We start from the raw sequence: 72089 nt of genomic DNA, 5'->3' as shown, positions 1-72089 counted from the left end.
GGGGAAAATCTAAACAAGAAAACCTAAATAAGAGGTATTTACATGCTTCTCTGAAGGAAAAACCTCTCCTACTCTCAATAAGTCAGGATCCCCCTTCTGCCCAAAAAATAAATGTTTGTGCACAGTTCTCTCTAAGAAATAACAAAGGATAAAGAAGAGAAATGCTTCCTATGCAGAGAGGTGAAGTAGGAAACTCCACTGGGGTACTGTCTAGGCTCATTGGTAGTGGATCAATGCTTATGTTCTTGTGTGACTCCATCAGGGTACTGTCTAAGCTTGCTGGTCGCAGAGCAACACCAGAGATAAAAAAATATACTCTGAGAATCTTAAGCTCGGGAGCCAAACTACCCTTCCCAATTCGAAACACTGTGATCTAGCTTAATCTTATGTTGTGTTAAACTGATTTGGTACAAGGTGAACCATGTCTATCCATGGGGTAAGTGGGGAAGCCGAAGTAATCTGCACGATGAATCAATACTTCCCGAAGGACCAATTCCCTGCACTAAAAAACGAACAAAACCAGAGAAGTTGTTATTCAACCAGTGTGTCACCAAGTGTTGTAGGGGATGAAACTCCCTCCAAAATTTTGGCTTGCACTCAAATTTTGGAGCCTTCCTTGGTTTTTACTTTGATGGTTGCAAACACTCGAGCTCATTCCTTGAGCTCCTTCATATTATTTTCACCCTTTTCCTTGTTTAACCAACTGTCATGTATTAGCATGTTGATTTCTTTGTCATGCTTGCAATCTTTCTCTGATGATTTTGAAGATTTTTCTTTGTGTATATGGGTTGTCTTAGCTATGTGAACACCCATCGTGCTCATACACAAAGTTGTAAGCACTATCGCGCAAGTTTCATCACGAGTCCAAAGGTCTATCCTAAGTGTCGCACTTGTCGCTTTCAACACTAGACAATCCCACAAGGGGTCATTCTTTTTTATGTTGTCCCTGTGGTCAGTGTTTTCATGTTAACGAAGTATGCTAAGTGTATGGCACAATTTCGAGTCCTCACAAGTTCCCTTGCATCTCACACTTAGCCATTTTCCTTAAAATCTCTCAACGAAACAACCCCACTTCACTGGACCACAACTGAGCTACATTGTGCAGTCTCAGCCCTCAATGGTGTTGCTCTGTTGTCTGGAACTGCGTAGTGCTTGAGGTTATCCTCTAGGTTAGTTGCAATATGCAATCCCAGAGGTGAGAAACATTTATTCCTTCCCATAACTGCACAGAAACTGCCTCAAAGCCCGACTTGAATTATGCACTTCACAAGATCAGTTATCAAACCTCCTTCCCGCTCACTAAACCCTGCATTGGGTAGGGACCTGAGCCTGCACTGCTCCTAGAAACTGTGCAAAGGTGTCCTCACAGTGACCTCCCTCAATCAAGACTCGTTGCTCTCAAAAACTGCACAGAACTATCCTCTGGTCCCTCTATTGTTCTACCTTGTCTTCCCTCTGGAAACTACATAGAGGTGTCCCTCAAGCTCCCACTTTGCAGCTAACATTGGTGTCCTCAACTGGGCAATCCTTCCTCCTAGTGGCCTCTGCGCAGTTTTCCCCGACAGTGAAGACTGTGCCCCAGACTTCCTTGTTCAAGCCTGAGTTCCGCTCTGTGCAATCTCAGTGACTAGTCCCCCCTCCCTGTCACCTGGAACTGCACAGTGCACAGTTACTAGGCCCTCTTCCCAGCCTATCATATGTCTTAGGCCTTGAACACGAAAAACAATGTATCATGCTAGACTAGGAGGTTTTGGATTTGATGTCATCCCGTCATGATTGAATTGCAGGAACATGTACACTAATAGATCATGGAGAGATGATGAATGAGATGAAGAACGAGCACACATGCTAGAAGACTTACTTGTAGATGGAGGATGAAAGAAGCACATCAAACAATAAGAGAAAGGAACACATGAATGGAACCATCTTACAAGACCAATACCATCGAAGACCCCATAGCATAAAGTCATGTGGAGGAGAAGATAAATCACACCTGAGAGTGCATCCATGACTTAGCAACGTAGCAGCTTGACATGGCCACCACAACCAGCTAGTACATGCCAATAGTGTCATGTCAAGTTGTGTCATGAGTTTTCGACGCCACATCACCACTATGGGCCATATCTGTTGTAACCAAATGTAATGTAAAGTGGAATTTTGATGGATGCACACAAGAAATTGAAGAGTCATGTTAGTTGAAAAGTCATAGGAAGTTGGACAGTCATGAGGGTAGTCCAAGAGTCATAAGGGTCAAGCATAACCTTTGGCTATATATATCCCTCCCATTGTATGAGCAAGGAATTTTCACCTTGGCTCCTTCCACATATACTTGAGAGTTTTCAGTCTATTATTTGAGGAGCGAGGAGTAGCTCCAATGTCCCACTACTAGGACTAGTGATGTATGGTGTACATATGTGTCTTGGGACGTTTGCTTAATTCAAAAGCCTATTAAGGCCAGCACATTTTCACGCATGTTTTGTAGATGTTTGTAAGAATATTCTTTAAACATTTGTAATGCATGTTTGCTTAACCTGTACTAATATAGTTGAACTACTTTGGTTGTTTTAGTACTTACATTGTTTAGAATGTGTTGTATTTCTTATCGTTGTAGTCTCGTCCTTGTGGACTACCCTGCATGACATTAGACAAACCTATCTTGTTTACTGGTTATAACGATTGTCACATCTGTGTGGACTACTCTGCTGGATGGTGTATGTGTTTTCCCTTACACTTCAATTTTAATGACTGTTGCATACGTTGTGGACTACTCCGCTGGATGCTGGACAAACCCTTTCTGGTTCATGTGTGTCTCTTCCTGGGTGGTACTAATACCTCTCATTTAGAGGCTCACTTTACTCTTCCCCTTTACAGTAAGAGAACCTGGACACAAGTTACATTACACACTCATCAGGCATACTCACCTCGCTTTTTGAATATACAAGCATAACACTCTCATGTGCTGAACAACAAGAGCTAAGGAAAGTCTCTAAGTAAATGGAAACTAGGCCATCATACCGGATGGGACTCCTACACCAAATGGTGTGAGGTCTAGCTGGGACTTCATACCAGGGAGATCCCCTAAATGTTGGCGAGTCCAACACCGTCAACCTGAAGTTATAATAGACCTTTTAGAAGCTTTATGAATCCTCTTGTGTGGATATTTTTGGCCTTATAATGAGGGTATTGAGTAGCCATTAAACAAAATTATATGGATGGGTAACAAGGCACAACATCAATTGGATTATAATCAATTTCAATTTGTAGCTCTTGATGCATATACTTTGATTGTTATATTCAATGTGATTAGGCAAATTTTCAAAATAAAATCTATGAACTCTTTGACAATGAAAGCATCATGAAAGTGAAATCCAATTTCAAATATTGTCATAAGTGATGTGTAATCTATCCCAATTTTATGGATATGTAAACTAGAGAAATTTTGAGGTAAAAATGTGGCTTGAAACAAAAGAAAATGTGCTATCAACATCCACTTTAAAAGAGCCAATAACATTCAAGATAGAATGTCAATCATGAGGCTAAATAGTTTTGCAATTAAGAGACAAGAACTAACTTATTTAATCCCATTTTCAACTTATCTCCTTATAAGTTTACTCAAATTTCAAGTTTATGCATTTGTAGTTGCATAATTAAATTCTACATCTAAAAAAATCCCTACTTGCATACTAATAGACATACAATTAATAAAAAGAAATAAAAAATAAAACTTGTTTCTTGCAAATAAACATAATTTTCTTAATTTATTATCCATTTATCTTGTTTTATGTGTAACAAAAGTATTAAAAGTTCATATTTATTGGATGAAAATTTTAATTACACATTTAATGAGTCCCTGACTTAAACTTTGAGTAGTCGAAAATAAGATGAAAAGATCATTTTTCTTTATTTCCTTCTGAAAATTTCTCTCTTATTTTATTAATTTAATATTATTTTCTCTAATATTAATATTATTTTCTTTAAGAGACTTATTTTAGAACTCATAATTTCAATAAAAGATGCATACAATTTTAGTTACTAAACAAGTCTTCAAAATGTGTTCTATCATTGCGCTATAATAGGTGATATGCAACGTCGTTAATTGACACACTGTTTAGCTTTTTCTAACAAATTGGATTGTTCTATTGTTCTCTCATCTACATCAAAGAGTGCACAATACCATATATTCATAAATATTAATTGGCAATCTTTTTTTACACCAAAGGTGTTCCTCTGTGGGGTTGGACTACGCGGATTTAGTGAATCACATCCTTTGATTTTCGTTGTCCTTTGTCCAATATTATTTTACCGTGTGGTGTTGAGAAATGGCAACAAGAAATTCCAGTTTAATTTTTCCTTGAATTAAACTGTGAATTAAAATCAAATTCTATTCTCATAACAACTTGTAAATAGTTAATTAAGTTTAATTGACTTAATTAGCTTAGGAATTTCGAGTTGGAAGTATCTATGTAGTCATGTATATGGTCTCCCTAAATTTTAGGGGTCCATGATGAGTTTATTTGAGTTGTAATTAGATAACTCAGTTTGATTGAGTTATAGACAGATAAACTAGTTCTAACAATTTGTAGAACTAGTAGAGGTCTAGTAGTGAGTTGGTGCACTAGTGCATCCTCAGTGCTACTCCAACTAACTAAAGATTCTCTCATGAGAAACTCATGCATGTTAGTTCAAAGAAATACCGAGTTGAGACTAGAGTGCAAGGACAATGTACTATTAGTTGTAGAATGATCTGAGTTGTACAGATCATGCATGCAATTAGAAGAGGACCTAGATTTGGATTGCATGGTTATGGAAGAAGGAATTCACAATTAAATATGGGTTATTCCTCTCAAGAATTGCGCAAGGAAGTAGAGGCTCAACATGTAATAGAAATTGGCTAAGTGTTGGTCAGAGCGAGCTTGTGATGCAAAGATTTGATCATACTTGTGCGGAATTGTTCTTGTGAGAACAAGCTTTGTATTATCACTCAGATTTTTGGTTAATGCAATAGATAGTCGGGGTTTTTAGTAGTGGCTTTCCCCAGAGAAATAATTTTGTTATGTGTCTCTGATTATCTTCCTCTTTTCAATTATTTTTTCATCGATCATTGGTTTCCATTGTTTAAAGAGTAGAGTAGATTCCTGTCTTGTGTTTTAGTATATTACATGAGCTATGAATCTACAGGAAAATCTACATGGTATCATATTTGAATACAGTATACTAGAGGATATTTTGAAGTTCTGAGTTTTGGGTTACAGGTGAAATTTGAATTTGCAATACATACTTCAAGATCTTGAAATGGCATTCTATGGTTTGTGGCTCAAGTGTTCCTTGGAAGGAAGCTTGAATTATATAGCCTGGAAGGACAGAATGGAGGGTATGCTGGAGGATAATGGCTTGAAGGAATTCGATGATCAAGACATTCCTAAGCTAGCAGCATCGGATGCACAGAATCTAGCTGAATGGAAGAAGTGTGTGGCGAAGGCAGGGGAGAGCATCCAGAGTATTGCTATGAAGGTGAGACAGTTCTGGAGCAGTCATGTAGGGGAAATGCCTTTAGAGCGAGACGAAACCGGTAGCCAACTCTATCCTTCCTCTAGTCTAGCCGGCTTCACATCCCGAATCCAGACCTGGGGGTTAGGCTAAAGCCTTGATGAAACCTACTCGACCGGATGCTGGAACGAACCTTTCTCCTCATGTCCATCACCCAACTTCACAGCTAACCTCTCCGGGTATGGGGGAAGCCCCCTTCAGCTTAAGACTTTGCCGGAGCGAGGTAGATAATCCTTGAGGGAGTTCAAGACCACATTGTCTCCAATCTATATGGGAAGGAAACTTTGTATGCTATGTGGAAAGCATTGATGAACCTATTCCAAAACAAAAATGACCATAGGAAGTTGGCATTGAATGACAAACTTCGAAAAATCAAGATGGAGAAAGGCGAGACCATTCCAAAATTCTTGACCAAGTTCACTCACTATCGTGATGAGCCTGGAAGTGTTGAAATAATCATTACCAAGGATGATATGGTGAGCCTAGCTCTCCTATGCATTCCCAAGAGTTGGAATATTTGTTGGTTTGAGGGGGCCTGACCTAGGTTCGGTGTTAATTAGCCAAACAAATCCCTGTACTACTGGCCCTTTCGGTAATAGCCCACGGAGCGCGGACTGAGGTCTCACCTGAAGTAGTATGGGGGGATGCTAGAACCAAGTTTCCGCACCCTTGAGATGTCTAAGGGGTCGGTTTAGTCCAATTGTGAATACCTCCGTGCAGGTCACTTCACGCGTTGTCCTAACCTACGAGACCTTCGCGATTTGTTATAATCACCTTCATGCAGCCCTAACTAGGGGCTGAGGTTCTTTCGCACTGCCCTAGCAGCGATCTGCGCTACTTCCCCAAGTTATACCATAGATCTTTCTTAAATTCTTATAACATTTAGTTATCTTCGCGTAAACAGATATTTAATCTTATATTCACTTTATCAACACATTCATATAATTTCGCACATCATATAAACAATAGAAATGCAATTTATATCCAATACATTAAATGCACAAAACAGAGAAAAGATACAGAGAAATGATGTAAAACTTCTCTTTATTACTTCTCCAAAGGTTATAGACTCAACTCACCCTACATACTCAGCTGCAGACTACTAGGCCTCTGCGCACTCAGCTGCAGAACCTTCTCCTACTCTATGACCCGAAGCCTTGACCCTACACTTAGATAAGACTCAATTCTTCATCCTTCATTCATTGATTCTCTAACTAATTTACAACTTAGAGCCTCGCTCTATTTATACAATCCCATGGTCTACGACCATGGTAGATTTCTAAAGCTAACATTACATTACAAAAATGAGGGCAGACAACCCTATGACTCATTTACAATCTTCGCGCTCTGCGCCCACAAAACGTGGATTCTTTACATCGGATTTTGTCAAAATGTAGGCTTTAAACCCCAAAACTTGCCTTAGGGGATCCCATGCCCAACAAGCCCCCAACAGAAACATCGTGACTCACCCTCGATTCACTCTGTCGATGTGTAGATCTTTGCGTGGAGACCTCCCAATTCTGCCCGAACTGCTGCAAGATCGGCAACGCACTAAATAGCTACATGTTGTATCTCCTACATGCGTTGTTCAGAGACTATTGTATCTGAACTACTTCCTTATATCTGCTCCCATGCTCCTTGCATTTGTTTATAGTCCTGCGCCTCCTTTCAGCTACCTAGAGCACTAAGATTGTGCTTCCCATGACTAGTCAAATAGCCGGGTCACCCGTGTATGGCTTCAACCGACTGCCATTCACTCTTCCTAGGAAAGGTTCTCCATTTAACTTTAACAACTACACCGCACCTCCGTCTGTGACCTCCTTAATAACATATGATCCCAGCCAATGCATTCTGAGTTTTCCCATGAATTTATCAAACTTACTGTCATACAGTAACACCAAATTGTTCACCTTGAAGGTGCGCAACTTAATATGTCGATCGTGCTAGGCCTTTTCACGTTGCTTTTGTACCTGTTGGTGAAAGCTAGCCAGAAATCGTTCTTCCTCGAGTTCCTCCAACTGCGTGAGTCTTTCCTCCAGGGCTCTGTGATCTGTCATACCTATAAGTGTTGATATGTGCAGACTAGGCACGATATATTCCGTCAGCATTACGGATTCCAATCCATAGACCAGCTGGAAAGGTGTCTACCCCATTAGTTTCTTTCATGTCGTCCTATAAGCCCATAATACTATAGGTACACATAGGTCCCAATCACTTTTTTGTGTATCGCATACTTTGGTCAGCGCAGTCTCCAGTACTTTGTTAAATGCATCTATTGTCCCGTTGGCTTGTGGGTGATACGGTGTGCTTTTCTGATGATACACCTGAAACTCTTTTATGAGCGCGTTGATCGTCTCATTCAGAAAATGTGTACTGCGGTCGCTCATCAAGATCTTCGAACATCCAAATCATGTCAATATGTGTTCAAACAAAAACTTTGTGGCCATGGCAGTCGTGCAATCTTTTACCGGTTGTGCTTCTACCCAATAATTCAAGTACTCTGTCGCAGTGATAATATATCTCGCGCCCGTTTTTCCTTCAAGTTTGATATGTCCTAGGAAGTTGATCACCCACTTTTCAAAGGGCTATAGCGTCATTTACAGATTCAAAGGCATCTCATCCCTCCATGATGGTTTACCTGTTCTTTGACATATATCACAAGCCTTACAATGTGCTTTTGAATCCTGATGAAGGATCGGCCACCACAACCCTACGTGGAGAATATTCTACATGGTCGCTTTCCCTGCATAATGTCCTCTCGTAGCGCCCCCATGCATGTCCACAAGGGTATGGCTTCTTTCAAATTCAGGTACATAACTTCACAGTATCTCATCGTTGCCCATCTTATATAGGTTCGCCGCAATGACAGATAAATATGTCGCGTGCACCACTAGTTCCTTCTTCTACTAGACGGAGTACTCTTTTAGCGCAGTTCTAGTCATAAGAAAGTGGATTATATCTTAAAAATTTCCATCCACTACGTGCACAGCAAAGAGTTGTGTGTTAGGTAATCCTTCCTCCAGACTAGTAGGTTCCTCTCCTGTCTCAATGCGTGACAGGTGATCCGGTCTTGCGTTCAATCGTCCAGGTTTCACAACAACTTCAAAATCATATTCTTGGAACAATAAAAGCCATCTGCATATGTGCCCCCCAACACAGGCTTATTGACCAAGTATTTAAGTGCAGAATGATCTGTATACATTTTGAAGTGTCCCCTTAGCAAGTAGTGTCGATATTTCTGGAGCACATACACCATAGCCAGTCCCTCGTGTTCAGTGGTGGAATAGTTCTTTTCTGCTTTAGACAATCTATGACTCACGAATGTGATAGGGTGGTCCAAGCCCTCGCCACCATCTTGTGTTAGTACTGCGCCCAGCGCTATACATCAACATGGACATGAAAGTCCTTGTCCCGATTCAGGAAGACCAGGATCGGCGCAATTATCTGGGCATAGATTTTGATGAACTGGGCATAGATTTTGATGAACTTCTTGTAGTACCCCATATGTCCCAGGGTAGTGCACAGCTGTTTCACACTTCGCAGTGCTTCCAAATTCAGGATCACCATAATCTTCGCGAGATCTACCATCAGTCCCTATCTGCAAACCACATGTTCCAACAGGTTCCCGAAAGGAATGAGGAACGTACACTTCTTGAGCTTAAGCACGATTTGGTATCTTCGGCATGTATCCAGCATCAAGCATAAGCTCACTGCATGGTGCTTAACCAGCCCAAATATAGTCTAATCATCAAAAGAAACTTCCAAGAACTTGTGAATATATTCCTTAAATACTGTAACAACCATGCGCGAAAACATGGCTGACACGTTCTTCAACCCAAATGGCATGACAGTGTATTGAAAGCAACCCCACTCAGTCACGAAGGTTGTCTTGCTCCTATCCTTCAGTGCGATTGATCTGGTGGTACCCTGAGAACTCGTCAGTGAAAGAATATGCTTCCTCCCCACCGACATTATCCAACACCTCATCTGTGAACGAAGTTGGGAATAGATCGTGCACACAAGCATCATTCAATTTTTTGAGATCCACACATATTTTTATCTCGTCCTTCTTCTTCTTTTCCTACACCACCATTGGACTTACCCAATCAGATTCTTCCACCAGTTCAATGATTCATGCTGTGAACATTTTGTCTAATTCTACACGAACCTTCTCCTTGTATTTCAGATTTAAGTGATAAGGCCTCTCCTTAACTGGCTTCACGTCAAGTTTTAACGTAATCCTCATCATTCCTAAATCTCTGATGATTCCCTTTAAATCCATAAACTTGGTTGAGAATATGTCTTAGTACTCGCGGAGTAACTCAGCGACCTTATCCACCATCGCATCGTCCCAGTAGTCGCCGAGCGTTGCAAATTTAGATTCAGCCTTCATACCAATGTTCACCCGCTTCGTTTTTACCAGCGCGGTGATGTCAGGGTTTTCAATTTGTGGTACTTGAACCTCGCAATGACCTTTTGTTTATGGAATGTTAATTTTCCACGGATCTTTGTCTTCTTCTTCAGCGCTTACATTATAACATTCCAGCACGCAGCTCAGCTGAGTAGCCCACTCAGGTTGAATCGATTCTACCTGCTCCTGTGGTATCCTAAAGATAGCTACCTTTACCTCTTGTAGCGCTTCATCAATGCTATCCCACCATCTATCCTCAAAACTGAAGGTCATCATGAACCCTTCGCGTAGGATATCCCATTCACTTGTCCCATGGTGGAGCTCCGTCTCTATATACCAATTCATGGGAATAACATCTAGGGTATGACAGAATATGTGCACCCACTCAGGTTGTGGATTTTATCTATAGACCTTTGTCCACTTGGCCAGTTGTGCTCATAGATCATCATGTCCATCATACTTGTCTACTAGTCGCATCTTAGGCTTCCAAAACTGTGTGCGCATCATTATCCTACATTCGCACCAGTCCTCAAAGCTCCCTTTGTGCATACCCCACCACCTTGCGGGCGTAGCATGCAGTACCCACTTCAAGGCTTGGAAACATTGCTTTTCCAACACCTCCCTTTCAAACTTATCTAGGAAAGTATCTACCTCACTTAACCCATCATAAGTAGGTAGATCCCTCACTTCTATCGATATGCAGTGCAGCAATCTTGTCATCACATTACAGTTCAGCATGGTTATCTTGTGTAACTGAATCTGCCATCGCTCTATATCCTCATCAGAATCCGACGTACAAGAGCTTTCATGCTCCCATGAGATCCGTCCGTCCGCGGTGGGATTTACCCAGTCCCACTCTCACGCAGTTATCTTGTAGATGCAATCCAAATCATCGTCTCTTTCATAGTCATGCACTGGCTCTGTGTAGCGCGATCCCTCAGCAGGGTCTAAGGGTATGACTATGCCCAGAGACTTCTTCTCAAAAATCATCTTGTGCTTCTTCAGATTAATCACCTTGTTCGTGTCAGTGGCCCAATAAATTTCTAAGAGCGCGGGGTAGGGATTGATGTCATCAAAAATCTCTATCACTTCAAATTCTGCTAGCGCACTTGCTCCCTCAATATCCACGGTGATTCCCTACAATCTCCCCATAGGTATTATCTTTTGTTAGTTCATCATTCGTAGCTGGATAGGAGACCATTGCAGCGTAGGCCTCCCCATGTGCTCCCATGTCTGCTTCGGCAGAACGTTCGTGTCCGATCCTAAATCCATAATTACTTGGTCCATCTCATATTCTCCAATCTATGTGGTTAGCCTCATTTCTCTCCCTGCCCTAGTATTATGTTTTCCAATCTTTCGGACTACGCGTGGTTCTCCTAGCGCGGTCCCAACGCATCTGTTAATGAGTTTTTGCAATCCTTTTACAGCCTTACTGTAGCGTAGTAGATTCGTGCATGTTTCCAAGAATGTCGTAAGCATAGATGGTTCCATTTCTAGCTCTGGTCTATCTTTGCTTTCTGAAGTGGAGGCATTAGTGAAGCTCTTCTTAGCTTCCATGAAGGTTTCCTTAGCGCGCTCCAAATCAAACTATGCTTCTTTTGTCAGAGTCTTGTGAACCCAAGTACTATCTTTGGGTTGCTTTCCTTTATCATCTCTCGTTGCGATTCCACTTTGGAGCACAATATTCACATTTGGATCTTCCTCGCGCGGCTCAGACATCATCATCTATAGGTTCTGAGTCGGGGGAGGCAGTAGCACTCCCTTGTCGCGTATCCTAGCTATCAGCATAGGATAATCTTCTGTCTCGTGATCAAACAAGGTACAATACAGAAATGATGGGTGCATTGGATTTGTACAATCACTGGCATAATGTCCTGGCCCTTCGCAATTGTAGCATATCAACTGTCCGCGACCTCTTCCATGTCCTCCTCCACCTCGGTCTTGTCTACGCCCCTAAAATCTGGTTCGCGCCACTCCTGCATTTTGGTCTAGGGTCCACGTTTTGTCCTGAACTCTATAGGTGGGAGTTCTATCCATCATCAGCTCATAGCTTCTACAAGTTCACTCATCGTGTCCTACTGACCTACAAAAGTTAAAGAAAAATTGCTACAAATTCTATGTGTACTTCTGTAATAAATGGCAGTTGTCCGTAGCATGCTTTCCTCCTATTTGACAAATCGCGCACCACAAAGCAAGTGTCATACTAGGTCCTGGTTATGCTTCTAGTCTTAATGGCATCGGTCCTCCTCCCGCGAGGTAATTTGCGAACACAGGGCAGTGGTCCTTATCATGACCCTGACCCTTGCATTTTACGCACCACACCTCTTCGCGCACTTCTGGTCAGGTTGTCCTATCCTGTTTCAGACTCTACATCTCAAGGCACAAGCTTTTCAACGGCGCGTGGATCTATTGAACTCCCAAGTTACAATCCTACTTTGGGGTTTCATGCGGCCTCATCACAATCTCCAAGGCCTCTACCTGAATGTTGGCTTATATGGGCTTGACCCAAGTTCGGAAGAATTACTTAGCCAAACAAATCACACAACTACCGGACCTTTCGGCAACAGCCCGCGGAGCGCGGACTGAGGTCTCACCCAAGGTAGCAGGGGAGGGTGCTGGAACCAGGTTTCTGCACCCTTGGGATGTCTATCTAGGATCTGGAGGTTTCGCACACCATTGCACAGCTTCGCGTTGCTCTGTTTCGCGCAGATCCGAACCCAGAATAATCCTTACTACTTATTATTGCATTGTTTATGTATTAAATCTACTTATTGTGGTCTTTAAGCAAACATTTATCAGAGTTAACCAGTTCACGCACTTAGAATAGACACATATTCATGTATTTATAAGAATATGCACATAGATCAAATAATTATAGTAACCATACAGTAACTAGATCCGTGCTAATACAGATTTAACATAGAGTTTCAAAAGAAACTTATCTTTATTCACTTTCCTCACCAATACATCCAGATCCGCCTTGCGAACTCAACTGCGGGGGTCCGTGCACACAGCTGCGGACTCTTCCAAGCCTCTACGCACACAGCTGTAGAGCCTCTATCTACTGCCCAATCCCTCGACTCGGACGTACAGACACTTTCAAACTTTCCTTTTCAAAAACCCATTACATTTCAGATCCAAAATCATACTAAAAACTAGCTACCTCTACCCACAGAGCCTCACTCTATTTATACATTTCCATGGACCGCGATCCATGGGCGGGCCAACTCAACTTACATTTCTTTACATTATTTTTGGGCGAACTACCCTTTGACTTCAACTTATTACAAATTGTGCTCCACGCATCCCGCGAAGTCTTTACCTTATCTTTACCCAAAATTTCAAGCTTTCTACCCCATGACCATTGCGCAGGGTTTCTGCTACCCAACAGTCCCCCAACACAATCATCGTGACTCATCCTGAGTCACTCACTTGGTGTGGCAATCTTTGCATAGAGGTCGGTTAGCAGCCTCTGTGCTTCGCTTGTACTGGCAACAAACTCTTTCGTCCTTCACTCTATCCGTTCCATGTGTGTCACTGACACATCAGTCCCTGTCTCAGCTGGCTCCATGGTGGCATATTTTGTCTACATGTGTGCTACTTTTTGATCTATGGTGGTCGAGACCACAAATGCCTGATCCAGCCACAGCTAGAAACGGGCTTTAATCACAGCTCCCTTCTATCTGGTGGCGTCGGCTTGGATTTTCAGGTCTTGGGCCTCCCTTATCTTAGCCAAGCGTTGCATAAGCGCCACGGTCTACACAGTTCCTTTGATTGCATCGTAAGCTTGCTGGAGCTCCCTGGCCTCAGTTTCCAGTCGCTGAAGTGTTGGATCCTCCTGGAGGGAGGTGAGCGTAGCAATTGACTAGGTTAACAGGTCGATACATTCCTTCATTGAATGTGTGAGCATCTCACACCCAAAGGTAATGATGTTTCTGCGCTGCTCGGTGATCTCTGGGGGTGTCGAAGGTGGAACCTGAAGTTTAAGTCCTCGATCTGCAAACTAAGCTCCAGTTGAATCCATGCGGCCTCCTCTTTTGCTTGATAGAACCCGATAGCGAATTTGCATATTCGTGTCACAATAGGTAGCTCAACCCCAATCTCCAGCTCAGGGGCACTCGAGCAGGCTTCCGCTACTAACTATTCCACCTGTTACTTCTGTGTGACTACTTCATCCCGTTGGAGGCACAGTTGTTCTATATTAATTTTTTGTTCCCAGAGTACCTGTTCGGCACAGCCTTCTTTGGCGCGAAGCTCCATTGTGGCGCTGTCCTAGAGCTGTTGCAAACTTTCTCGCGGTAGGGCAGCCACATTTAGTCCCAGCCCTGTAAGTCGTCCTAGCACAACTCGGTCCTCCGCATTTGTGGTGATCAATGCTCCTGCTGGAATCACGATGGAATGAGCCATTTGGGCCTTCAGCAACGGTTCAGTGGTTGTCATACCGGGAACCCCCTGAGTAGCGCTGGTGCCCATTGGCGTGATCCTTATCCCAAGTTCCTGTAGCTGCGTACGGAGTTCCCCCAACACAATCTACTGCTCTGACATGGCCTCGTCGACTACATCCCGAGTGGCATCCCAAACGGTGTTTTCTATGTCATTTAGGTCGCCCTCAGTTAAGGTGGTCACTTCGCTATTTGCTTTAGATGCCTTCGCCTTCTTTTGTGGCTTCGGCCATTCTGGTTGCGTTGGCCACTTCAAAGGGGCACCCGTGGTAGTTGATGGTGGTTCTTTTGTGGCCGTCTTAGTGGGTGCCTTATGACTACTTTTGTCCATTGTCTACACAGCCCCTCCTGGTGGTGCCTTTCCTGCTGCCGCCTGTGCCGCCTCTCGGGCTACCTAAACCTCCACGGCGAGCTGTTCATTCCACTTTTGTTGTGGCTCATAAATGCTATTTTAGCAAATACTCTTCCACCTTAATTGCCCGCCGCCCACTGCAATGTGCCTTAAATGGGCCATCATATCATGAACAGTACCTGCAACGGTCACTTTCCATCCTTTCCCCGTGGCAGCGGATCCCCAGGTACGCAGGTAAGTTTTCTGTATGTGCACTGCAGTCATTTCACGTAGCTTCTCAGAAGCCTATTTTATAGTCTCGTGGCCTCTTTCAACTGCATGGGGCGCTGGGACGTGGCCGCACCTGTCGTGCGGGTCTTCCATTTCCCAACTAGCCTAGGCTGCGAGCACCCTTTATTTTCCCTTGATTCTAATAATGGTTTTCAGTTTATGCGTTCTGGTACTCCAGGGTGCAATCGCAACCATGCTAGTGGGGTCACAACTTAGCGTAGTAGTGTAGGAGAGCCAGCCATGTCCGATCCCTTCATTATCTCCTTCACATAGCCCGTTTGGGTGACTTTTACTTGCAGCTTATCAATTTCTTCATCCAACCTCGCACTTTTTTCTCGGTTTCTGGCCCCCGTTTCTTCTAACTTACAAAGTTGTATTTTTCCAAGCCAAATGACTACCCAGAGTTGTTGGATCCTTTTGCAGATGTTGTTATGGTCTGTAGAGGTACTAGTCATGGAGAGAGTTCCCTACCCAGCCCTGCGAGCCCTCATTCTGTGCAGCTCCGGTTGGGTTGATGGTCATGCGATGTGCACTCGTACCCTTCGTTTTTGATGGATGACCACTCTGTACCAACAAGGCTATCGCGCACGTCTTCCAATTCATACTTGGAACCGCCTCCTGCATCTTAGCATCTGTGCCCTCCATCCGGGTGTGCACGATGCATCTTCCGCCACACTAGGCTGCTCCTGTGCTACGATTAATGTGCCAGGCTTGACAAGTTGCCCCTCATTCGTTGCGCCATTCTCCACTGACCGTTGTCTTTCTTTTGTGGTCACGCGGTGCAGTGATCGAATCATTATATTACAGTTAAGTGTCGTAACTTCCTGTAATTGGTTCTGCCATCGCTCAGTCTCCTCATCTGAATCCACTATGAAAATGCTCTCGTGCTCCCATGAGATTCTTCCATCATCTGTGGGATGCATCCAATCCTGGTCTTGCACTGTTATCTAATAGATGTAATCCATTTCATCGTTACTCTCCTTGTCGCGCACTGGTTCGGTGTAGTGCTCTCCTTCCACTAGGTCTAACAGAACTACTACACGCAGTGACTTCTTTTCGAACGTCATCTTCCATCTCTTTAAATTAATGATCTCGTTCATGTCTATGGCCTAATCAATCCCTAGCAAGGCAGGGTAAGGATTACTGTCATCAACAATTTCTATTACCTCGAAATTAGTCTGCGTACTTACGCCTTCGATGTCCACAGTTACCCCTTGCAGTTGGCCCATCGGTAAGATCTTTTGTTGGTTGGCCATCCTTAGTTGAATCGGGGACCATTGTAGCGCAGGCTTGCCCATGCGTTCCCAGGTTTGCTTTGGCAACACGTTTGCATCCGAGCCTAAGTCCAGGATGAACTGATCCATCTCATATTCATCGATTTGCACTGTCATTCTCATCTCTCGTCCGTACGTAGGGCATGTCTTCCTATTTTTCGGACTACGTGTGGCTTGCCCGATCTAGTGCACCTAGTGATTAGCTCCTGTAGTCCTTTAACGGCTTTACTATCATGCAGCAGCTTCATGCAAGTTTCGAGAAAGGTAGTAATCATGGAGGGGTCCAATCCTAGCTCCGTTTGGTCCCTTCTACTTGGAGTAGAGACTTCCGTGAAGCTCCTTCGTTGTTGATGGATGACCGCTCTGTACCAACGAGGCTGCCGCGCACGTCTTCCAATTCGTACCTGGAACCGCCTCCTGCATCTCAGCATCTGTGCCCTCCATCCGGGTGTGCACGGTGTGTCTTCTGCCACACTAGGCTACTCCTGTGCTATGATTAAGGTGCCAGGCTTGATGAGCTACCCCTCATTCATTGCGTCGTTCTCTGCTGGCCATTGTCTTTCTTTTTTGGTCACGTGGCGCAGTGATCGAATCATCAAATTACAGTTAAGTGTCGTAACTTCCTGCAATCGGTTCTACCATCGCTCAGTCTCCTCATCTGAATCCACTGTGCAGGTGCTCTCGCACTCCCATGAGATTCTTCCATCATCTGCGGGATGCATCTGATCCTGGCCTTGTGCTGTTATCTAATAGATGCAATCCAATTCATCGTTACTCTCCTCATCGCGCACTGGTTCAGTGTAGTGCTCTCCTTCCACTAGGTCCAACAGAACTACTACCCGCAGTGACTTCTTTTCGAACGGTATCTTCTGTCTCTTTAAATTAATGATCCCGTTCATGTCCGTGGCCCAATCAATCCCTAGCAAGGCAGGGTAAGGATTACTGTCACCAACAATTTCTATTACCTTGAAATCAGTCTGCGTACTTACGCCTTCGATGTCCATGGTCACCCCTTGCAGTCGGCCCATCGGTAAGATCTTTTGTTGGTTGGTCATCCTTAGTTGAATTGGGGACCATTGCAGTGAGGGCTTGCCCATGCGTTCCCAAGTTTGCTTTGGCAAAACGTTCGCATCCTAGCCTAAGTCCAGGATGACCTGATCCATCTCGTATTCACCGATTTGCACTGTCATTCTCATCTCTCCTCTGGTATGCAGGGCATGTCTTCCTATTTTCGGACTACGCGTGGCTCACCTGATCCAGTGCACCTAGTGATTAGCTCTTGTAGTCCTTTAACGGCTTTACTATTGGGTAGCAGCTTCATGCAAGTTTCGAGAAAGGTAGTAATCATGGAGGGGTCCAATCCTAGCTCCGTTTGGTCCCTCCTACCTAGAGTAGAGACTTCCGTGAAGCTCCTCTGAGCTTCCTCAGGCGTCTGGACCCTTTGTTTCGGCTTAGGTTCCTCTGTAGGTGCGTCGCACCTCTTCCCGTCTTCTGCAAGCTCTTTCCGTGCATCACCTCCTGCGTTGCTACTTGAGACCATGTTTATACTAGGGTCCACTTCGCTTGGTTCTGATCGCATCATCTGGACACTTTGAGTTGGTGTAGGTTGTAACACTCCCTTCTCACGCATCTGGGAAATTAACGTTGGACAATCGACCATTTCATAATAAAACTGCTCACAATAGGGGCAAGAGATCCTAGTCGGGTTAGTACAGTCGCGAGCGTAGTGTCCTGGCCCTCCACAGTTGTAGCAGATTAGTTGTCCGCAGCCCCGCCCGGACCCCATTCCTCTTCCTCGGTCGCGTCCTTGGAATCCCCCTCGCGCTTCAGTCTGCACTCAGTAAGCCAAGGTTCTTTCCATCATTAAGTCATAACTTTGACACATCCGCTCATCGTGACCCACTGATTGACAAAAGTTACAGTACAGTTGTTGCGGGGTTTGGGTATACTTCTGCAATAGGTGACAGTTATCCGTTGCGTGTTTTCCACCCACTTGACAAATTGCACACCAAAGCGCAAGTGCGGCACTCGGTCCTGCTTGTACCTCCACTTTTAATGGCATTGGCCCCCACCACCAAATAGTTCGCGAAGACGGGGTAGTGGTCCTTATCATGCCCTTGACCCTTGCATTTAATACAGCCCACCTCTGCACGTACCTCCGGTCGGGGCACCCTTCCTTGCTTCAACCTTTGCATTTCTAAACTTAGGTTTTGTAGCTGCGCATGGATTTGCTGAACTCCCAACCCTAGATTTGATATTGGGGTTTCATGCAACCTCATTGCTGTCTCCAGCACTTCAGCTTGGGTTGAGATCTTTTGTTGTGACAGATCCATCCTTAGATGTGGCATCAATGATGCCACAAACCACGCGCAGTGTTGTGCATCTGTCAATGTCATGTTAGCCTCGCGAATAGTGCTTTTCAACCTCTGGTCTAGATCCCATGGGGTTTCACCAGGCAACATTGCGATCTCCTTGAAATCAATAACCGACTGTGTTTCTAATTTTGGTCGACCAAACTCTTTGTTTAGCGCCTCTTAGATTGTTGCTATCCCATCAGTTGGATGATCGGTTGAGTATTTTATGTACCACGTCAACGCGCAGTCCTACAGTGCACTAACTAGGGTAGCCTTTTTGATATTTTCGTCTGTTATGCCTTGAGCATCCCACACAGACTTTATCACAAACCAAAACCAGCCTGGTTCCTCATTTCCTACACCATTAAATATCGGCAGCTTTACTACGCTCTCCATCCCAACTTTTGGTGGTGGTGGGTTTGGAGATGGGGTTGGTGTTAGTATGGACGGATTGATGTAGGTGAAGTGGGTGGTGGCGTGGACGGAGGTGGTATCAGTGGGAAGCGCTCCTTGATCAAACAGACCACACTTCTTGGTGAGAACCTCGCGAGCTCCTCCTCACTTTCCCGTGAAATGGAAATCAAAGGACTGTTCTCTGCCCCTCCTGTTCCACGGTAACCTCTTCCACTCCACGTTACTCCAGACATCAATAACCACACATAATCTGTTTTTCACACAACAGCATATTAATCCAAGTATTCAATGATTTGATATACTTACCCTGCGGTCCTTGGAGAAATCGCCTTTCTGCTTCACTATAACTCACAGTTGTATCCATCGCGAACTCAGTGATAAATCCTCCTATTACCTGATCCAGCCAATGATCTTCTGTGCATGTGATTTTATCTTTGGTAGCTTCTAGTTGCGCACCAGTTCTGGGGTCCACACAATAGGCTGATCTAATCTACACCTTCCCATGCTGTCAGCTAACCTCGTGATCCACTCATACAGTTCTACCAGAAATGTCGCGAAGAAGACCTCGTGAATATCTGTGTATATATAGTGGTCCAACCAATCTTCCTCCGATATCCGCGGGTTTCTGTTTTCCTGAACTGTGAACTCGTGGAGCTTCATATCCCACCACTCTTCAATCTCTTTCTTTGTAGGGTTCCAGTGTTCCAACATCAGACACCCCTTAGGCAGATCCTGGTCCCAGCAATGGAACCATTTGTTGGCTTATATGGGCCTGACCCAGGTTCAAAATAATTACTTAGCCAAACAAATCCCGCAGCTACCAGCCCTTTCGGCAACAGCCCGCGGAGCGCGGACTGAGGTCTCACCCGAGGTAGCAAGGGAGGGTGTTGGAACTAGGTTTCTGTACCCTTGGGATGTCTAGATGTGATCTGGAGGATTCGCGCACCATTCCTCAACTTCACGCTGCTCTGTTTCGTGCAAATCTGAACCCAGAATAATCCTTACTACTTATTATTGCATTGTTTATGTATTAAATCTACTTATTGTGGTCTTTAAGAAAACATTTATTAGAGTTAACCAGTTCACACACTTAGAATAGACACAGATTCATGTATTTATAAGCATATGCACATAGATCAAACAGTTATAGTAACCATATAGTAACCAGATCCACGACAATACAGATTTAATACAGAGTTTCAGAAGCAAATTATCTTTATTCACTTTCCTCACCAATACATCCAGATCCACCCTGCGCACTCAGCTACAGGGGTCCACGCACACAGCTGCGAACTCTTCCGGGCCTATGTGCACATAGCTGCAGAGCCTCTATCTACTGCCCAATCCCTCAACTCGGACTTACATATGCTTTCAGACTTTCCTTCTGAAAAACCCATTACATTTCAGATCCAAAATCATACCAAAAACTAGCTACCTCTACCCATAGAGCCTCACTCTATTTATACATTTCCATGGACCGCGATCCATGGGCGGACCAACTCAACTTACATTTCTTTACATTATTTTTGGGCAGACTACCCTTTGACTTCAACTTATTACAAATCATGCTTCGCGCATCCCGCGGAGTCTCTACCTTATCTTTACCCAAAATTTCGAGCTTTGTGCCCCATGACCATTGCTTGGGGCTTTTGCTACCCAACACTGAGTTATTAACCTCTATTGTGATAGCGCATTCCTCAAATGCAGCGTTAGCGATGCTACAAACCATTCACGGTGTTGTCCATCCGTCAAAGTCATATTAGCTTTGCGAATCATACACTTCAGTCTCTGATCCAGCTCCCAAGGAGTCTCGCCTAGTAGCATTGTGATCTCTTTGAATCCAATGATCGACTGTGCTTCTGACTTCGGCCTGCTAAATTCTCTGTTTAGCGCAATTTGGATATCTATGATTCCTGCATTCGGATTGTCATTAGAATGCTTAATATACCAGGTCAGCGCGCAATCCTGCAGAGCGCTGACCAACATCGCTTTCTTTATATTATCATCTGTAACTCCCTGCACTTCCCATACGGCTCTTATCATGAACCAAAACTAGTTTGGATCTTCATTTCCTACTCCCTTGAACACAGACAAATTTATCGCGCTTGCCATATTGACTCGCAGTAGTGGTGGAGGTGGTACGGGTGAAGATGGAGGTGAAGGCGGTGAAACTGGTGGCGGTGTGGGTGGGGGTGGTATGTGCGGAATTCTATACCTTATCAAATGGATCGCACTTCACGGAGAGACCTTCGCGAGCTCTTCCTCGTCCGCTCACAGAGGTGAAATCAAAGGGCTATTCTTTGGTCCCTTCCTTCCTTTGTTTCTGTAGGTTTTTCCACTTCACATGGATCCGAACATCAAGGTAATTGCATAACTCTCTTTTCACACAATAGCATTTTAATCCAAGTATTCAGAGACTTTACGTACTTACCTTGCGGTCCTTTTAGAAAGCGTCGTTGTGCTTCATTATAGCTCACTGAAGTATCTACCGCGAACTCAGTAATGAATCCTCCTATAATTCGACCAAGCCAGTGATCAACAATGCTCACGATATTATCCTCCAATGCTTCCAATATGCGCACCAACTTTGGGGTCCACACAATAGGATTGTCGAGTATCCACCTTCCTTGGCTATCTTCTAACTTTGTTATCCACTCGTACAACTCAGTAGGGAAAGATGCGAAAAATATTTTGTGGATCTCTGTGTACAGGTCGCAGTTTAACCACTCTTATTTTGTCAGTCGCGGATTCATATTCTCCTTCACCGTGAACTCGTGAATTCTTCTATCCAACCAACCTTCAATTTCCTTCTTAGTTGGATTCCAATGATACGACATCAGACATCTCTATGCAGACTCCGGTCCTGGCAACGGAACCATTTGTTGGCTTGAGGGGGCATGACCCAGGTTCGGAGTTAATTAGCCAAACAAATCCCTATACTACTAGCCCTTTCAGCAACAACCCATGGAGCGTGGACTGAGGTCTCACCCGAAGCAGTAGGGGGGATGCTAGAACCAAGTTTATGCACCCTTGAGATGTTTGAGGGGTCGGTTTAGTCCAACTATGAATACCTTCGTGCAGATCACTTCGCGCATTGTCCTGACCTACAAGACCTTCGCGATCTATTATAATCACGTTCGTGTAGCCCTAACCAGGGGCTGAGGTGCTTTCGCGCTGCCCTAGCATCAATTTGCGCTACTTCCCCAAGTTATACTGCGAATCATACTTATCTTCTTATAGTAGTTAGTTATCTTCACGTAAACAGATACTTAATCTTATATTCACTTTATCCACACATTCATATAAGTTCGCGCATCATATAAACAATAGAAATGTAATTTATATCTGATACATTCAATGCAAAAAACAAGAAAAAGATGCACAGAAATGATGTAAAACTTCTCTTTATTACTTCTCCAAAGGTTACAGACTCGACTCGCCCTGTACACTCAACTGCAGGGGTCCGCGCACTTAGCTGTGGACTACTAGGCCTCTACGCATTCAGCTGTAGATCCTTCTCCTACTCTATGACCCGAAGACTCGACCCTACACTTAGATAAGACTCAATTCTTCATCCTTCATTCATTGATTATCTAACTAATTTACAACTTAAAGCCTCACTCTATTTATACAATCCCATGGTCTGCAAACCATGGGTAGATTTCTAAAGCCGACATTAAATTACAAAAATGAGGGCGGACAACCCTATGACTCATTTACAATCTTTGCGCTCTACGTCCACAAAATGTGGAGTCTTTACATCGGATTTGGTCAAAATTTGGGCTTTAAGCCCCAAAACTTGCCTTGGGGGATCCCGCACCCAATAATATCTATTAAGACTCTGTCAATGGGAGGGAGAAGCTGCCAAATTAGGAATGACTTTGGTCGGATTTGATGCAAGAGGAGATCAGAACATAAGAGATGGTTCCTCATCAAAGACTGAAGATGAGTAAAATTGCACCTTAGCGAGTAAGGTAAGGAAAGGGAAAGGGAATGCATCCCATTCCAAATCGGATTCTTTCCATGGAGGTAAGAAAAAAGACATGATGAAAGTTAAGTACTTTCATTGTCATGAGCTGGGCCATTTTGCTACAAATTGTCCACTCACGAAGTCCAAGAAGAAGTCCTAATGAGGAGCGGCGAGTGAGGCTTTGGCCTCTCAATTCGAATTGGAATTTACTCTCATTGAATGCATGGTGTCATCAACGATGGGTAGTGTATGGTACCTTGATAGTGGAGCTTCATTCCACATGATTGGTGACAAGGAGTTTTCAGTGACCTAGAGGAGAAAGATCTCTAGATGCATATTGAGATGGGTGACAACAAGAGGTATAGTGCTACTAGATTGGGCACGGTTACTTTTTAGAGGGAGCAGGGTGCTCCTTTTACCTTGAGGGATGTTATGTATGTACCCAGGTTGAAGAAGAACTTAGTATCAGTCACCATGCTTGAGGATAGAGGCTATGATGCGATCTTCTCGAAAGGAAAGGCGTTCCTTCGACACATAGTGATGGGTCAAGTAAAGAAGATAGGGATTAAAGTTAAGAATCTCTATAAGCTGGAGGTAGAGGAGTGTGTTGCTTTGAGCACGAAATCAAAGAAGGTGTGGAGCCAAGATGTTGGAAAGTTGTGGCACAGGCGATTGGGCCACTTGCATCATGGGGCTTTGAGAATCATGCAGCAGATCTCTACTGGTCTTCCCAAAGTTACACTAGATCAAGTTGATACATGCAAGGGGTGTACTTTGGGAAAATACAACAAGGCTTCCTTTCACGACAGAGATAGTCAAGCAGAGGTGATTCTAGAGCGAGTCCATTCAAAATTGTGTGGACCATTCTCGACAACTTCCACGGCAAAACACAGGTATTATGTTATATTTGTTGATGACTTTTATCGTAAATGATGGATATTTTTCATGCAGAAGAAGGATCAAACTGTCACAAAATTTTTTGAATTTAAAGCATTGGTCGAGAAAGAGTCTGGAAAGAAGGTTATTGCTCTAAGGAGTGATAACGGTGGTGAGTGTGTCTCAAATGAGTTTAAGAACTTTGTTAGAAAATTATATATTACAGATCAATGGAACACATAAAATATTACAGAACACAAACACAGAAAATGCATAAAACAAGAGAGCCACAGATATACGTGGTTCACCCAATTTGGGCTATGTCCACCGTGAAACAACCAGTCCTTCCTTTAATATTATCCTACAAAATGAAGAGATACAACCTATATCAGATCTGTTGTAATTTCCTCTTTGATCTCACACAATCTCCTCTCCCTTTCTCGCTTAGAATACACATATACATAGCCGCAATATAATTCCGTCATACATAGTGAGGGGTTTCCTTCTAGGGCAAAAAACCCTATATTAAATAGAACTTCTACTATCAGATCTTCCGCCTAATGAACAACTCATATTGACTATGAAATCACAATATTTTATAAGACAATTTTACATATATTTTTAACTTCAGGGGCACTGCCTCGAACCCTGGCCAAGGGGGGGCTCATAAAAATCATCGTCGCCCCCCCTGGACCACTCTCGCGGTGACTAAATGGGCGGCGTTTCCACCCCATTACGAACAGGGGTCCAATGTGGCAATACCTTTGAATAAAGAAGATAATAAAGCTCCACGCACAACAAACTTTTGTGCAGTAGAAGAGATTAAACGCGAGTTGATGACACCCCATAAACCATAGCAGAATGGGGTGGCCGAGACTAAGAACAAAAGCATTGTAGGGGCAACACGAACAATGTTTCATGATTAGGGCCTACCACTACACATGTGGGCTGAAACATGCAATGCAGCAGTTTATGCTTAGAACCGTAGCCCGCATCAGATTCTTGGGATGAACACACCAGAGGAGGCTTATCCCAGTAAGAGGCGAGATGTAGGTCACTTTTGTTATTTTAGGTCATTGATGTATTTCCATGTGACCAAAGATGCACGGAAGAAGCTTGAAACAATGTAAACTTGGAAACATGAACTATAAACTCAAAACGGGAACTCTGGCCAAAAAACCCGTAAAAACATGAAAAAACAATGCTAAAAACGAAAAGTGTTGATGCTGGAATAACACCTTTTTTTTTCTAGGGTAAATTTTCAACATGTTTTAAAAATGGTGGTGAAAACCATTTTTTTTGTGCAAAAATTGTCCAAAAAGCACCCTCAAAACAAAAAGTGTTGATGTTCCAATAACACTTTGCAAAAAATACCCTCAAAATGAAAAGTGTTGATGTTCGAATAACACCTTTTTTTTTTCAATGGTAAATTTTGTGCAAAAAACACCCTCAAAACGAAAAGCGTTGACGCTAGAATAACACTTTTTTTTCGAGGGCAAATTTTCAACATTTCGAAATAATGGCGTAAAATATTTTATCATGACTCCGAAAAACATTAAAATTTCAAAAAATGAAAAAACACAAAACAAAAAATGTTAAAAAAAAAACCAAAACATAAATTAAAATATGTATTAAAAACAAAACATAAAATTAAAACAAAAAACAAAAAAAATCAAATATATAAAAAAAGGACAAAAAAAAAGCAAACATAACAAAAAAAATCAATCATAAAACTATTAAAAAAAACAAAATTAACCTATAAAATATAAGAATTAAAAAACTTAAAATAAAAATAAAAATAAAAAAATTGTAAGCAAATAAATAGTAAGAAAAAAATATTTTAAAAATAAATGTAAAAAAAAAAAAAAATTATCCTATAAGCCATAAAAAAATTTGGAAAAAAAAAAACAAACAAACAAACAAATTTAAAAGAAACTATAAAATTAAGTAAGTAAAAATAGAAAAATTAAAAAAAAAACATTACCAAAAAACTAAAAATTAAAACAAACTAGATTTAAAAAATATAAAACTACTAAAATTAAGATTAAAAAAAACCAGAAAAACAAAAATATATTAAAAAATAAAAATAAAAATAAAAAATATATATGTATTTTCAGATTAAAAAAAAAAAAATACATTTAAATTTAAATATATATATATATATATATATATATATATATATTATTATTTAAAAATAAATATATATATATATATATATATATAAAATAAAAACATTTAAAATATTTATAGGAAAAAAGCAATTTCAAAACTATTTAAAAAACAAATATTTTTTATTTAAAACAAAATAAAAAATTTATTAACATTTTTTATTAAATGGACTTTTTTTTTTTTAACAAATATTTTTTAATTAAAAAAAAAAATGATTCACGCCCGACCGCCCGTGGTGGCGAGGCCGTGGGCGGAGGGGCTGCATATAGCCTCCTCCGCCCAGGGCCACGCCACCATGGGCGGCCTGGTGGCGGCGGGACGATTCCGAGAATCGCCCCACCGCCGCCCATGGTGGCGCGGCCCTTGGCGGAGGAGGCTGCATGCAGCCCCTCCGCCCATGGCCGCGCCACCATAAGCGGCCAGGCAACGGCGGGGCAATTCTGGGAATCACCCCACCGCCAGCCGTGGTGGCGCGGCTGTGGGCGGAGGCACTGCATGTAGCCTCGTCCGCCCAGGGCCGCGCCACCATGGGTGGTCGGGCGGCGGTGGGGCGATTCCAGGAATCACCCCGCCGCCGCCTATGGTGGCGCGGCCCTGGGTGGAGGAGGTTGCATGCAACCCTTCCGCCCACGTCCGCGCCACCACGGGCAGCCAAGCAGCGGTGGGGCGATTCAGAGAATCGCTTTGCCGCCGCCCGTGGTGGCATGGCCGTGGGCGGAGGGGTTGAATGCAGCCTCCTCCACCTAGGGCCGCACCACCACAGGCGGTCGGGCGGCGGCGAGTCGATTGCCGAAATCAATAGACCACCGCCCGTGGTGGCCACAGGCGGTCGGGCGGCGGCGAGTTGATTGCCGGAATCAATAGACCGCCGCCCGTGGTGGCCACAGGCAGTCGGGCGGCGGCGAGTCGATTGCCAGAATCAATAGACCGCCGCCCGTGGTGGCCACAGGCAGTCAGGCGGTGGCGAGTCGATTGCTGGAATCAATAGACCGTCGCCCATGGTGACGCGGCCGCGCCACCACGGGCGGAGGAGGTTGCATGTAGCCCCTCCGCCCATGGTGGCACCACCACGGGTAGTCAAGGCATGAATCAATTTTTTCTTAAATAAAAAACATTTATTTATTAAAAAAGGTTAAATGTTTATTTATTTTTTAAATCAAACATATATATGCTTTTTTTTTAATTTAATTTTTTTTAATAAAAAATATAGAGTTTAAGAAAAAATTTAAAAGTTTTTTTTTTTTTTTAAATCAAAAATAGATATTTCTTTTTAACTTTAAATGTTTTTTATTTTTATTTTTTTTATTTTAATATATATATATATATATATATATATATATATTAAAAAAATTCATATTTTTTTTGTTTTTTTGTTGGTTTATAATTTGAGTTTAATTTAGTTTTTTTTTAAATGTTTTTAATCTTAATTTTAGTAGTTTTTTTTAATTTATTTTTTGTTAATTTTCTATTTATTTTTTTAATCTAGTTTGTTTTTAATTTTCTTTTTTTCTAGTTTTTTTTAATGTTTTTTTAATTTTTCTATTTTTACTTACTTAATTTTATAGGTTTTTTAAATTTTGTTTTTCTTTTCCAAATTCTTTTATGGTTTATGAGATAATTTTTTTTTTTTTATTTTTTTTATTTTTTATGTTTTTTTTGTCTTTTTTATATATATTTTTATATTTTTTTTAAGTAATCAACATTTAAAAAAAAGAAAAATAAAACAACTTGAAAATTAGTTATCATGATTTCAAAAAAATTTAGACATAATAAATTTTAAAGTGTGAAAAATAAGCCCTCTAAAAAAAAGTATGTTGCATCAACACGTTTCAAAATCAATATGAAAATCACTAACATTTAAAAACAAATTTTTATATTTGATACATAAGAAAATTTAAAGTGCCAAAAATATGCTCTGAAAAAAAATAATTGTATTCTGCATCACCACTTTTCAAAATCGGGTCACTTATTTGCTACCTCTACGAAATGGGTAATCGTATCAGTTATTTAAAGTGCCAAAAACTATGCTCTAAAAAAATATGTGTGTTCTGCATTGCCCCTTTTCAAAATCGGGTCACTTTTTTGCTATCTCTACGAAACGAGTAACAATATGAGTTCCCGTTTCAAAGTTTACGTTGTTTTGAGCCAACATCAGAGTTTGGGATATTTGTGGGGTACACTGATACACCTCACAACTATCAGGTGTACTTGTCGGCCAACAAGATGACAGTGGTTTGCAGGGATGTAAGGTTCGATGAGGAGAAGGCCATGTGAGCTTCCCTTGGGAGGGAGCTTGAGCTACATGCAGTTGGGGAGATTTTAGCTCCTAAGGTTGAGGAGCCTCGGATTGATGTGGAGAAGCCACATGCAAAGGATCGGGGAGTGGAGGCAACCACTCAGGCATTGTCTTCCAAAGATGGGAGAAAGCGCACCACAGAGGTTGACAGGTTATTTCATGATGCGCAGGAGAATGTGGGAGCACCCACATCTCAGCGTAGGCAGAGGAGGTAACTTGAGAGGTACACTGGATACATGGCTCTTATGAGCAGATGTGTTGAGACAGAGCCATCTTCCTTTGAGGAGGCAGTGCAGCAACCGATTTGGGTTGATGCCATGGTGGATGAGTATGAATCCATAGTTCGTAACAGTGTTTGGGATGTGGTCCTGAGACTAGAGGTCAAGTCACTAGTGAGCTCCCAATGGCTTTACAAGCTAAAGAAAGTTACAGATGGTAGTGTGGAGAAGCATAAGGTCAGGTTTGTGGCCCGTGGCTTTTCACAGGTAGAGGGGATTGACTATGATGATACCTTTGCTCCTATTGTAAGGTACTCATTGATCATATCTATATTGGCATTATCAGCACAAATGGGTTGGAAGATACATCAAATGGATGTAAAGATAACCTTCTTTAATGGCGTGATTAAGGAAGAGGTGTACATAGAGCAGCATGAAGGTTTTGAAACCTTCGACCATGAGTCGCATGGGTGCTGACTCAAGAGAGTGTTGTAGGGGTTGAAGCAAGCACCCCCTGCTTGGTACACTAGGATCGATAGCTACTTCACCGGGTTGGGCTTCACCAAGATTGAAGCAGATGTGAACCTGTACCACATAGTGGTGGAAGGTAATTTTTTTATCATTGTGTTATATGTCGACGATTTGATTTTGACAGGTGATGATCAACTGATCAAGTCCTGCAAGGAGGACCTTGCAAGGCAGTTTTAGATGAAGGACGTGGGGCTCATGCATTACTTTCTAGGCATGGAAGTATGGCAAGGTGATGGGGAATTGTTTGTGTCTCAGGGCAAGTATTCCAACGAGATACTCGGGAGGTTTTACGTGGAGAGAAACAAACCCATGGAGACTCCTCTAGAAGATAACTAGAGGAAAGAGGATGCTACTTCAGGGGAAGTAGTGGAAGCTACTATTTACAGGCAGCTTGTGGGTTCACTCATGTATTTGGTGAACACACGACTGGATATGTGTTATGCAATTAACCAGCTTAGTCAAGCGATGGTTAGGCCTACAAAGATGTATTGGAAGGTGACAAAGCATGTGTTGAGATACCTCAAGGGCACTACTTAGTATGGATTGTGGTACAAATGAATAGAGGGAGTGAAGCTTCAAGGATTCACCGATGCAGATTGGGCAGGGAGTCCATCTGATAAGAAGAGAACATCGAGAGTGATCTTCAGTATTGGGTCAACAATAGTTTCTTGGTACAACATGAAACAAAGATCGGTTGCACTAAGTTTGGAAAAAGCAGAGTACGTGGCTACAAGTCAGGCAGCATGTGAGGCCATCTATATGAGGAATATTTTGGTTGGTTTGTTTGGGCAACAGATGGATCCAACTGTGATTTACTACGATAATCAGAGTTGTATCAAACTCTCTGAAAATCCAGTTTTTCATGATCGGTCCAAGCATATTGATATCCAATATCATCATCTCAAAGATTGTGTCTTGATGCGGATTATGTTGTTGGAGTACATTCCCACAGAGGAGCAAGATGCTGACATTTTGACAAAAGCATTGTCAAGATGTAAATTCGAGTTTCACAGAGACAGGACCGGGGTAGCTAATAATCCCTTTCTTTTTTAGAGGGAGTGTTGAGAAATGGCAACAAGAAATTCTAGTTTAATTTGTCCTTGAATCAAATTGTGAATTAAAATCGAATTCTATTCTCATATCAACTTGTAAATAGTTAATTAACTTTAATTTACTTAATTAGCTTAGGAATTTCAAGTTGGAAGCCTTTCTGTAGTCATGTATATGTTCTCCCTAAATTTTAGGGGTCTAGGATGAGTTTATTTGAGTTGTAATTAGATAACTCAGTTTGACTGAGTTATAGATTGTTAAACTAGTTCTAATTGTTTGTATAACAAGTAAAGGTCTAGTAGTGAGTTGGTGCACTGGTGCATCCTCAGTGCTGCTCCAACTAACTGAAGATTCCCACATGAGAAACTCATGCATGTTAGTTTAGAGAAATACCCAGTTGAAACTAGAGTGCAAGGACAATGTACTATCAGTTGTAGAATGATCTGAGTTGTACAGATCATGCATGTAATCAGAAGAGGACCTAGATTTGGATTGCGCAGTTATGGAAGGAATTCTCAATTAAATATGGGATATTCCTCTCAGGGAAATAGGGGCTCAGTAGGCAGTAGAAATTGGCTAAGTGTTGAACATAGTTACCAATCAAACGGGAACTATTACCTCAAAAGGAGTATTCGAGCCCAAAAATCCCAAAAAAACATGAAAAAACAACCCAAAAATAAAAAGTGTTGATTTTGCATCACCATTTTTTTTAGAGTAAATTTTCAATATTTTTTAAAAATAGCAGTAAAAAACAATAAAAGCCATTTTGTTTAGTGCAAAAAACACCTTGAAATCAAAAAGTGTTGATGCCAGTATAAGGTCTTTTTTTAGGGTACATTTTCAACATTTTTTAATAATAACGTTAAAAATAAAATATCATGACTCTGGAAAAGTTTAAATTTCTAACGATTTTCAAGCATGATATTAAAGATAAAATATCACATCTTTGAAAAGCCTTAAAATTCCAACAATTTTTAAGCATGACATTAAATTTAAATATCACTTTTTTGAAAAACCTTAAAATTCCAACAATTTTCAAGCATGGTGCCAATAAAAAATACTTAGAAATGTTTTCAACCATAGCATTAAAGATAAAATATCACAACTTAGAAAAACATTAAAATCTTGACAATTTTTCAACCATGGAATTAAAACCAAAGGTTATGACTATAAAAATTCCTAAGTTTTCAAAATATTTCAAGCATGACATTATGGAAAAAATTTATGACTAAAAAAACTTTAAAAATGAACCCCTGAATGAAAGAGCTATTATACTAAGAGTAATTTTTTAAAATGCTAAATATATAGCGATTTCAAAATCTTAGCCTAAGACAGCTTGATACATCGCAAAAAAAATTAAAAATCAACTATCAAATTAACATGCAGTGTAGGTGAGCTCAACCCATTGTAATGAAAACTTAAAGACCAACTATAAAATCTATTCATTGTGGGACAGATTCGATTCATTATAACGAAAAAGTTAAAATCGGCTATCAAATTGCACATAATGGGATCGGGTTGCTAGACAAGCATTGACACGGGCCCTATATATATATATATATATATATATATATATATGAAAGATACATAAAAAAACAAAAATTCAAATATTGAAAAAAATAATAATAATAAGTAATAAAACAGAAAAAACACATGACAAAACAAATCAAATATAAAAAATATATAGAAATGCAAAAATTCAAATATTGAAAAAAAAGACAATAAAAGACACATAAAAATACAAAAGAAAACAAAAATTCAAATATTGAAAAAAAATAAAAATAATAAATAATAAAAGGTAATAAATCATAAGAAAGCATGAAAAAAAAAATATCAAATATAAAAAATATATATATAAATGACATTAAAAAAAAATTAACCATACCATATAAAATTTAAAAAAAAGAAAAAGGAAAAAAAAAGAGTAAAATAAAATACAAACCAAATAAATAAAAATAAATAAATAAATCAAATATCAAAAAAAAAACCTTGTAAAAATGAAAAACTTAAATAAATAAATAAAACAAAAAAATAAAAAATAAAAATGTTAAGTTAAAAATAAAAAAATAAAAAACAAAAACATCATTCAAATTATAAAATATTTACATTATAAAATTTAAATTATAAAATATTCAAATTTAAAAATTAAAATAAAATTTAAATTATATAAAAAATTAAAAATTAAAAAAAACACACACACATATATATATGCCTATAAAAATGTAAAAAAAACAAAATTAACTTGTAAAAATAAAAAATTAACGGAAAAAAAGAGAAAAGATATAACAAAATATCAAAAAATATATATAATTTTTAAATAAAAAAAATTAAACAAAAAAAACGAAAACCATTTTTTTAAGTTAAAAAAACAAATAAAAATATAAAAAAAATTAAAAATTAAAATATATTTAAATTAAAAAATTTAAATAAATAAAATTAAAAATAAAATAAAAATTTAAGAAATATTTTTTTTTTAAATTAAAATTATGAAAATCACCAACATTTAAAAAAAATTATCTACATTTAATTCACTAGAGAATTTAAAGTGTAAAAAGTAAGCTCTCTAAACAAAAAGGGTTGATGCTCATGAACACTTTTCAAAATCAAGATGAAAATCACTAACAAAAAAAATGTTCACACTTGATACATAAAAAAATTTAAAGTGTCAAAAATAAGTCTTCTAAAAAAATGTATTGATGCTACATCAACATTTTTCAAAATCAGCATGAAAATCACTAACATTTAAAAAATTGTTCATACTTGATAAATAAAAAAAATTTAAGTGCCAAAAATATGCTCCAAAAAAATAGGTGTATTCTGATACACCATTTCTCAAAATCGAGTGATTTTTTGCTACCTCAAAAAAACGGGTACTAGGTCATTTTCTCGTTTGATCGGTAACCATGTTGTTGGCCAGTGCGGGCTTGTGAGGCAGAGAGTTGATCATATTTGTGTGGAATTGTTCTTGTGAGAACAAGCTTTGTATTATCACTCAGATTTCTAATTAATGCAATATATAGTCAGGGTTTTGAGCAGTGGCTTTCCCCAAAGAAACAATTTTGTTATGTGTCTTTGATTATCTTCCTCTTGTCGATTATTGTTTTCATCGATCATTGGTTTATGCTATTTAAATAGTAGAGTAGATTCTTGTCTTGTGTCTTAGTACATTACATTAACTGTGAATCTATAGGAAAATCTACACATAGAACTCTAGGAAATGGCAGTGGAGGAGTCGCAGGAACGAGGGGGCCAAGAATCGGTGGTGGTGGAGCAACGGGTGACTATGCGGCGGTATGCTGGTGGACAATTTCTTAGTTCGGGAAGGTTAAGGCCAAGGATATATGGAGCATGTATTTCGAGGTCGGGGGTTATGATTATAGGTTGTTGGTGTATCCCCGTGGAAATACTCAAGCTCTCTGGGGGTACCTATCCATCTATTTGCAGTTCATGGATTGTCTAGCTTCCAAGTGGGATTTATTCTCCAACTATCATCTTTGTGTAACAAACCAACACGATGAGTCGAAGTCGATACAACGAGATTCCTGGCACAAGTTATCCAGCAAAAGAAGTCCCATGGTTGGTGTAACTTTGCACTGAGCTCTGTTGTCCTAGATTCCATGTCGGGGTACCTGGAAACCAATGCAGTGCTAATAGACTCTGGTCCTACATGAGTTGGTTTCCTTTTCAAGGTACAATGATCGAACAAAATCATTGGAAAATTGTGAAATTTAATGCACATGCATGGTGAGCTCTAGGAAAATTGAATATAATATATGAAGGAGATGATCAAAAGGTAAAGTAGGTTCTGAAGATTTGACAAAATGTTCCCTAGAAAATAGAAATGAAAATATTGAACCATATCTCGCAACGAATTTATCTACTCACGTATTCAGATGTTTTCTCTACATAGATGCTTCACAAGATCGTTGCTTTTGACTCATATATGCGTTGGTCTCGTTATTTGGATCAGCATTATAAATCCTTCCTCAATGATACCACCCCGATATACACAACTATATAACCGAGCACACTCACAGCCAACTATATGTAACTCTAGATGAAGAATTCCCCAACCCACGATATGATACAGATGATATTTGAGCTATAATATCTCCTTAATGGTAAGCTTGAGATTATTATATGGGGATATAAAGGTTCTAATCATGAAGATATTTCTTTTCTCTGAATTATTTTGGCAAGTGCATGTTGTCGCATACCCAGTAGCTCAATATTTCTTTGGGATCGAATAAGAATTTCCAATAACGAAGGTATTTGGTTGTTAGTTTCATTTCAACATTTGCTTATGAATATTTTTTTGGAAAATGTTATGTTATCTGACCTTCAATTTGTTATAAACATGTTCTAGTGTAATATTCTATTGTTGAAATTCTTGGAGGATGAAATTTGATCCCGTATTTTCAAGTCTCTATTGGCTCGCCCACACTTTAAATGTTTCAAGAGAGTTATGGGTGTAGTTATTTTATAATTTAAATGTTTGGTTATAGATGTGTTGACCCTATCTGAAGCTTTCTATATTGGCATATGATTTTTTTATAATTTAATGTTTGGTTGTAGATGTTTCGACCCTATTTGAATATCATATCATGAGTACACACTTCTCCCTTTTCAAAGATATGATCAAGACACATAAGATCATGAGCCCAGTATTTCTGGCTAGAGAATGCAATCTTTGGTCCAACATGTATCAGTCAATTTTCAATGGGGTTGATTATATTTCCATGTGCTTGGAAAGCAAGGACACAAAGAAGTCCATGTCTACCCTTCCAAAGTGCAATTGTTGGTGCCTCTTTCAAATGTTTGTCCTGAATCAACGGGTTGGGATGAATCATCTGCATAGGGATTCTTATGGTCACTTTGTGACAAACAACAAGATTGGGGATAATATTTGGTGCTTGGAAGGCAAGGACACGGAGAAGTCCATGTCTACCCTTCTAGAGCACAGTTGTTGGTGATCTAGGTTGATATTGGTGGTCGCCTATTCCACCTAGACCCTCTAGTCAGTTTCATTTGTTTCCTTGTTTATTTCAGCATTTACTAGTTTTTAGCAGTTTTTCGGGTCCTAAACTTTTGGAGCAGTTTTGACCCCCTAAACAACATTTATTTGAGGTCCATTGCAGGCTCATACACATAGGCGCCTATGGAAAAACCTGTAGTGCTCATAGAAACCTCTCCAACAAGGTATCATATGCGCCAAACATATATAATATGACCAAGTTACAACCTCGGGAAGTTGGCTGCCCAACTAACCCCAACGGGGCCCACAAAATCTTGGAGTTGCATCTCCTGGGGTTAGGATTTTGGTTGTTTAGGGTTTTCTCCTGTTTTTCAATAATAAATAGGCCCTTGATCCTTATTGTAACACAATTCAATTGGCATGTAGCTGTCACATCTATTCTCAGAGATAAGCTACCATCGTTTGAGCTATCTTAAACAAGAATGCAACAAATTACAGATACAATCATAAATACAGATATGCAATAGAAAGACACTTCAGTTCATTAATAGAAAAATATTAAAATATGCTTACAAACATAATGGAAATAAGATAGCTCGAGCGATGGTAGATTATCTCTGAGAAGAGATGTGGCGGCTACATGCCAACTGAACTGTGTTACAATGAGGCTCAAGGGCCTATTTATTATTGAAAAACATGAGAAAACCTTAACCCCAGGAGATGTAACGCCAAGATTTTGTGGGCCCCATTGAGATTAGTTGGGCAGCCAACTTCCCAGGGTCGTAACTTGGTCATATTATCTCCGTTTAGCGAGTATGATACTTTTTTGGAAAGGTTTCTATGAGTACTATAGGTTTTTTCGCAGGCCCGTGCCTATGGCTAGCTATTGGCCTACAGTGGACCTCAAAATAATGTCGTTTAGGGGGTCAAAACTGCTCTGGAAGTTCAGGACCCAAAAAATTGCTAAAAATAGTAAACGCTGAAATAAACAAGGAAACAAATGAAATTGACTAGAGGGTCTAAGTGGAATAGGCGAGTGGCCTCCAATATCCACCTGGATCATTCCTCCCCCATTAGGAAGAAATGGTCCCATTTCGTCCAGAGCCTCCATGAGGTGAGGAAATTTCTATTAAACCTGGTCCCTGGTGAACCACTTGCCCTGGTGAAGGAGTTGGCCTGCTTTGACAACTAGATATAGTTGTATCCTTTGTTGGTGAGTGTTCTTGATCTGTGTATCCATGATCTGATTAGTGGTGTTATGTTCCATGTAGTCTAGGTTGAGCTCTATTGGTGTGAGTTGTTCTGCAATGTCGGATGTGTCCAACAATGGTGGAAAGTATGGCCGAAGGCAGTCTACATTGAACACTGGGTGTAGACAAAGAAACAATGGGATGCTGAGCTCGAAGCCATTGTCACCAAAAACCTTGGTGATGGTGTATGGTCTGTGATGCAGGAAAGTGTTCCCTCTGCGGACAGAGGCAACCCCTCTAGGCCTAGAGTGGGTCTAGTCACAAACAAGGACAGATCAACAATAGCTCTTCTTAAACAGTCATAGTTGGAGGCCTACCTCAACCGGTGGTCGATGGAGTTCCATTGTGCTGCTCCAGCTTCCGCTTCCTTCTCCTAATGGGTGATCAACCTGAAACAATGCAAAGGAAATACAACAAAGCACATAACCGAAACAACAATGATCTATTTACTCACAAAGTCAAGAAGTCATGAGCTATCAAGTACATTACATACAAGACATAGGAAAACATCATTGATTGCATTAATTATGAAATAAGAGTAAGCTTACAACCAAAGTCTTGACATCACAAGCCTTCTCAGAGGGATCCGGCCTGCATGTTCCTCAAGCATTCACTCTTTGAAGATGGATCTCCCAACATGCAAGTCTCTCTCACTCACAAGTTTTACATAAGATTAAGTGCACTTCACAACCTTCCTCAAGCTATCAACAATCCCACACTTGTCACACACACACCAGCTATCTAGCAAACTCACAAGCACTAACAACACTATCCCAAAGACTAAGAACTCCAAAAACTAGCAGCACATAGCAATGGTGGGAGTTTAAATAGGAGGAGTCTCCATGAAAGGTGGGAAGATGAGCTTATCTCCAAGGAAGGTAGCACAAATGATGGAAAAACCACGCCAGAGAAAGGAGGGCGACATAAACTAGGCCAACAACCAGGTCTAGAGTCATCTGGAAGGCCGACTATTGAAACAAATTTGCCCAACCTAGATCATCGCGGGCACATAACTGTCCTTCCGTGCTGACATCGCTATTGAATAACGTAGCTAGTCAGATCATCGCTCAGGATTACAAGCAACAGTCGCACTGGCACATAAAATCCGACCATCGCGGGAATCAGGTGTACTTCCGCGATGGCAGCGCTTCTTGACTGTTTTGGAGCACCCTTCAGTGCGTTTATTAAGCCAACAGATGCGATGAGGTAGAAACCTTTGGAAAAGTGGGTCATTTGGCAACATCAGAGAGCATTTGTCTAACATGAGCATGTATGACTTGGACACATGACACAGTAGGAAGACTGGAGTGAAGACAGTGAAAAATTACTGTGTAACAGATTCCCCCTAAAGTATGAAGTCCGAGAGAGAGGGAGGGGTGAAATGCTTTATGAAACTGACTAAACCGGAACACCATCTGGAAGAACCTGCACGCAAGTACAACTAATATCTCTGATAATGAAGTACAGGTAGTCTAGGCATGGGTGCAACCATCCAAAAGACATACAAAATAGGTCTGTGGTATTGACGCAGCCATCCAGCTAATGAGACCATGATGATGACAAGGTATGGTCGCAACCATCCATGAAGACTCAGGCATGGTCGCAGCCATCCATCAATGAGTCATGTAATCATAAACCAATCCACGTAGCCCGAACATGTGTAATCTGAGTTTGGGGTCTTGAACCCATCTGATCATAGTACAAATCCTAACATGCGAATAGATGTACTGAGGTCGAGCATGATAGAACATCGCTTGATTACCGGTCAATGATGAAAACCATTAACAAGCGTGAGAGAAGCCACCAATAATGCCAATGGCTCTCAAGATACTGTCTAGCACAATCCACGAAGTGTGAAGAAGGAGTTGAAGTCGAACACTCGTGGAATCACCCAATCGACGACCAATGATGAAAGTCGACCATCAGGTGCGAAGAACTTGCCATTGAGGCATGCAAGCTCTAAGGTACCAAAGGGGATCTCTAGATCAATCTCCTGGATAATGAGTTGATGTCGACAGGAGACGACCTGTCACAGGAGGGCCATAATGTTTCCCCCATCAATGACACGAGATAAGGAACAAGTGGTAGATGGCGAAACAGAGTATCAGAGGAGAAGACGAGGGTGTAAACTGCAGAAGGATTATACTCTTGAACATGTCGGCGACATGACTTCAGAGGGTGGCAGCATTCAGGCATCAAGGGATCAGAGGCTCAAACGAGACAACATGAATCGAATGGAACGAGGCTAGAATGATAACCCAAACTTGCGAACGACCAGATGACGATGTATGGATGTCCCAACCCAACAAGAAGTAAAAGTGTCGATGTTCAAGAGTGACTAGCTTCCATAGACAAACAATGATAAACCTGTTGTTAAGTCCAACCTAGTAATAGTTTAACAAGCCCTAGGAAGGAGAAGCTCGAGTCTCGTCATGGTGACGAGTCCAATGTCATCAGAGTTTAACGAGTCCGACATAGGTAAAACTCAGAGTCTTTTTCATGTTTAGAGAGTTTGAAAAAGACATGGAAAAGAAAACTCCAGGGGGTCCTTTTTCATAGAGTTGTGTATCTCGAGCCCGAAAAAGTATAAAACGATACTCGAAAGAACCGCCTAACCATTACGATCGAGGAGTACTTTTCGTAATTAGTGACTTCAACCCGGAAAAGTAGAAAAGCGGTCGGAAGCACGTCGTTTCGCAACCAATAACGAGCCTAAAACAACAAAATCACGACCATCTTTTTGTGTTTAAACTGTCGGAAAAGAGCTTAAAGGCGACCGCCTCTCATTTCTTTTAACGAGTCAAGAGGAAAACTCGGCTATCTTTTCATTTTTCAAGTCAAAAAAGAGCTTAAAGACGACTTCATGGATCAAGTGTATATGAGACCATCATAACTCCGCTACCTGTAGCTCTGCACAAAAACACGTCACACGTAAACCCATACATAGTTATAGTTAAAAAACAAAAATTTGACTATCCATGTGGCAAAACTATGAGAAAAAACCCACATTTATAAAATGTAATTTTTAAATTTGCAAAAATCACTATAAAAAGGGATTAACTCATTCATTTTTACCATAGTACTGTTCAATTCACCGTGGAGAAACTTGGAGCACTGAAGTTGGTGAGATGAATTCGGCCCCGTTCGTGCATCATTCATCCCAAAACTAGTTCCAGGTAGACACACATTGCCTTTTGCTTCAATTTAATACTCTTTTCATGTGTTTTGATTGTTCCATGTGCTAGTTTAGGCGGATTTTCAAATCGGGTTCCGTTGCTCGGTCATCACGGGTATACCCTATCAGGTCCGCGACGGCCGAAAAAATTTACACAAGGCGCACTCCGATCATCGCGGGAAATTGGTGTACTTCCACGATGACCGCAAAAAATTTGAACTAGCGACCTCGCGCCACGCGATGGCGATGCAAATATATGTTTTTATGCAAATTCTGCACTGAAATTTCCAAATGAAGTGCTAATCCAACTTTTCTCGTCCTACGGGTTATAATGGCATTCGTCTTGCAAGAACACACACATGATAACAACGATATAGAAGCTTTTTCTGATGTGGGGTGCCAAAATGCATTACAGGCATGAGGATTCCTCGAATTCTTCCTAACTCCGCATCTCCGATCACAACCTGATTTGCTAGAGCTACTGATTAGGGCTTGGAGTCCCACAGATGGGAAATTCATCATCCGAGGCCGGGATATCAATTTTGATGCTACAGACATATATTTTTTGACCGGGCTATTCCGTCGAGGTGAGAGGCCCATTCTGGAGGGGCAGTGACCTGGGGGTGATTCCTTAGAGATGCTGATGGCTCAAGTGTGCCCACGGGCACGCAAGACAAGGAGTGGGAAGGTGGAAATCCCAACAATGGACGATGTAGTCCTTCGTGCTATGCTTTTCATGGTGACATGGGCAGCAGGCTCCCAAGCCCAACATGAGGCTTCAAAGACCCAACTCCGGCTGGCTCTCGAGTGTCTCAATCCCACCATGTTTAACTGGGCAGAGACAGTGACAGTGTTATAGGCATTTTTGTGCCTTACAACATTGAGCATGAAATGTCCATAATCTAAGGGATCCAAAGTCCCTAAACATGTTGTTCCTACCCCTAGAGGAACAAGGCTAACAAACCACAGCAATTCACAGAAGTTCTCCACCAAAAACTGCTCAAAAACAAGCCAATTCAGGATCAATTCAGTGGCTCCACTAGCTGTCTGCGCTGAATGTCAAAGTCAACACTGGCTACCTGCACTGCAACGCAGGTAGAAGCACTACCAGGGTGCGCTGAGCGAGAGTTGACAAATGGCAAGTTCATTCCAAGAGGTGTCAAGACCCAGGAAGCTTCCAGAATCTTCCTGAATGACACTTGCCTCAGTGAATTCGACTAGTGATGAGTAAGAGGTTCCCAATCTCCAAGTGGAAGCAAGAACCTCCAAGTGGAATCAAGAACTGACAGAGGGAGAGGACACTAGTCAGATCTCAAGCTGACTCATCCTCTCTCCAAACATCTATATATGGATCTCTCCTCCATGAGATCTAGAGGCTGGAATTTTGTTATTGCAAAGAATTGCTGTTGGTTTGAGATTGGAATCATTGGGTGCTTAATGCTTTGAAGGGGGTGAAGATAGGAATTCCATTTGCTGGGAAGGAGATGCTGGATTGGAGCCTTCTGGGTTGTATCTCTTCCTGAACCTTGTTATTCATCAATAAAGCTATCTTGGTTTCTCCTATATACTGATGTATCTTTGATGTATGATTGCATTAGTATGTTTAGTTTATTTCTAATCCTGAACTAGTTATGAATATGAATCCATGTCTTGTGTAGTGTTCTCTTCTTGTGGTCTTGCAGAAACCTCTTGAAGCTGGATGAGCGAGAAGGCAAGTAGCTGGGAACTCTCAAAGAGAAGAGAAACTGGATCGAGGGACAAACAGAAGACATCGGTTAGTCCATCCATCTCTCTTCATTCTTAATTCATAAAGGAAGAATACTAGAATAGCTGTCTCTGTTTGTTGCTAAGGCACTATCACACCTTAGGTGGATAGGATCGTCCTGCATAGGCATTTTTCCCCACAACAAATTGGCGACTCCGCTGGGGAGATCTGTTTAGTCATATTATTTGTGTTTCCATCATTGTTTGTTTCATAGACTCAACAGCAACAATCGAACTGCATCTGCTTTTCTCAGATGCAAAGTAGACAGTTGCTGCTTTGATCCAATCACTGGATTTGTCTATGATCTGAACAATGGACTCACAAATGATTTGATGATCCTTTGTGATAGATCTTAGTACTCCCTCAAAGCATCCCTTTGATTGTACCTTGCTTGTTGCTTTGATTTGGCCTGAAACCGTAGATTAATCAGCAATTTGTGACCCAGAACCCAGTGAGAAACTCTCGTTTCTCCTTCAGCGCAGACCCTGTGAAGAGGTTCTGCATTTCAACGTAGGTCCCGTGAAGGCTACCTGTGCTGAATGTCAAAACCCCTGTGTTGAGGTTGCGCTGATCCAGTTAGACCTTGTGCAGCTGGGGTTCTCTGCTCTGTTTTGCCTTGTTTTGATCTCTGTTTTTTGCAGCCTGTAACCAGCATAGGTACCAGTCTGATAACTCCTTTTCTCTGCTTAAATTCCGCCTCCTTTTGTACAAAAAGACTGTGAGTGTTTTTATGTGTTTGTGGTGTCATTTACAGTTTTCCTTTGCAAGAGTGAAATAGTCATCCTGTAGCCCTTGATTCAGATCTGTTGATTGTGATCATAGGAGAGAGTTCATTGGCTGTTTACAGTTGATTATACATTTACTTTTGCTTTTGGTTTGAGTTTGTCTCTTTTAAGTGTCGAAACAAGTAATTCATTTCGAAAATCGTTAAGTGTTGTAATCTCTTCTACCCTCTCTGATTTCGAAAAAGTAAACTTGTTTGTATTTGTCATTTAAAAGCAAATTCAAAGTTGTGCAAAAAGATTTCTTTGTAGGCATCAATACTAAGAAAGCGGAAAACAAACACCTGCATTGTGCATTTGCATCTTGATAGTTTGCATGTTTGATTTAGGAAAAGTGCATTAGAGTGTGCTGATTGCTCTTTGAGAAAAGATGGTGTCTTTCTTTTCCCTTTGTAGCTAGGATTTTCATAAGTTGAAAAGATATAAAGCTTGCTTATCATCTTTAGACTGCATTTAGGAATTGTATCATACATCTCGTGGTGAACCTCAAAAGGCAAACTTCTAAAAAGATCAACTTAAAATAAATTGAATGAACTTAACAACGCTTTGCAACATAACGCACAACATAGAGGTCTAGGCTAGAGACGTGTTCCGGCGTCGTAAAGCCTGGTGATTGTCGATCTCGTTGATGGTGGGTGATTCCTCCTGAGGGACGATAGCGCCAGTACGGATTGTGCTCCCACGTACCGTCGCGTATATATTGGGAGACCCCTATAGGCATAAAACCTTTATCCTTAGGAAGCCGTGTCGGCCGCCCTACTGATCGCAATGCACTGAACACAGCATTCAAGAAGATCGACCGCCCGTACCCTAAAAATTATTCTGCGGTTTTGCGAAAAGTTTGGCACACCCTCTGCCTAGAATTCCAGAGCAGTTCCTTTTGGCCTTTTTCAGACTCTATAACGGAAAAAGTCCATCCGAGCATTTGTCACTTCGGGCTCGTTAAAACATCGAAGGAGACTAGAGTCATCTTTAGCTTTTTCTCGACTCTTTAAAAGTGAAAAAGAAAGTTGTGTCTAAAGCGTCGTTAAAAATTTATTTTAAACGGAACAATCACCCTTTATTCCTGCATTGATCTTTAGGTTGAAAAAATGGAGCCCACCAACCAAGGAATTCCCCTTGGCGGAAATCCTAGTCCCTTCTCCTCTTGGGGAGATGTTGGTGCGCCCCATATGGCCACATTTTCGGTTCCAGGACTGACAATTGGCTTGCCAGTCTGGCTCTTTTCAACCAATGTCGTTCAGAACACCACTATTCCTGAACAGTCGAGTCAACAGTTAGACCAGACCAGAGTTACCCACCAGCCTTCTACTTCATCTAATTCTTCCTCTCCTCCTTCCTCTTCGCTTGACGGAATTGGTAAAACAAAAAACCAAGTTCTTAAGGAGAAGAAGGAAAAGAAGAAGAAAGAGAAGAAGAAGAAGGAGCCAAAAGCGACTGGGGGCAAACAAGTGTCGTCTGACAAAAATCCACACACAGCACTGACTAGGCCTAAATCGCCATGTGTCATATGCAAGGGAGACCACTTCCACAGAGATTGTCCCTGCATCCCTCGGATACTAAGGGACTGGTCTCCCCATTTGCACAATTCGGTGGCGTCAACCTCTGATAGCCATGTTGACAGCACACCGTCAACTAGTGAAAGTGAAGTCACAGGACAGAGAGGGAAAGCTAGATTTCCCTGCAAACTGTGTGAAGGCGACCATGCCATCCACCGTTGTCCCTTCTTAGACGAGGCTAAAAGAGTTTTGGAAGATCGCCCGGTTTTACCAGTGCAACTTCCTCCTGGATATCAAAAACTCCTGCCAAGTCCTTCACCAGTTGAGAACCTGGCTGGCCCGCTCAGGTGGTCAGCCGAAGCACCTATCATTGAAGATGAACCGTCTGAATCCATACCTGACGAAAGTCAAAAGGTTGAAGCGGCAGTTGACCCGGTTTTGCCTTCAGAGGCTCTATCTTCGAATGATACCATCACAGAGGAGAATAAAGACGACACCGTCCAAATTCTCTTCATCAACACAGACTCCGACGAACAAGGGGGAAATTTGCCCATTCCTTTATCGCAGGAAGGAACTTCGTCAGAGTCATACCCGGCCGTCTATTCCGTCCCACCACCAAGCAACCTGGTTGTGTCCTTCGACTGGAACCAACTAGGCAGACCCCGGTTGCCAGCAAGCATACCATTCAGAATTATCGTTTAAATATACAGAATGGTAATGGCTGGCACTATCATTGATGAGGGGGCATCTGTGAGTATCCTTTCCTCTATTGCTTGGAAAGCGCTTGGTTCGCCAGCGCTTTTGCCTGAAATGAGAAATCTATCAGGCTTTGATAAAGGAACCAGTCGACCTTTAGGGATCCTCCCCAATGCGCCGATCACATTGAAAGGGAAGACCGTTCAAATGAACGTGATGGTCGTTCAAGGACCCTTGGATTATAACCTACTCCTTGGACGAGACTATATATATTGCATGGGAGCTATTGTCTCCTCACTCTTTAGAGTAATGTGTTTTCCGCACGAAGGAAGAGTGGTCAAGCTCGTGGACCAGCTTTCATTTCCCGGATCACGCATCGCAAATAGTCATATACCATCCCTAAATGGTCTCTTCACGCAAGAAATGTCTCAACCCACGGTCCGTCCTCCTGATGAGCGTGAGTAATCCGGGAGGATATGACTGGAACCCAGGGGGCATGCGTCCTGGTCTGCTTCGGCAGGAAAACTTTGGGTATAGGGTAGGTTTCCGCGGGAGAATATGACTAGTCCGTACCCCGTCCGTGAGTGGAAGAGGGGTTGTTCTAGAATAAGATTCTTTTGTCAAAGTTATGTGAGTTGGCGGGCATCGTCGCTCACCTTTGTCTATTTCGGTAGACATCGCCGAGGAAGTGTTTTATTCGTGGCCGCGAATGGAGCAATCTTTGGGTAACCTGAAAGAGGTAGGCCTCTCCCAGTAAAACAAATGTTTTATTGGACTAAAGAAGGGGTAACCTTGAAATCGTACTTTATGCCTGGGGGCATGCAAACCTTTTGGAGTGCAAGCAAGGGGCGGCTATTTATTTTTTAAATTTTTAGGTCCTCCCTTTAAACCTGTAGGTCTAACCCTTTAAACTCGTAGGATTAGTCGTTTCCGAACTTGCATAATGAAAGGATCCGGGGCAAAGCTTTGTAAGATCTAAGCTCCATAAAAAATAGCATCTTCCATGAGACATTCTTATCATATGACTGGATTAATCGAGCAGTTTTAGCACACAGTTCATGCTCGTTAAAAAATAAACGCAAGATCCGAGCAGTTTTATCGTATAGTTCATGCTCGTTAAAAAATAAACATAAAATCGAGCAAGTGTTTCAATTCGCGTTTAAGCTCGTTAAAAAATGAACTACCCGGTAAATAACCATAGTGAATGTAATGTCATCAGCCATTAAAGCCTTGGTCGTGTTTGCACCGTCACCTCCACTTTTCATTTGGCCGATCGTTCACCTCCATATGATTGTTTACCCATTTTGAGGAACAGCTGCGAAGAGTGATTTCACTAGCCATCCTTGTGACACTGCCGTGATTGGAAAATTCCAACCTGTACCTGGAATCAGCTGCTAACCTGTTTCATCACTCGTTCCTCAAAAGACGAGTCTTCTTTAAGCTCTTTTCATCTGACTCGTAAAATATGAAAAGATTGCCGAGTCCTTGGCCTTCCAGCTCGTTAAAGGGACAGGAAGTGCTATCCCTCCTCTATATTTTAATCTTTTTGGACCTGAGGGATTATTGCACAAAAAGATCGAGCGCTTGTTTTATTCGGCTCGTTAAAACTATCGAAAACTCATCCCTTCTGTATTGTTTTATACTTTTTCGGACCTAAGGGATTAGATGACGAAAAAGGACTTTTGGAGTTAACTTTATGTACCTTTTCAGACTCTCTAAAAATGAAAAGGACCGAGTTATCTTTGTCGTTAGACTCGTTAAAATCATTAAATAGCGACAAACTTGTCTTTAGACGAGAATGAGTTTCACTATCGCTAGGCTCGTTAAAACATAGCGATGGGCTTGCCCGAAGGGCAGGTTATAGAACAAGCATATGTTATCCTCCTCAAGCTTGACAAAAATAAAGAGGTACTGGTCAGCAATGACTGGGGAAAATTGGGAGAAACTCAAGAAAACTTTGATGGTAGCAAGTCGCTCTTGAACATGACACTTTTCCTCCATACCACAATCGGGTTGGGTTGTTTCATTCACCGGTCACATCACCATGGTCTCGCCATACCATCCATATTTGGGGTAATGCTACCGATCCATCGCATTAGTGTCGCCATATGTTCAAGAGAAGTCGTTCAGAAAAGTCAACCGTGTCCCATCCACTGCCATACATTATCCTTCATCCTTTCATGACCGCCACCCTGAATCATATGTCACAGATCGTTTTCACCTCCATCAAAATCATTAGCTCCGTTCCGTGTCATTGATGTGGGATTCATTAAGGCCCTCCTTTGACGGATCGCTTCTTGTCGACATCAGCTCATTATCCAAGAAGTTGATATAGGAACAACCCCTTCAGTACTTTGAAGCTTTCATGCCTCAATGGCAAGTTTCTCACTTCCGGCGACAGGTATACATCAATGACCTTCGACCGAAAGATTTTGCGTGGTGTTCGACGCCAGGTCCTTTATTCACACCACGTGAATTGTACTGCAGTACCTTGAGGATCATTATCATTATCGGTGATTCCTCTCGCGCTTGTTAACGGTTTACCTCATTGACCGATAATCAAGCGATGTCTTTCCATGTTCGACTTCAGAACATTTCTCACATGGATCGACTTGTACTTAGAGTGAAGATCGAATGAGTTTGAAGACCCCGGATCTAGTTTCATCCATCCGGGCTGCGATATATATTCAGGAAAGATAAAGACATTGACATGTACATCATTGCAGCAGATAATCATCCTACCCAAAGGATGATAATTTCATCAAAATTATCAGTCTACCATCAGACGATTGTCTGTTCTATGTACAGAAAAATGAATTTATAAAGCTGAGCATGGGAATGTCCGCCTTAGCTAGATCATGAAAGCAGTTGTATTGTATCTTATTACAGGTCTCCGCCCAGCGTTGGATGAACTTCGGATCCTCCTGATAAAGCATTTCACCCGATAAACGGCCTCATACTTTAGGGGGCAACTGTTATAGACATTTTTGTGCCTTACAGCATTGAGCATGAAATGTCCATAATCTAAGGGATCCAAAGTCCCTAAACATGTTGTTCCTACCCCTAGAGGAACAAGGCTAACAAACCACAGCAATTCACAGAAGTTCTCCACCAAAAACTGCTCAAAAACAAGCCAATTCAGGATCAATTCAGTGGCTCCACTAGCTGTCTGCGCTGAATGTCAAAGTCAACACTGGCTACCTGCACTGCAACGCAGGTAGAAGCACTACCAGGGTGCGCTGAGCGAGAGTTGACAAATGGCAAGTTCATTCCAAGAGGTGTCAAGACCCAGGAAGCTTCCAGAATCTTCCTGAATGACACTTGCCTCAGTGAATTCGACTAGTGATGAGTAAGAGGTTCCCAATCTCCAAGTGGAAGCAAGAACCTCCAAGTGGAATCAAGAACTGACAGAGGGAGAGGACACTAGTCAGATCTCAAGCTGACTCATCCTCTCTCCAAACATCTATATATGGATCTCTCCTCCATGAGATCTAGAGGCTGGAATTTTGTTATTGCAAAGAATTGCTGTTGGTTTGAGATTGGAATCATTGGGTGCTTAATGCTTTGAAGGGGGTGAAGATAGGAATTCCATTTGCTGGGAAGGAGATGCTGGATTGGAGCCTTCTGGGTTGTATCTCTTCCTGAACCTTGTTATTCATCAATAAAGCTATCTTGGTTTCTCCTATATACTGATGTATCTTTGATGTATGATTGCATTAGTATGTTTAGTTTATTTCTAATCCTGAACTAGTTATGAATATGAATCCATGTCTTGTGTAGTGTTCTCTTCTTGTGGTCTTGCAGAAACCTCTTGAAGTTGGGTGAGTGAGAAGGCAAGTAGCTGGGAACTCTCAAAGAGAAGGGAAACTGGATCGAGGGACAAACAGAAGACACCGGTTAGTCCATCCATCTCTCTTCATTCTTAATTCATAAAGGAAGAATACTAGAATAGCTGTCTCTGTTTGTTGCTAAGGCACTATCACACCTTAGGTGGATAGGATCGTCCTGCATAGGCATTTTTCCCCACAACAGACAGCAAACATAAAGAGGCAACTCACCAACTGCCGTCGAGGAGAGATGAAGCAGTTTGGTTATGGATCCATCTTAGTCCCGCTCATGCTGGAGCAGGTGCCAGCACTGTAGTTACAGGACATGGATTTGGATTTACCCAGACCACGTGAGACACGAGCCACACGATGGGCTCACATCATGCCACGAGGAGGTGGCGGACGACCGGTGGCATGGGGGACATTGTTCCGAGAGTGGTTGGAGTGACAGACGATCTTCGTGGAGGATTGGCCATATGCCAGCATGGACTTCCGCGAAGATCCTAACATGCAGCTGCCCGCTGGAGAGCAGTGGGATGACGGTGGTAAGACACTTGATCACATTTTTTTATTTTTATTTTTATGACGTTTTATTTTTATTTTTTCATGTATATGTCCTAATGATAAACGCTATGTTATGCATATGTAGGACTAGTGAGACCCATTAGGCTGGCTCCAAAGGCGCGGAGGGATGTGCAGGGCATTGCAGCACTAGCCCTGGCTCCTCCAGAAGATGATACGATGGAGACAGTGATCCAGAACCCTAAGGACCTACTAGCAGGGATTCCAGATTACATGGGGATCAAAGAGGTCCCCAGAGCATCCCAAATCCACACAGTAGGAGTGGAACCCAGGATGCACCGCTTGTTGAGGCAGGTGACACGAGCAGCGGTGTACTCTAGGGAGCACAACCCACCGCAGTAGACCCCTAGGTTTTTATCTCTTGCTGGTGATTTTTTGATAGACATGTGTCTCAGATGTATGGAGAACACAGGCTCTATTTGGACATGTACACTTATTTTTGAGCACCTCGGTGCGCCACACGATATATATATATATATTCCTATGGTCTATTATTGTGTTTTACATGCTTCTTGTATGCTGTTTTGATTACATGTTACGCAAATGTCTGTCTAATACATGATTAGCCAATGCATCAGTTAACGTGTTTACTCGTCGTGGAATATGCTGATATGTAATGAAATCAAAATTCCTCTCTAACAATTTAACATGTAAAGACAACCTTAAAATCCATTGGTCTCTAACGAAATATCGCCCATTGAGCTGGTGGACGACAAGCTGAGAGTCCAGGTTCACAACCAATGCCCGAATATCGAGATTAATCGCCTCGGCCAGTAATTCAATCACAGCACTATATTCAACAACATTGTTTTTGGTGCAACCTAAACAAACACCTTGAAGATCTATCAACTCACCGTGAGGATCGTAGATCGCCCACGCCGCAGAGGACAAGTTGCGAGTACTGTGGCAGGCACCATCAGTGAAACCAATGTAAGGTGCACCAGGCATCTACACAAAAAGCAAAAGACACAATAAGCGGCAATCATGCCTTCACACCAAGCCAAAAGATAAACACACACACTCAACACACCTACTAAAAACACACGTATGTACAAACCAAAGTGCATGGAATTCACGCATAGTACTTTTTCAAGTAAAGCCCATTTCGGGGCTTATCAAGAGGATTCCCTTCATAATCAATTAGCTCGTAGGCCCCTTTCTACAAAACTCTCTTTACAATATAAGGCCCAAGCCACATGGGCTCGAGTTTGCCTGCCCCCAGCTTATCATTCGCTTGATCATAGAGCAGGACTAAATCTCCCTCAACAAAAGAACGAGGATGGACAGTATGATCGAAGTGAGTTTTCACTCTCTTCTTCTGTGCTTCGATAGCTAGAGAGGCTAGGCAACGGGTCTCGTCCAGTCGTTCTAGGTAAAGAAGGCGTTCTTCTACCGAAGGAGTGTTGGGAAGTAATTCGACGGCTAACTTCAAAGAAGGGATCTCGCACTTGATTGGAAGGGTAGCCTCCAGTCCGTAAACTAATTGAAATGGAGTGAAACCGGTGGCATCCTTCATAGAAGTTCAGTAGGCCCACAAGACGGAGAACAACATCAAGTGCCAGTTAGACTTGTGCATGCCAACAGTACGTTGAAGCATCGTAACTAGAACCTTGTTGAAGGCTTCTACTTGGCCATTGACCTGAGGATAGTATGGAGTCGAACTATCATGCCGTAAGCCTAGTTGGGTTGTTAGCTCGGTCATCCTGTGATTACGGAAATGCTTCCCGTGATCAGTGACGATAGCTTGAGGGACTCCGAACCATGAAATAACATGATTAAACAAAAATTGCGCCGCTATGTGACCATCTTCAGATAATGTGGGCATCGCCTCGGCCCATTTTGTGAAGTAATAAACAGAAACGATAATATACCCATGCCCCCCAGCCGAGCGAGGGTTACAGGTCGTATAATCAATGCCCCATTTTGCAAAAGGGCCGACGGTAACAATAGGGTGCAATAGAGCGGGAGGTGCACGCATCTTCCGCAGGTAGATCTGGCACTCGTGATAGGAGCGGACGACAAGAATGCAATCCTTAAAGATGGAGGGCCAGAAATAACCGGTGCAAAGGATCTTTTGAGCAGTAGCATATCCGGACATGTGACCACCACAGGTGCCAGAATGGCAGTCATTCAAAACTCGCTTAGCTTCCTCGAATGTTAAGCATCGGCGGAGAATAGAGTCGGCACCGAGACGGTACAGGGTGTCCCCAATAATACGATAGGGCTGAGACTGATGACGAATCCGTCGCCGAGCATCCTTAGACACATCGAGACGAAAAGAGGACGTCTGCAGATATACAATGATATCCCGTACCAGGGATCGAGGGTGCTAATTAGGAACAGAGTTTCGTCCGGGATATGGTCCTCTGACCGAGAGGGCGCGGTAGGAGATGGCAAAGAGCAAAGTAACTCAGCAAAGACAAGGGATTTCTTAGACTTGGTGGTGGTGAATTCCAAGTCGAACTCTTGGAGGATAACGATCCACTTCGAGTACTTGCCCCCCAGCAACTGACGTGACAGAATGTACGTCATCAGGTTGCAATCAGAAACCACGGTCGTAGTGCGCAACAAGATATAATGGCGGAAACATTGGACGGCACAAACGGCGGCCAGTGCCAACTTCTCGACATAAGCATATCGAGTTTCTGTATCTAGAAGATTGCGGCTGAGATAATATATAACATGCTTAGTGTCATCATCGTCATCTTGAACGAGAACCATGCCAATAGTGGTATCGGCAGCGGCCAAATACAGAGTATAGTCGCGATGATAATTTGGAGGACGCAACAATGGAGCAAAAACAAGGAGACCCTTGAGATGCTCGAAGGACTCTTGAGCAGCGGCATCCCAATGAAAAGGGGTATCTCGCTTTAATAACCACGTGAAACCTTTAGCCACTTCGACATAGTTCGGAATGAATCGTCTTAAAAAATTCGCTTTGCCCTGCAAACTCTACAATTGCTGCAAAGAAGCAGGGGGAGGAAGATTCAGAATAGCCTCGACTTTAAGGGGATCCAAACGGATGCCCTCTCGGGAGACGATAAACCCGAGCAGTCTGCCTGACTCAACGCAAAAGACACACTTATGAGGATTAAGCCTGATGTAGTAGTGTCGACAGCGGAGAAAGATTTTGGGAAGATGAGCGTGATGGTCCTGGCATTTTGCTGAATGAGCTGGTAGATCATCCAGGTACGGCTGTACAATGTGTCGAATGTCATGGAATGCATAGGACATTGCACGTTGCAAGGTAGCACCGGCATTCTTCAAACTGAAAGGGAGCTTTTTGTAGGTGAAAGTGCCCCACGGACAGATAAAGGCAGTCTTGTGCTGATCTGCGAGCGCAATATTAATCTGGTTATACCCAAAAAAACCATCCATGAATGAATACATTTCGCTCCCAGCACACTCATCAATGAGCTGATCAATGAAGGGTGTGGGGAAGTTATCTTTGGGACATGCCCGGTTAATATCACGATAATCAACACAGACTTGAATAGTACCCTATTTTTTAGTCACAGGGATGATATTGGAGACCCAATCAGTGAGTGGGATGGGGTAAATAAAACCAGCCTTAAGAAGCTTCTCAACTTCTGCTTTAATGGCCGCAGCCTTTCGGGGGTGCACGGGGCGTAGATGTTCGCGAATAGGCTTAGCACCCGGATACGTAGGTATCTCATGCACCACTATGCTAGGATCAATGCCGGGAATTTCTTCGTAGGACCAAGCAAAGACATCATGAAATTCATGAAAAAGATCAGTATAGAGCTAAATTTCCTCCGGAGTACAAGATACTCTGACATGGATATGATCGACAATCCCTGGTTTCATAGAGATGTCGATGGGCTGGGTCTACATGATGTTTCCCATATTTCCTTCAAAAGACACATGATAAACTTGAATGGGTGTCTGAAGGGGTTGGGATGGGAGACAAGGAGCAAACCGCTCGAGACAAGTAAGTATTTCCCGGTGGGCAGGGAGAAACAAGGAACGATGGTGATGATCAAACCAAGGGGGTTCCTCGAGAGACATGGTCTTGATAATGGCTTCATCAGAAGAAAATATTTCCTTTAAAGGATCCGAAGAAGCGTCATCTCCAAGCTAAGGGGAATGAGCGTACGAGTCGGGAGTTCAGGAGGTGGAGCCGATGCAGAAACAATTTCGACATAGTTGAGCTCGGCAGGACTCAACGGCATCTCATCGCCCCAAGATTCTACCTGATCAGCGGGGGGAAGAACCCATGGATCAGAGTGAACGGAAATCATATTGATAGGAGCAACATTAGGAGGTGGGAGTGAGAAAACACCCTTCAGGGCAGGATCTTTAAAAAGTCGAGATCCCACACTCTCATATCGGATGGAGGTATGCTCCACAAAAGGCACGTTGCCTTTGGAAGAGGAGGCGAAGAAGGGCAGCTGGTCTACGGTGACAATCTTCCCCTGACAAGGGAAATGAATAACACGAAATAGAGATGAAGCCACGGCTCGCATGGCGTATGTCCAGCTACGTCCCAGAAGGAGGTTGTAGGTAAGATTAGCATCAACAACTTTAACTTCCACTTCGACCGTCTTCCCTTCCAAAGTAATGGGCAAACATTGGAGTATACCATAAGGACGAGACTCTCTCCCATCAAAGGCTTCCAAGGTCGTAGGAGACTGGCTCAGAGTCGGAGAACCAATAGCCTTCCAACAGGCAACATACATGATGCAAGTTGAAGCGCCTTCATCAATGATTGTACGATGAATCGTTTTGGAATTGATGATGACCTGTATGAGGAAGGAAATTTGGTGAGGCAGTCTCGGTATATGGCTCTCTAGGTCAAAAGTAATCAGATCCGAGTCAGTTGGGTCTATGCCACCGATAGCCGATAGCAAGGACTTCCTCTGAGAGGGGCAATTCTGGAGTACTTCTAAGGCAGACATAGCTGACGGAGCCTGGGCTAAGTCCTCAATGATGCTGTAGTGCTGGGCAGCACGAGCATTAGGGTTGTAAGAAGATTTTCGGAGTACATCTTTAGGAGGGGGTCGGACGGGCATCTCAGTGCTAGGTTTCTCGATATGGAGCGGACAAGAACTGGACAGAGGAGTGCAAGAGGGGACCTCAGGCTCTTTCCGGTAGGCGAAAGATACTCTTTTTCCCAAGTACTGATATGGACAGGAATCGTCCCAGCCATAAATACTTGAGAACCAAAGGGAGAAGAGGATTGGGATGGATCAGCCACCATTTGCGTTTGTTGTGAGGGGAAAGGTTCTCTGAGCATAGCAGGAGTCCCAGGAGCACCTTTCAACAAATGACTAACTTCAGACCGCCTTGGGCACTCTCTGGTATAGTGATCCTCGTCACAGATAAGACAAGGGTACTTGGGCTTGCGTTTGGTGCCTTCCTTGGGTGGAGGCTTAGGGGAATCCTGCTTAGGTTGATCCGCTTTATTCTTTCCTTTTCCCTTCTTCTTTCCTTTCGAGGCTTTGTCCGCCGTGGTGGACTGAACAACGTTAACCTCGGAAGTACTACCAGAATTGGATACAGCCTGAGAAGTATTTTCATTCAGAGCATTCGACTTTTGCTTCCCAAGGTTCGTGGAAGTTTTCTTGGAAGGCAGATTAACGGAACCGATGATACCGTTAACAGATGGGGTTGGCAGGGCTTTGGAAGTTCCGGGTCTCGGGGCATCAGGAAAATAATCATATAGCGTACTGGACTGGGAGTAAACCAAGTCAAGGTATTGAGCGCGCGCAATAGCCTACTCTTCAGTTACACATGCCCCCATAGCAATGTCCCGTGCTATCGGACCAACGAATGAGGTCGTGAACCAGTCGGTGAGAAGCTGATCGGGAATCCAAAACTTAATCAAACGACGACGTCGTCTCCATTCATGGATATGATCAGAGATATGTGTAGCCGTTGTCTGTTTTAAGGATGTGAGGAGGTGTGTGCCCGTTTCATATCGAATCGGCAACTGAAAATGAGTTAAAAATGCCATAGCCAATGAGTTAAAATCCTGAAAAGATCCGCGAGATAACTCAATATACCATTTAGCAGCAGAGCCAATGAGAGTCCTTTGAAAAAGGCGGAGCCGGATTGAATCATCAAGCCACGAATTCGATGAACACCATAGATGATAAGTCATGACGTGAGCCTGGGGATCTTCTCCAACTTTACCATCAAATTTGGTACAATCACTGGGAATCTTAGTTGGAACCGGGGGCCAATAGGGATTATGAAGAATAGGATCATTGGTCAGTTTGGACACATCCGGTAATTCCAACGTTGCTAAAAAGGGTAATTTAGGGTTAAAGTACATCTGAGGCTACGGGTAGGAGGTAGTACCAGAGTTCCAGCCGGCTGCCAGTTGCCCCCATTGATTTTGTCCAAACAGATTTGGCCCTGGAGGGTTTTGTCCGTAGGGGTTTTGTCCATAGGGGTTATAGGATGCCTGACCCTGGATTTTCCCCCCAGCATTCCATTTATTACCAGCTTGGCCTGCAGGAGAAACATAAGGTTGCTGGTAATTCTGATAAGGACTCAACTGCAGTTGTTGATAATTTTGATATGGGGCAAATTGAGTTTGCCCTTGGGATTGCTGGAAACCATAAGGAAACTGGGCTTGAGCCTGAGAGGCAGGCTGCATTTGATAGGCTGGTTGGGATTGAGGTCCAACCTGCATTGGAAGACCGGATTGGGTCTGGAGCCCAGCCTGGGGCTGAAAACCGGGTTGAGCTTGAGAGGAAACGATCATTTGAGTTCCCGGTTGAGCAGGCCCCGAAGGATGTCCTTGAGAGAATTGAGGCTGAGCCATCTGGCCAGAAGGTTAACCTAGTTGAGATTGAGATTGACCCATCTGCCCAGAAGGTTGAGCTTGCTGGGTGTTGGGCTGTCCTTGCACAACTGAGGGTTGTCCTGATAGACCAGATGGCTGAGCAAACTGGATAGTTGGTTGACCTGATTGGATTTGAGGCTGACCGACTTGTCCAGATGGTTGATCATACTGGACAGTGGGTTGGCCTTGCTAAACGTAAGGTTGACCGACTTGCCCAGAAGGGTAGCCTTGCTAGACACCAAGTTGACCTTGTTGCATGTAAGGTTGTCCCGGAATACCAGAAGGTTGCGCAAAATAAGTAAAAGACGGACCACTAGAGGCAGAAGGTTGTCCCTGGAAGGGTTGTCCTTGTGGGCCTCCAGGTTGCCCTGGATAAGACTGCCCGCAATACTGCTGCCCAGAAGGTTGCATGTAAGATGGTTGGCCTTGATAAGGTGGCCCTTGAAGATGTGCAGGCGATACTTGGCCACCACCATAACCAGTGGTGGTCCAAGCAACGGATAATGGGACCATGACCTCAACCGCAAGCTGAGGTGGGAGAGGTCCGCAATAATAGATATGAGCCCCTTTAGAATCATAGTAATGAAACGGATTTTGAGGATCCGCATTCTGAAGAGCATTAAAATATTGATTGTATGCCCCCCTGCTGGAATAGAACCAGAAGAAGGTGGGGCACCTAGTGTAGGGTCAACAACTCCGGGTACGGATGCCGATGGGACACTATTAGCTGACCCTGAAGAAGGTCCAGCAGTAGCGGACACAACTAAGGATGCAGTAACGGCACCGACGACGGGGGTTGAAGAAGCCACACAAACAGTCGGAAAAGTCGGGATGGAAGTGACAGGCACATTGTGAATTTGAGGAATAAAGGACTCCGAGGTCGGAGTGATTGTGTGCGACCACATAGAACTTGTAGGGGGAGTCCTAGAAGACATAACATCCCTCAACGCCTTGTAGCATAAAGGCAATGTAACACCAAGAGGGGTGATATGAAAAGGTGGAGTTTTCGTTGAGGTGGGAATTTCACCACTCGTCGCAACGGATTCTTCACTTGTGACGAGGGATATGTCTTCCATATCAGAAGAAGACATTGGGACTGAAACACTAGGAGGAGTACCGAGAATATCTTCTTCGAAAGGTTCCCAAACGGGGTTCCAGTGAATTTCGTAAGTCTCGTCCTCTGGAGCACGAGAGTTAATCGGTTGGATACTCGGAATAACAGGGAGAGTATCACTCACAACCGGTACCTCAGGGGCAACAGAAGAAGGAGACCCTTGGTCACTCAGAACGGGAGACAGGATCAGTGATTCCGCCAGGATGATGACTTCAAAAGATCCTAGGCAAACTAACGAGAAAGGACCCTACTCAAGCTAACGCAAACAAGATCTAACCGGGTAAATGTGAATCGTGGCCGAATAAATTTTAAGACACAAGAACAAAACTTGACCTTTTCATCTTTAAAGAGTCGAGAAAAGGACAAAAGATGACTCTAGTCGCCTTCGAATATTTAATGAGGCTGAAGTGACAAGTGCTCAGATGGAACTTTTCTTTTAGGGAGTCCAAAAAGGAACAAAAGTGACTACTCTGGAGAACTAGGCAAAAGGTTTACCAAACAAATCCGTAAAACTGCATATACACCTTGGCAGTCATATGAAAACCAAGGACTTTCCATACGGCAGTCAATCTTCCCGAATGTTCTGTTCGATGCGTTACGGCTTGTAAGGCGGCAGACACGGCTTCTTATGGATAAAGGATGATAACCTAGTGGGGTCTCCCAACATATACTCGATGGTACATGGGAGCACAAATCCGTGCTAGACCACTATTGAGTCACCGAAGGAGGAATCACCCAACCTTGAGTGGAAACAAAAGTGACTAGGTTTAACGACGCCGGAGCACGTCTCTAGCCTAGACCTCTGAACGTGTGCGTTATGTTCCAATGCGTTGTTAGATTTATTCAGTTCATTTTAGATTTGATCTTGGATTATGTTTCAGTTTTCAGGCCTTACGGTATGTATATAACAGAACCTAGGATGCAGCTAGAATGAATGAAATATCTTTTTTTTCAATGAACACCTACCTATGGGAGGGTAGATAGATCATTCCGAAACTAAGAAAACCAAGGCAACAAAACAGTCACTCAATGCAAATAGACATCAATTTCTAAAGTGCACGAATACTATTAATGAGAGATTTAATCATTCGCTTTTCAAAATGCAACTTGAAATGCAAATTCACTTTCACGTTCGTAGACTAAATGAATGCAATATTTTTTATTTTGATGTCTCTAATCTAAAAGAAACCAATAAGCAACAAACAAATGTGAAAAAACGGTTGATCCAAACAATTGTAATCTATGTCCAGGTAGTGAAGAGAAATCGAATCAATGCCAAGATTGGTCCAATAACAATCACTAAACAATCAACCAAAAGTAAGCAAAGGGGAAGGCTCAATCAAACCAACAGCAAGCTGCAAACGAATCTCTGCAAACAAGCAACCAAGCCAAACTGATCCAAAAGACTTGAAACAATGACACTAGGTCACAAAGCAAGAAAAACAAGATTCATTCAACAAAGCTCACAAGAGAGTGCCTCAACCTCTAAACAGTGAAAAACAAGTTATCAAACAAGTGAGAACAGCAAGGGACTAGTAAGACTGATCGATTCAGGAGGCAGAATTGAAAAAATCAATTCTACAGCAATCAGCGTGGGTGAAACACAAGCAACAAGTGCTGATAAAGAGCACACTGCAGCAACAAAGCGATGTCAGTGCGGAAGTACACAACTTTTCTGCGATGGTCCGATTTACAGAACCGTCGCGACTGTTAGGCGTAATTACGCGATGAACAAGATACTACAAAAGGGGTGACGCGATGACAGCGCGACTGTTAAATTAAAAGCCGCGATGATGTTCAAAACAATAACAGACGAACCAAAAACTCCCAAATCAAAGACAATCAATCTTTAATCAAATAAGGGCATTTCCCAAATCAGACCAGGAAACTCAGAAGACTGGTAACTAATCCTCAAAACTTCAAAAGAGACCAAACAAAAATCAAGACAAGAGCAAACAAGAAAAGAACAAAGGCATCCCCAGCGGAGTCGCCAATTTGTGATGCAGGAAAGTGTTCCCTCTGCGGACAGAGGCAACCCCTCTAGCCCTAGAGTGGGTCTAGTCACAAACAAAGATAGATCAACAATAGCTCTCCTTAAACAGTCATAGTTGGAGGCCTACCTCAATCGGTGGTCGATGGAGTTCCGTTGCGCTGCTCCAGCTTCCGCTTCCTTCTCCTAACGGGTGATCAACCTGAAACAATGCAAAGGAAATACAACAAAGCATGTAACCGGAACAACAATGATCTATTTACTCACAAATTCAAGAAGTCATGAGCTATCAAGTACATTACATACAAGACATAGGAAAAAATCATTGATTGCATTAATTATGAAATAAGAGTAAGCTTACAACCAAAGTCTTGATGTCACAAGCCTTCTCAGAGGGATCCAGCCAGCATGTTCCTCAAGCATTCACTCTTTGAAGATGGATCTCCCAACATACAAGTCTCTCTCACTCACAATTTTTACATAAGATTAAGGGGACTTCACAACCTTCCTCAAGCTATCAACAATCCCACACTTGTCTCACACACACCAGCTATCTAGCAAACTCACAAGCACTAACAGCACTATCCCAAAGACTAAGAACTCCAAAAACTAGCAGCACATAGCAATGGTGGGAGTTTAAATAGGAGAAGGAGTCTCCATGAAAGGTGGGAAGAAGAGCTTATCTCCAAGGAAGGTAGCACAAATGACGGAACAACCACACCAAAGAAAGGAGGGCGACATAAACTAGGCCAACAACCAGGTCTGGAGTCACCTAGAAGGCCGACTGTTGAAACAAATTCGCCCAATCTGGATCATCGCAGGCACATAACTGTCCCTTCGCACTGATATCGCTATTGAATAACGTAGCTAGTCAGATCATCACTCAGGATTACAAGAGACAGTCGTGCTGGCACATAAAATCCGACCATCGCGGGAATTAGGTGTACTTCTGCGATGGCAGCGCTTCTTGATTGTTTTGGAGCGCCCTTCAGTGCATTTATTAAGCCAACAGATGCGATGAGGCAGAAACCTTTAGAAAAGTGGGTCATTTTGCAACATCAGAGAGCATTTTTCTAACATGAGCATGTATGACTTGGACACATGACACAGTAGGAAGACTGGAGTGAAGACAGTGACAAATTACTATGTAACATGGTCCATATCAGAGCAGGCGAAGCTTGCGATGGGTTCCAGTGAGGCACTCCATCTGCAAATTTAGATAAACTTTGTCGCCCACCTTGAACTTGTGCTGCACTAGATGTTGATCATGGTGTTGCTTGTACTTAGCATTGGCTCTGTCCAGTATATCATGGACCTATTGGCAGATGTGTTGAATGCGCTCAATGAAGTTGTTAGCCCTTTCAGTTTTAGAATAGATGTGATTCGAATCTTCCTGAGTGGTTGCACATGGTATGGCCACATCAATGGGACATAATGGCTGAAATCCCAGCCCTACCTGAAAGGGATTGTGGTCTGTTGAGCTGTGGAAAGCTCTGTTGTAGCTTTGTTTGAAATTAGGGAGACTTTCATCCCATGTGTGTGGATGCTTCGAGTTGTACATGCTCAAAATGTTTACGAACATCTTGTTGACAACTTCTGTTTGGCCATCAGTTTGGGGATGGAAAGTCGTAGACTTAGTAAGTTTTGTACCCAACATCGGCAAGATACTGGACCAAAATGCACTCAGGAATCTGTTGTCCCAATCTGAGGCAATGGATTGTGGGATCCCAAAGTGTACCCACACTCACTCAAAGAAGAGCTTAGCAGTGGCCTCTGCTATGATACTCTTATTTTAGGCCGCCATGATGGCCATCTTGGAGAATCTGTCGACGACCACAGAAACATAATCGTTGCCCTGCTTAGTAGAAGGAAGGCCCGACATGTAATCCATGGAGACAAATTCCCAAGGCCGACTAGTAGGTAGGGGAGTATATAGGCCTTGCTTCTTGATGGTTGGTTTGGCAATGGTGCATGCGGTGCAGGATCTAATGTACTTCCCAACATCCTGACGAAGTTTTGGCTAATAAAAATACTTTTGCAATACCACCATTGTTTCTTTGCTCTGAAATGTCCAATGACCCGACTATAGTGCGCCTCCCAAATCATCTTGGCATGCTCACTTGAAGGAAAACATATGTGTCCCAGGTGGCATAACAGGGCATCCTGAAGGTGAAGATTTGGAACTTTCTTCCCTTCCAAGAGTGTCTGGTATGTACTGCCAAATTCCAGATCACTCTTGTAAATATGTGGCCACCTCGAAGTCTCATGCCCACAAGAGTCAAGCATAGTGATTAGCACCATGACTAGTGGTTAGCTGAGGAAATCGGCGACATTATTGATGTTGCCTTTCTTATACTTAATGTTCAAATGGAATTGTTGTAGGTAGTTGGAACATTTCCGATGGCGATCGTTCTGCAACTTCCCTTGTGTCTGTATGAACTACAGGGGTCGGTGTTCTGTGTGGATGACAGTTTCCTTCCCTATAATGTAATGCTTCCATTAACGATAGGCCTACATAATGGAATAAATTTCCTTGTCGTAAGTCGGATACTTTCAGACTGTGTATGAAAGTGTCTCAATGTGGTAAGCCACTGGATTCCCATGCTGAGTAAGAACCGCACCAATAACATAGTTGGAGGCGTCTATCTCAATCTCAAATGGTCGTTGCAAGTCTGGTAATGTGAGCACTAGTGCATAGAAGAGGCGATGCTTCAACTCAAAAAATGCATGTTGTTGGGTTTCATACCAAAAAAAAATTTGCTTTCACTCCGCCCTTGGTGACTTGACTTAAAGGCCAAGTGACATGAGAGAACCCCAACACGAACCTGCGATAGAAATTGGCAATCCCAAAAAATTTGTGAAGCTCTGTTAGAGTGGTTGGGGCTGGCCAATCCCAAATGACTTGTATCTTGGCTAGGTCCACATGTACACCATGCTCATCAATGATGTACCCCAAATATTGAAGTTGGTTCAGGCCAAAAGTGCATTTCTCTAAGTTAGCACACAGCTTGTGTTGTCGCAGGGTTTGAAGGACCTGTCGAATATGGTGGAGGTGCTCTTCCCAACTCTGGCTAAAGATCAAGATGTCATCTAAATACACTACCATGAATGCATTAGTGAAGGGTCACAAGATGTCATCCATCAGTCTCATGAAGGTTGGAGGGGCATTCATCAATCCAAACGGCATGACCAACCATTCGAAAATTGCCTCCTTGGATTTGAAGCCAATCTTCCACACATCGGAGGGTTCGATAGGCACCTGGTGATAACCTAACTTAAAGTCAATCTTGCTAAAATATTTGGCCCCCTTGAGCTGGTCCAGAAGGTCATCAATCCACGGGATTAGCTACCTATTTTAGACAATGATCTTGTTCAACGCCCGATAGTTAATACAGAGTCTCGAGGTCCCATCCTTCTTCTGTACCAAAACAATCGGGCTCCCACAGGGTGATGAACTTCGCCTGATGTGCCCTTTCTGCAATAGTTCTTGAATCTACCTCTTGATCTCATCGTTCTCCAGAATAGAGCATCGATAGATCATTCATTTGGGCAGCGGCACACCCAGGATTAGATGGATGGAGTGCTTGACCTGAAAGTGCAGAGGTACCCCTGTAGGTGAGGCGAAAATATTCCTGTACTCCTCCACGACCTTATCCATTTGTTACTACTGTGTAGAGGAGCACTGCTTGGAAGCCATGGCCACAAACTTCTTCTTTCCCTAAGGGTGAATCATAAGGAAAATAAATTTCGTGGTCTGGGAAATGATCTTACTGCATTGCTTTACAGTGATAAAAAAGATGGCAGTAGGCGGGGTTACCTCCGGTATCCTGTACAACTTATTGTCCAAAGTAATAATCACAAAGTGAGGTCTAGACTCATATACATCATGTCGCTTCCACAAGTATGGTTGTCCTAACAATACATCACAAACTTCAAGAGGAGCAACATCACATAGTACCTCATCCGTGAAGGGCTTTATGTGGTAGGGAAGGAAACATTGTTGTCTGATGTGCATATCTATTTCTTGGTGAAACCACCCGATGGTGTATGGCTATGGATGTGTTGTAGTCTTTAGGCCCAGCTACTTCATGACCTTTGCTGAAATGAGGTTCTTTTGGCTCTAGCTGTCGACAATGAACTGCAACGGAGAACCCTTCACCCACATGTGAGAGTGGAAGAGGCATTCCCCCTCCTCTGGATCTTTAGGCTCAATCTTCTGGATCTTGGTGGTGGCCACGATGGTATTGGGCTCCACATCGATGATTTTCTTCCCTTTGTCGTTCCCCTTATCGGGTTCTAATCCAGAGTTGGAACATGCATCTGATTTGGAGGCCTTCATCTTGGCCACCAGCGACTACTTGGCCCGACACTCACTTGTGTTGTGAGTGGAGCTCTTATGGAACTCACAACATTTTCCCATGTCCTTCTTTGTCTTCATGGTGTTGTTCTTTGCTTGCAGCTTCGGCGGGCTGTCCTGGGTAGCCCCACCTTGGCTCTGACCTTTGCTTTGTGGTTTGGGGGCACCTTTTCTTGGCTTTGGATTCGCAGATCCAAAGTCTCACTTATTCTATTTAAACTTCTGCTCAATCTTAACAACGTATCAGTATGTCGTGCAGAGCAAGGAAATGTCCATGAACTCCATCTCATCTTGGATGTACTTGTGTAGACAGTCACAGTACTTGAGTACCAAATGCAACTAAGTATCCTTCATACCCAGCTTCGTGCGAAGGGTATGGAAAATATTTGTGAACATCGGCACATGTTGGTCCCTTCCCTACCATAGCGTGGTCCACTTTATGTATTTATCTTCATAGCTCTCGACTGGGTAATATTGTCCCTTGATGGCATTTCGAAAAAAATCCCAAGTGGGTGCAGCTAAAAACAGCGAGGGTTCATTCTCGTCCTTTTGTTCATAGTAGGTTTCCCACCAGTCCTTGACATGTGGGGTGGCTTTAAGAAGTGAAAAAGTAATATTTTCCCGATTAAAAAGGTCATGAACTGAAAAATATCCTTCCAACAGATTTAACCATTTATCTACGACGTCTGCATCTTTCGGGCTCTCGAATATCGGAATATTGAAGTTACCTTGTACCTTAAAAGGAGTGGCACTTCAAAATTGGTTTATGGATGAAGATGCATCGCCTGTGGGTAGTCGTCAAAGGATCTGGGCAAAGTTATCCATCATCGCATTCCTTTGTTGCGAGAGGGCTTCTTTGAGAAACATTTTGAAAGGATCTCCTACCCCCTCATCTTTATTTTCTTCTGCCATGTGAGGTTGTCGAGGTTTGTGAGGCTAATATTGCAATGGTTCAACCAGATCAAGCCCTATCTCCTTATACCTGACCTCCTTAGGGACATGCAAAGAAAAACAGAGAAAGAGAAAACTTCTCTGATACCATTAATCCGCAGGCAATGGTAGCTTATCTCTGAGAAGAGATGTGGCAGCTACATGCCAACTGAAATATGTTACAATGAGGCTCAAGGGCCTATTTATTATTGGAAAATGTGAGAAAACACTAAACAAGCAAAACCCTAACCCAAGGAGATGTAACGCCAAGATTTTGTGGGCCCCGTTGGGGTTAGTTGGGAAGCCAACTTCCTGGGGTCATAACTTGGTCATATTATCTTCGTTTGGAGCATATGATACCTTGTTGGAAAGGTCTCTATGAGTACTATAGGCACGGGCCTCCAACGAACCTAAAAAAAAATGTCATTTGGGGGCTCAAAACTGCTTCGAAAGTTCAGGACCCGAAAAACTGATATAAATAGTAAATGCTGAAATAAACAAGGAAACATATGAAACTAACTAGCGGGTCTAGGTGGAATAGGTGGGTGGCCACCATTATCCATTTGGATTAGTTGGTGCCTCTTTCGAATGTTTTTCCTGAATCAACGGCCCTGGACGAATCATATACACAAGGATTCTTATGGTCAATTTGTGGCAAACAACAAGAATTGCCATAATACTAGTCTTGGGTGGAATGACTAAATGAAGATGTTGGATTTTCTGGCTCCTGAGGTGGGTTATTTGGTGGAGGACATTGTTGTGTTCAATGCTTCCTTCCACGTGATCAAGGAATCGAGTTGTTTTACCAAGAACTTCGGGCTTACTGTTGGGGCTGGAAGCACAAGAGGTAATGCTAGGAAGTTAGATGGGAATTTAGGGAAGTTTACATGGATAATTGAGAATTTCACAAGGCTGAAGGACCTCTTGAAGAGGAGGAAGATCATAGGGTTGTGTGTCAAGAGTAGGCGTTTTCAAATTGGCAACGCTACCGTCTTATTGTCTATCCTATAGGTACTCTGCAAATCAATTATATGTTTTAAGTTTCTTGGTTTTCATGTGAATGTGAATGAGAATGAATGATTGTCTTTAGTGTTGCCAATTAACTGCTTATTTTTTTATAGGGAAAATGCATCTAATATATTATTTGCAAACAAAAGAGATCACATCATACAATCCACGTCGAACCAACCAAAACTTGAATATACAAAATTGCTGCTTCCCAGAGCCAACATATGCTTTGGCAACAATTTCAAGTGATATTTTATCCTTTATGAAAATCCTTATCCTATCTTATATCTGGATTGCTAGATCCAATACAAACAAATTAGAGTAATCACTTCAATAAAAGTTGTTTAACATGGCCTTTTCCATAAAAATAGATATTCTCATATGTGTCTTCCTGCTTGCGTGACCAACCATTTGTGACCCCTTCCCAAGGAAGGGGAGTGACAAAGAGAATGATGTACTCAACAAAAAATCATTCCCAAAAGGCTCTAGCGTTGTATTTGTAGAAGTGATGTTTCACACAATTCCCCATTCAAAGCAAGATTAAACATATCTATTTTTGTCTTCTCTTCTACCCGGGAATCTTTGGGAAAACAACGTCCCCAATTCGATTTACCACTCCCTCGGAATAGATGGCAAGTTACTAGCCCTCGATGTCACATTTGATAAGCTCATGGGCCTCATAAGGCCAGATATCTGCATGGGTGGTAAGCTTCAAAGCCTCATTGTGTTCGAAAATTTATTCTTCGGCCCCATTCCAGAAACCTTAGAGTCCTGCATGTGCTCCAAAGGGTTTATTCCAAGAGTCCATTGATGTATTCTATAAGATGCAGTGTTGAGGATTCATGCCTATGTTTAGGCCTATAACACCCTTCTCTGTGCATTGCTCTAAATGGATAGAGTAGACCTGGTTTGGAGTGTGTATGAAGAGATGGTTTCCAATGATTTTCATCCTAATGTTTATATTTATAATACCTTTATTAATGCTAGCTACATGGAAGGTAAGCTGCATAAATCCTTTGAATTATTTGATGAAATGAAAACGAAGAAGATCGATCCCACTATTGTCACAACATTCTCATCTCTAGTTTATGCAAGGAAGACATGATGTAGGAAGCAAGTGACATGTTCAGAACAATGCATGCTCTTGATTTGGATCCTAATCTGTTTACATACAACGATATGATGGATGGATACGGCAAAAGGATAATATGAAGGAAGCCCTTAAGCTTTATGATGAGATGTTATAGAAAGGAATCAAGCCTAATGTTGTTATATACTGCACTCTAATTAATGGGCATTGCAAGGAAAGAAATACGGAGGAAGGAAACAATTTGTTTGTTGAAATGGTTGGAAAAGATATAACACCTAATACTGTTATTTACAACATCCTGATTGATGGTCACTGCAATAATGGGAATTTGGAGGAAGCACTTATGTTGTGTTTGGAAATGTTCAAGATGAGTCTCATGCCTGATGTTTTTACTTACAATTCACTCGTCAAAGGTTTTGTGTAGAAGAGAAGGTCAAAGAGGTAGAACGTCTATTGTGTGAAATGCATGAAAGAGACATGGTTCCAAATTGCATCACATAGAATACATTGATAGATGGGCTTTGCAAAAAATGAAAATCAAAGAAATCTTTGGGATATTGTGGGCAAATGGTGGAGAATGGGTTAGTGCTCGATGTTACTTTTTCTAAATTGATTAACGGGCACTGCAAGGAAGGTAAAATGGAAAAGGATTTAGGGTTGTATAATGAAATGTTGGTTAAAGGATTCACACCTATTATTTCACTTACACTGCTTTGATTGATGGATATTGCAAGAATGTAATGTGCAAGAGGCTTTCAAGTTACACGATGAAATGGTAGGAAAGGGTTATATGCCCAATGCTTTTACCCTAAGTTCTCTAATCAATGGGATTTGGAAGGAAGGCAAAGTGGATGAGACAATGGAGTTTTTCAGGGAAATAATGAGAAATGATTCACCCATTTTTACAACAATGAATGGAGACTCATTAGATGAATAGATAAATCGCCATGTTTGTAAGCCCAATATTTCTACTTACACCACTTTGATTTATGGATAGTGCAAAGAGGGAAATTTGCAAAATGCTATCCACCTCTAGGGAGATATGATTGAATGTGGTTTGAAGTCTGATGTTTTTACTTATACCTTCGTAATATGGGGGCACTGCAAAGAAGGAAAGAATTAGGATGCTTTGAAGCTATATGCAAAAATGTTGAAAAATGGTTTGGTAGCGAACACTCTCGTTTATAATGTTCTAATCATTACACTCCAAAATAATGGAGAATTGGAATTGGCATGTAAGTTTTCTGATGAATGTGCCAAAGTCAAAGCTACCAAGTAAAACAATTCAAGTTTTTTAAATTGGAGACTACAATTAACACACATGGTTTTATAATGGACTCATGGTTCATTCCAGGTTCTATGCTCCTCTGTAAACTATTGAGGGATCCAACCTATACCAGTCTATTGAAACAATCCCATTTATTTGAGTGCATTTGCAAGAATTATTTACCATTCTACTATGTATGGATGTTATTGGTGTTGACACCAGTTATGGAATGATAGTTTTTAGTTCAGTTTGGATTGAATCAACTTGATTCTACCCCTAGATTTCACATGCAATTGGAGGCATAATTAAAGGCACTTGCATGTGAGTCTCATATTTTCGACTATGCTATTTGCAAGAGGTGTAATCCGAGGAGCATTTCATTTTCAGGTGTCCCAACTACCATCTATGACGACATCAGGGGAAAATATCACTGCATTTTCTGTGATTTGGTAAGATTGTTGTCCACTTGCATCCAATATCTTGAGCATAGGTGTTCAACTCTTTAGATGGGTAAGGTGTTTAGCCTAAAGGTTTCTTCTGGGCCCTGCCTTGTCAGATTGATTACCTCTAGCCTGTTTCAGTACTTGGTGTAGCTTAGCGACATATAAATCATCTAGTGATCAACACACCAGGAACTGAATCAATGATTCCTATACAACTTCTCACCCTAGGGCTAGTGTAGTCTTTCCCATTGGGGTTAGGAGTACCCATCTCTAGCATAGATCAGATCGATAGTCCAATCTTGGTCAAATCCAATGTAATACATGTAGTCATACATTTTATATATCTCAATCAATATTTATTCTATTAAAAAGTTTTAAGTTTAGACCCCGCCAAGTCACGAGTTCAAACCTCATGGGGAGGCGCTGAGGAATGGAAGTCACTATGGGGGAATTAAACTTCCCAAGGGGCGTCCAGGCTTGACCAAAAGCACACACAAAATTGGTGGTAAGCATCTCATGGTGGGTGGATCAGTGTTCTTCCAACCAATAAGCAGTCTGACCCTGACATAGGCTCAACCTAGTTACAAAAAAAAAAAAGAATTTTTAAATTTAGTCATTCAATCTCTTTTCAAATACTTTACACCTTTAGGAACAATTGCTAATAATATTAAAATCCCTATGATCCATGAACCACCCATATTCTACCATCAATTCACCATTAAAATTAAATTTCGTAATTATTGGTAGTCGCAATGTCGTTGAAGTCTTTCAGTGGATGTGGCCTTGCAAAGATCTACGAGTGTCTTTGACGTGGTGGTCCAAGTGACATGGATGCCAACGAATATGTTTAAGTGGCACCCATCAAGAACGAGATTTATCCTTATCTATTGTTTTGGTGAATGAGAATGAGAATTTAGTGAAATTTTTAAACAGTATTGTAACAACAAAATTTCATATTTTATACATCATTAGGGTTAATGGGTAATCCAATTGGTTGAAGTTTTTGGCAAAATCATTAGTCTTTTATCATAAAATATGGATTCAATTCTCTTTAGATCTATCATAGTTGAAAATTTTCACTATTATAACAATAAAATTTCATATTTTATGACTTATCAAGGTTAATGGGTAATCCAATTGGTTGAAATCTTTGACAAAATCATTAGTATTTTATCATAAAACATGGGTTCACTATTATAACAATAAAATTTCATATTTTATGACTTATCAAGGTTAATGGGTAATCCAATGGGTTGAAATCTTTGGCAAAATCATTAGTATTTTATCATAAAACATGGGCTCAATTCTCTTTAGATGTATCATAGTGGAAAGATTTTCACAAATTCAATGGAAATGTCACCGATTCCATTATCTTTAATAAATTAAGGTTCAACATCTATCAGAATTGGATTTTCACAGCATTCACTATGACCAAATTCCGATAAAAAAAATGACTAAAATTACTGAGAAAAACTTGCTAAGAAATAAATATGCCTCCATTTGTAATCCGGAATTTCCCTCTAAAATTGCCAAGGAATTCCATCCAAACATTTAGAATACGGAAATACCTATGCCTTCAATACACGGCGAGAAATGGAAAACTTCGCATTTCATCCATTCACTGTACAATTTACTGCTGCTGATTGCGTCAGCAGCCATCACGGGCCCACTCCCCTACACTGACACTGCTGGGCTGTGGGTCGGCTCCAGGCACAGCAATAGCCTGCATTGGATTCGCACGAGGCTTGAAAGTAAGTGCACAGCGCGCCACGCTTGACGAAACCGGACTCTGCTCGCTCTGACATCAGCAATCCTAGTTTCTCATAAAATCAACATCAATAATTAATAATTCTCATCGATCACCGCGTCACATTAATATGATCCACAGATCTGTACCAACTTCGACATGGGCCGTGAATCCGTGATAACCATCCGGGCCCTGGCGCCTTCTAGTCAAGATAACGACGCTGATACGGCCGTCTGTTGGCCGTCCGTTTCGCAAACATATCTATAATCTAGTCAGTCTAAAGTCAGAATGACCTTCCCTTTTTTGTCAAATCAGGGTTAAGTTAATGATATGGCAAACGGATTTTTACGGATTCTTAATGTTGTAGTTTAGGTCGGAGTTGTGTAAGGACGCAACAATTTTGACAGAGGGTGAATTCCTAGCTAGGCTATAATTTTGACAAACGCTGAATTTTTAGTTAGAATTTGGTGAATTTTTTTTCTAGACATTTAACGGTAAGAGTGTCTAAATTGTTTTTTGTTTTTTTAATGGCCGAAATGGATTCAACATCATAAAAAACCTATGTTACAAAGTTTCCGCTATGCGGGTCCTTCTCATATGTGGGAAGGAAATATTGCCCAAATTTACAAGAAAATTCAAGTTAGGAGTGGCAATAATATAATATATTAAAATTTAATATATATTAAAAATAAAAATAAAATAATTTATTTATTTCCATTCAAAACTTGCCAATCAAATTCTATCTTGCAAAGAAACATGTAAAAGATTGAACTTTGAAACATTGCCAAAAAAAAATCAAAATATTAATCCATCAACAATTTCTCAATCAAATTCCTTCCCAACAAAGAAACATGTAGAACTCCCAAACTAGAAAAGAGATTGTTATTATTTGATCATTAGGTGATTTTATGCAACCCCTATATGTTAAGTCATTGGTTCAATTCTTCGCCCTTGATGTAACCTCACCAATATTATATATATAATATTTAATTATAATAGAGATAAGAAAAAAAAAAAAAAAAAATATTAATAGTAATTAAAAAAATTAAAACAATAGAGTTTAAATCCAATGTTATTTTAAAAAGAGTTTGTATAATAAAATAATAAATTTCCAAGTTAATATATATTTTATACTATGAAAATTAAATTAAAAATTGTTTTTTAATAATATTTATATTTCATAATTTCAACTATTTTTTGTTTATTTAGTATTCTATCTTTTGTCCATTCAGCGTGGGCGATAATGATGGTTTTGCCAGTGGCCAACAATCTTCCTAAATTCAGAGAATGTAGAGGGCAATAAGGAAATAAAAAAAACTCTGACAGTCAAAGGAAAAATCATGACAGCGAGGAATAGCACAAGGAAGATGTCAGTGATGGCACCCCGAATCACAAATTTCATGAGAAAAGCAGAGGCACTGGGGAAAATCGAGGCAGAAAATTTAGGAAGAATGATTGCCCTCATGTAGAATCCTCCAATTGCAGGCTCAGTGAAGGAGGATTGGGCTATAAAATAGCACAGGTTCAATGGTCAGCAAGCAGCGACAGAAGGAAAGCTACAGCAAAAAAAATAAGAATTAGGGAGATAAGTATAGCAAGGAATGAAGACTGCCAGTCCATCAAGAAGAGATCATGGCTTTGAAATTAAAGTGTAAGGATTTAAAGAAAGTAGTGGACTATTATAAAAGCAAAGCCACCTACAGACTGAAGGAACAACAAAAAGACGAAGGAACAATAGTAGAAGGAACAACAACCAGAAGGAATAGCAACAGAAGGAACAATGCTAGAAGGAACAACAAGCAAAAGGAACAGCAGCAGAAGGAACAACAGTGGAAGGAAGAGCAGGTCGAAGGAATCGCAGGCCGAAGGAACAACAACAGAAGGAACAGTAAGAATATGAAGGAACAATAATAGAAGGAACAACAAGTAGAAGGAACAGCAACCAAACGGAACAGTAGTAGAAGGAACAATAGGCCGAAGGAACAACAGGCCGAAAGAATAGCAGGTCGAAGGAACAACAGCAAGAAACAGCAAGCAAAATGAACAATAGAAGAAGGAACAACAACCAGAAAAAGGAACAGTGGCATAAGGAACAACGGACGACAGGAAAACAGACCAAAGGAAGAGTAGGTCGATGGAACAACAGCAAGGAACAACAAACTTAAGGAACATCAAAATGAAAAACATAAGGAAAAGCCCACAGAATTTACTCTCCCAGTTTACAAACCATAAATATCTGTGAAATATGTTATGTAAATTTGTTTTCTTAGCGGGTCAATATGTTAAACAGTACTCTAGAATAGCTAAAAAAACTTCGGAAGTTTTGATACCAAGCATAGGAGAAAGGTCTGCCTACCCATTTTACCGCTCAGTCTAACATATCAGAGCAACGTAATGTAAAATGAGCTTGCTCCAAAACCTTTTTTTTGATAATATAACAACTATCTGAACTTGTTAAAAAAAAAAAAAAAAATCTTCCTAAATTCTTTTATATCCATCCACCATCCACGTATATGAGGAGAGGAGAATGAATAGCTTTCCAATGGCAAAGATCAGGATTGCCCATATGCCTAATCTTCATTTGGATAGAAGGGTTTTACATAA

This window comes from Pinus tabuliformis, chromosome 7 (assembly GCF_031772625.1).
Source record: "Pinus tabuliformis cultivar Carrire ecotype Pingquan chromosome 7, CPIR1, whole genome shotgun sequence".
NCBI lineage: Eukaryota > Viridiplantae > Streptophyta > Pinopsida > Pinales > Pinaceae > Pinus > Pinus tabuliformis.
The sequence above is the reverse complement of the archived record's forward strand: the minus strand, read 5'-3'. Positions refer to the sequence as shown.